The sequence below is a fragment of the Nicotiana tabacum genome, chromosome 7 (assembly GCF_000715075.1).
Source record: "Nicotiana tabacum cultivar K326 chromosome 7, ASM71507v2, whole genome shotgun sequence".
NCBI classification, from domain to species: Eukaryota; Viridiplantae; Streptophyta; class Magnoliopsida; order Solanales; family Solanaceae; genus Nicotiana; species Nicotiana tabacum.
Genome location: NC_134086.1, coordinates 128,981,924 through 129,054,012, shown reverse-complemented (window position 1 = coordinate 129,054,012; position 72,089 = coordinate 128,981,924). Strand labels below are relative to the sequence as shown.

The 72,089-nt window shown below is 36.4% G+C and overlaps 6 protein-coding genes across 7 annotated transcripts; 3 read left to right on the top strand and 3 right to left on the bottom strand.

The window, feature by feature from the left end:
* Window positions 1-2,387: 2,387 nt before the first annotated feature.
* Window positions 2,388-2,818, top strand: LOC142162289 (uncharacterized). Its single transcript, XM_075218625.1, has 2 exons — window positions 2,388-2,551; window positions 2,647-2,818. The coding sequence occupies exons 1-2, from the start codon at window positions 2,388-2,390 to the stop codon at window positions 2,816-2,818; spliced, it is 336 nt and encodes a 111-aa protein (XP_075074726.1).
* A 16,093-nt stretch (window positions 2,819-18,911) lies between these two features.
* LOC107771234 (scarecrow-like protein 14) lies at window positions 18,912-53,745 on the bottom strand (the record flags this gene model as incomplete). Its single annotated transcript, NM_001325096.1, is given in 4 exon segments — window positions 18,912-18,938; window positions 29,964-29,984; window positions 40,081-40,097; window positions 51,531-53,745. A coding segment is annotated over 1 exon segment (1,935 nt).
* On the top strand, window positions 29,121-38,143 carry LOC107794551 (uncharacterized). The gene is made up of 9 exons (XM_016617049.2): window positions 29,121-29,332; window positions 30,219-30,320; window positions 30,416-30,461; window positions 31,695-31,770; window positions 32,096-32,459; window positions 34,036-34,285; window positions 36,315-36,557; window positions 36,645-36,764; window positions 37,454-38,143. The coding sequence occupies exons 1-9, from the start codon at window positions 29,261-29,263 to the stop codon at window positions 37,894-37,896; spliced, it is 1,716 nt and encodes a 571-aa protein (XP_016472535.1). The 5' UTR covers window positions 29,121-29,260; the 3' UTR covers window positions 37,897-38,143.
* On the bottom strand, window positions 41,326-42,487 carry LOC107794552 (F-box protein At5g03970-like). The gene is made up of 2 exons (XM_075218624.1): window positions 42,417-42,487; window positions 41,326-42,322 (listed from the first exon to the last, which is right to left on the bottom strand). Exons 1-2 carry the CDS (start codon window positions 42,485-42,487, stop codon window positions 41,326-41,328), a joined length of 1,068 nt encoding a protein of 355 aa, XP_075074725.1.
* Window positions 46,729-51,287, top strand: LOC107771235 (ribosome production factor 2 homolog). 2 transcript variants are annotated; one of them, XM_016590580.2, is made up of 7 exons: window positions 46,729-46,829; window positions 46,985-47,077; window positions 47,168-47,371; window positions 50,007-50,252; window positions 50,339-50,581; window positions 50,672-50,737; window positions 50,821-51,287. In XM_016590580.2, exons 2-7 carry the CDS (start codon window positions 46,991-46,993, stop codon window positions 50,938-50,940), a joined length of 966 nt encoding a protein of 321 aa, XP_016446066.1. In that variant the 5' UTR covers window positions 46,729-46,829; window positions 46,985-46,990; the 3' UTR covers window positions 50,941-51,287. The 2 variants fall into 2 exon arrangements, with proteins under 2 accessions (XP_016446066.1, XP_075073737.1); XM_075217636.1 differs by having other exon boundaries at window positions 46,780-46,829; window positions 46,967-47,077.
* Window positions 53,746-59,443: 5,698 nt separating the features above from the next.
* On the bottom strand, window positions 59,444-60,604 carry LOC107771236 (F-box protein At5g03970-like). The gene has a single exon (XM_016590581.1). It carries the CDS (start codon window positions 60,602-60,604, stop codon window positions 59,444-59,446), a length of 1,161 nt encoding a protein of 386 aa, XP_016446067.1.
* Window positions 60,605-72,089: the final 11,485 nt, after the last annotated feature.

Sequence of the window (72,089 nt, the reverse complement as noted above, 5' to 3'; positions counted from 1 at the left end):
TGTTTAACTGTTGCTCCCTTGCCGGGATCTCTATTACTATTTTGTTTATTCCCTTGCCCCTTTGCTTGTGATTGTTGTTTGGGTGAAGAAGAGTGTTAAAGAACGAATGGTGATGTCGTGCATTGTTTGTTATTGTGAGGAAAGAGTATAAAGCACGAAGGGTGATTCCGTGCCGCACGACGTACCATTCCGTGCCGAATCTATTGATTATATAGTGAGGAAAGAGAGTAAAAGCATGAAGGTGATGTCGTGCACATTTTGATTATATGATTGTTTTGGTGAGGACGAGAGTAAAAGCACGAAGGGTGATACCGTGAACATTTTTATTATATAACTGCTTTGGTGAGGCTGAGAATAAAAGCACGAAGGTTGATGTCGTGCAATTGTTGATTTCTGCTTCCTTGTTGATATTCTAGTTATGTTGTTTTTTTCCTTACTTGATGCCTTTCTATTCGGAACTAATATCTCCCCCACAACATGTTTCCCCCTCCCACATTGACTGGTTATTTTTGTATTTCTTTTCCACTGTATATATATATATGAACTGCACATGTTTATTTGGTAGTCTGGTCCTAGCCTTGTCACTACTTCACTGAGGTTAGGCTAGACACTTACCAGCACATGGGGTCGGTTGTGCTGATACTACACTCTGCACTGTATGCAGATCCAGGAGCAGCTTTCGGACAGTAGTTGGAGTGCTTCCTTCAGTCCACCCAGAGACCCAAGGTAGACCTGCAGGCGTACGCAAGCCCTGGCGTCTCCCTCTATCTCTATTTCCTGTTTCATTTCCTTTTGTTCAGAAATAGTGTATTGTATTTCTTCAGACCTTGTATGTAGTAACTCTTTGATTGTCTGTGACACTGTGATACCAGGTTTTAGGGTATTTGAGGTTTTAAAAGTTGTAATAAACGTAGCCTTAAGATATATAATTGTTGACTTTCGCTAATTTATTTAAAATTTCGCTTTTATCATATTATCGACTTATGTTTGTTAAAAGGAAGCAAAAATGAAAGTGTAGCAATTAGTTAAGCTTTGGCTTGCCTAGCTCCCATTAGTAGGCGTCATCACGACTCCCGAGGGTGGAAAATCCGGCTCGTGACAAATACTCAGTTTCACCACCATCGCCATCGCCGGCGAACTCTGAAAGACCCACGTTCTTTCATATTTGTTACTCATCTCTCTCTTCCCTTTTCATAACCACCACCCTTTTCAAGATTTTGTCTTTTTTAAGATTTTATCTTTTTTCGTTCTAAAGTAGTCTTGACTTGTCATCATCTCTTCTAAAGCAAAACAACGATTCAAAATCCCCATTTTCATTTCCGATTGTTTTACTCTGCCGATTTTTAAATTTAAATATAAAAGATTGCAACTCTTCAGATTCTTTCTATATTTTCAAATGATTTTATTCCTTTTTCTTTTTGTGTTTTCAAACGGAAATCTGGAAACATAGGAGTATTATTTTTGGAAATTATAGGCTGCTTTTGATTAATAAATTGTAAGCATTTTCACTATTTCACCAACAGAGGAGTACTCTGTTTTTTTACTTGCGGTGTAATTCCTGTGAAATTGACAAATTATCGATATTCCGGTGAAATTAACAAATTGTCGAAACTTTCCATCTTTCTTGAATTGTATTTGCGCACATCTATTTATTGTTGCCTTGCCAGCAGCTTTGATTGGATTGATTGCTTTTTCTATCTTTTCTACTAGTGTTTTAAACTTAAGGTTGCATCTATTCATTTTAATTCTATGTTTGCATAGGGGTAGTTTCGTAGACATGGTAGATTCATTGTTCTAGTGCCTGCTCGCGTTACTGTTCTCGTAGTCGCTCTGTTGAGTTGTTTTTAGCTCTCGGGTTCATAGCCTATTGTCCTTCGTTCTATTATTGGTCCTTAGTGTTAGTGTCTACCTAATACATTTGCTTATAGTGGTGGTAGTGGACGATATAAGAGTAAGGTCATGTCCTCGGGTGGGGCTGGGGGTGGGGTCCAGGGGTAAGAAGGGGGGTAAGAAAGCCTCTAGGCTGAGAATTGGGTCTTGGAACATTGGGACGTTGATGGAGAAGTATATGGAGTTAGGTAAGATTCTCCATAAAAGGAAGATAAACATAGCGTATGTTCAAGAGACCAGATCGAAGGGTACTACGACACGAGGTATAGACGGGTTTAAACTTTGGAACTCAGGGAGCGCTGGGGGTAAGAATGGGGTAGGCATTTTAGTAGACAGGAACCTCAGGGAGCTCGTGGTTGAGGTTAGGAGGGTAATAATAGGTTGATGAGTATCAAGCTGGTAGTTGGTGGGTTGTAAACAGGATTAGTGCTTACGCTCCTTAGGTAGGGTTGGACTAAGAGGTCAAGAAGCAATTTTGGGAGGATTTGGATGAGATGATGCGTAGTATCCTGCACACAGAGAAGTTGTTCATTGGCGGAGATTTCAATGGCCATATTGGGGCTAGTGCTATAGGTTATGATGATGTGCATGGCGGGTATGGTTTTGGGGTTAGGAATGAGGGAGTTAATTCACTATTGGATTTTGCTAGAGCTTTGATTTGGTTATAGCTAACTCGAGTTTCCCGAAGAGGGAAGAGCACTTGGTCACTTTCCGGAATTCAATGGGTAAAACTCAAATTGATTATCTTCTCTACAGGAAATGTGATAAAGGTCTGTGCATTGACTACAAGGTCATCCCAAGTGAGCATCTCACGACTCTACATAGGCTCCTAGTTGTGGACTTGGAGATCAAAAGGGGTAGGAGGAAGAGGGCAGGGTGCAGGCAACCTAAGATCAAGTGGGGTAACTTGACCAAAGACAAAGCTTAGGAGTTAGGGGAGAAGTTGTTGGCTATGAGGGCTTGGATGAGTAAGGGGGGCGTGTCTAGTATATGGTTCACAACTGCGGATTGCATTAGGGTAGCTGCTAGAGATGTCTTAGGGGTCACGAAGGGCTCTCCTTGGGGTCATAAAGGGGACTGGTGGTGGAATGGAGAGGTTCAAGGCAATGTGGAAGCTAAGAAAGTTGCTTATTTGAAGCTAGTAGAGAGTACAAACGAGGAGGAAAAAAGGACTTATCGGGAGTGTTACAGAAAGGCAAAGAAAGAGGCGAAGTTAGCAGTTACGATGTCTAAGAATGCGGCGTTTGCTTGTTTGTACAAGGAGCTCGAGGGCAAAGCCGGGGACAAGAGGTTGTACTGGTTGGCCAATGTGAGAGAGAGGAAAGCCCGCGAATTAGACCAAGTCAAGTGCATCAAGGACGAGGATGGAAAAGTGTTGATGGACGATGCACTTATTAGGAGAAGATGGCAGACATACTTCCATAAACTATTGAATGATGAGGGGGATAGATGCATTGTGTTGGGTGAGTTGGAGCACTCCAAGAGTCGGCAGGATTTTGGGTACTATAGGCAAATTACGGTAAATGAGGTGGAAGGGGCAATACGTAAAATGTGCAGGGGCAGAGCGATGGGGCCAGGCAAAATCCCGGTGGAATTCTGGAAGAGCGCCGGGCGGACAGGTTTGGAGTGGCTCACTGGGTTGTTTAATGTAATTTTTAAGACAAAGAAGATGCTCGAAGAATGGAGGTGGAGTACGATGGTTCTTTTTTTACAAGAACAAGGGTGATATCCAAAATTGCAATAATTATAGGGGTATCAAGTTGTTGAGTAACACTATAAAGGTTTGGGAGAGGGTGGTGGAGGCCATGTTGAGAAGGTGTGTGTCTATTTCCGAGAATCAGTTTGGATACATGCCGGGGCGTTTGACTATGGAAGCGATTCATCTGATAAGGAGATTAGTGGAGCAGTACAGGGAGAGGAAGAAGGATCTGCATATGGTGTTTATTGACCTTGAGAAAGCATACGATAAAGTTTCGAGGGAGATCTTGTGGAGGTGTTTGTAGGTTAGCGGTGTTCTGGTAGCGTACATTAATGTGATTAAGGATATGTATGATGATGTTAGAACTCGGGTGAGGAATGTGGGTGGTGACTCAGAGCATTTCCCTGTGGTGATGGGGTTGCACCAAGGATCGGCTCTTAGCCCATTTTATTTGTCTTGGCGATGGACGTAGTGTCGCCTCACATCCAAGGAGAGGTGCCTTGGTGCATGCTATTTGTTGATGATATATTGTTGATTGACGAGACGCGTAGCGGAGTTAACGTGAGGTTGGAGATTTGGAGACAGACCTTGGAGTCTAAAGGTTCAAACTGAGCAGAACCAAGACAAAATACTTGGAGTGCAAGTTTAGTTACGGGACCCATGATGCAGAAGTAGAGGTTACGCTTGATGCTCAAGTTATCCCCAAGAGGGCGAGTTTTAAGTATCTCGGGTCGATTATCCAGGGTAACAGGGAGATTGACGAAGATATCGTGCATCACAGTTGAGCAGGATGGATGAAGTGGAGGCTTGCTTTCGGTGTTTTGTGTGATAGGAATGTGCCGCTAAGACTTAAGGGTAAGTTTTATCGAGTGGTGGTTCGACTGGCTATGATGTCTGGGGCTTAGTGTTGGCCAATCAAGAACTCCCACGTGCAGAAGATGAGAGTAGCAGAGATGAGGATGCTGAGATTGATGTGTGGGTATACCAGGAGAGATAAGATTAAGACTGAAGCTATCCAGGACAGAGTGGGAGTAGCCTCCGTGGAGGACAAGATGCGGGAGTCGAGACTGAGATGATTTGGACATGTTAAGAGAAGAAGCATTGATGCTCCTGTTAGTAGGTGTGAGAGATTGGCCATGGAGAGTTTGAGAAAAAGTCGAGATATGCCTAAGAAGTATTGGAGAGAGGTGATTAGGCAAGACATGGCGCTGCTTCAGCTCACTGAGGATATGACCCTTGATAGGAAGGTGTGGAGGTCAAGGATTAAGGTAGAAGGTTAGTAGGTAGTTTATAGTTGTTCACCCATAGTCTTAGTAGCATGCATGTCCCTTCATATTCTTAGATTTTTATTACGTTATGTGGTTTTGTTTGCATCGTGTATTGTATTCCCTGTTGCTATTATTTGGTACCACTTATCCTTTATCTCTCCCTTTTTTTTTATATTCCATCTTTCTTCCTTCCTTGTTTTCCTCTTCTTATTCTTTCCCTTCCTGAGCCGAGGGTTTATTGGAAACAGCCTCTCTACCTGTATTAGGTAGGGGTAAAGTCTGCGTATACACTACCCTCCCCAGACCCCACCTGCTGGGATCAAACTGGGTTTGTTGTTGTTGCATATTGTATCAGGTATTATTTTGTGTACTAATGTACCATATAGATACAATTGTGATACAAGTATGATACAATTATGTTTTAAGCATTGATATATCTGATACAATTCAAATACAATTATGATACAATTATCATACAATTCTTGAATATTCTTTCATTTTCAGTGTTGTCTAGTCGTCCAGCAAAAAAATAATACAATTGATGATTTTTTTAATAATATAAAGTTGTTGGCAATGGTGGTAAGAGAGAAGATGGAGATTCTGGCATAGATTAAGGTATTTTGGTGTAAAGGGGGGGGGAGGAGAGAAGAGAAGAGGAAAAAAAGAAGGAAAGGATGTAATTGAGTCCCTTAAATGAAGCCACTAATAATGAGCGAGAGCCTTTTAAGGAGCAATCTACATAATTTGTAAGAAAAACCTAGATATTTATTAAAAATTACAAAACATAGAGAAACATAGGTAAATAAGTTTCTAATATAGTATAGCTAAGTAAAAACCTCTTTTATCTTTCAGTTCAATTTTTTTGTGTGGTGAAAACCTTATTAATTAAAATAGGTAGTTGATTATATCATTATAAGACTATTATTCTTTCTTTTCATTCAGATTCAAAATAATTTTATTCACTATCTTTCCATTTTAATTAAAAATATTATCTTTTAATTTTAAATTAAATTAATATTATTATAAATATTATCCTAAATTATCAAATAACTTTATAGTAGCGTGTCACTGCCCACTTAGCTTAGCCACAATGCAAATTATTCTTTTTAATATGTATAATATATATAAAATATAGATATAAATTGATTTGAACATTAAGTTTACTGATTGGTAAAGAAAGTGCTCTATCACCGAAGCAAATTTTCCTTTAGTAATCAACATACAAGTTGATGCTTCAATTTATATTTTCTCTCTTCTATTATCACTACTAATATAATATAAATATTAATTTCATATTTGTTTTACTTAAATCTATTGAATTAACGTCTTAGGGCACACGGAGAAGTGAACACTATTGATCATCTAAGGTAGTTACGAAAGTTAAGTTTTGATCCAACAACTCGGTAATTATGAATATGGGTTTCGAATCTAGATTTTTTTAGTCTTATTTCTAGTAACAAACACGTTTTTGTTTTTTCTATTGTTTTGTTGTGAACTCAAATTTCAAAAAACTCTTTCTCATCATTTAGAACAATTTTGAGTCTCTCGTTTGAATTGGACCATTTATGTGTTGATTCGCTTTCCTAATTAATTAATCAATCAATTCAAATTTAACTTTCTTTCTATTTAGATTCAAAGAATCTTATTTATCATCTTTCTATTTATATTAAAGAAATATCCTATCTTTCAATTTAAAGTAAATACTATAACAAATATTGTCCTAAATTGCTAAGTGGCTTCATACTAGTCTGTCACTTGACTTAACCACAATGCAAACTTTCTTACTTTAATATATATATATATATATATATATATATATATATATATATATATATATAGATAGATAGATATAGACTAGTAACAAACATGTTTTTGTTTTTTCTGTTGTTTTTGTTGTGAACTCAAATTTTAAAAAACTTTTTCTCATCATTTAGGAGAATTCGCCTCACTCATTGAGTCTATCCTTTGAATTGGACCATTTATGTATTGATTAGCTTTCCTAATTAATTAATCAATCAATTCAAATTTAACTTTCTTTCCATTTAGATTTAAAAGAATCTTATTTACTATCTTTCTATTTATATTAAAGAAATATTCTATCTTTCAATTTAAAGTAAATGCTATACCAAATATTGTCCTAAATTGCTAAGTGGCTTTATATTAGTCTGTCACTTGGTTTAACCACAATGCAAACTTTCTTGCTTTAATATATATATATATATATATATATATATATATATATATATATATATATATATATATATATATATATATATCGACTTTTAACAAATACGTTTTTGTTTTTTCTGTTGTTTTTGTTGTGAACTCAAATTTCAAAAAACTTTTTCTCTTCATTTAGGAGAATTCGCCTCACTCATTGAGTCTCTCGTTTGAATTGGACCATTTATGTGTTGATTAGCTTTCCTAACTAACTAATTAATCAATTCAAAATTAACTTTCTTTCCGTTTAGATTCAAAAGAATCTTATTTACTATCTTTCTATTTATATTAAAGGAATATCCTATATTTCAATTTAAATTAAATACTATAACAAATATTGTCCTAAATTTCCAAGTGGTTTTATATTAGTCTGCCACTTGGCTTAACCACAATGCAAACTTTCTTGATTTAACATACATATAGATACATGGTTGTTGCTCGGCCGAAAAAGTATTCCCTCCGTTTATTTTTACTTTTATACTTTGAACTTTTCACGCCATTTAAAAATAATAATTGTAGTATGTATTTTGCCACATAACCCCTAATAATGATAGCATTTCATAAAGTCTTAGAAAATAATTTTAGATATGAGTAATTAATGATTAGGGTAAAACAAGAAAAAATTGTCTTTCTCTTGATTTGCAAAAATAGACAAGTAAAAGTAAAAATATATTTTTAGTATAGTGGACAAGTAAAAGTGAACAGAGGGAGTACATAACAATTATAGGTATTTTTCTACATTCTTATAAAATAAAGACATCTTTATTTATTAAACAATTTCTGGTTTGGCTATAGACGAAATGTAATTATAAATAAGTTAAAGTACTCTATTCGCAAAATTGATGTAATAATAATGACGCTGGTGGATATAGTATAGTTTCTTTATTAAGAACGTTATAGATTATTATACATGTATCCTATTGTCGCATATATATTCCCCAGAATAAAGTAGAAGATCAACATAAGAAGTCGACGTTCTTCGCACCATGTAAATTTTTTAATGACAAGTTATGCGTCTTTTGTTTTGATGATTTGACAAACTTTATGAGAAAACCATATTAGGAACTTGATACAATTAGTTATCTTGCGTTCAAAGTAATTAGTGTTCAACTCTCATTGAAATCAGATAAGAGAACAACAGAGGAAACAAATAGGGATCAGTTCCTCTAGTCATCGGGCAATCAACTCTACAGCTATAAAAGTTGTTGCACTATACCGTCTGACAGCAGTACAACAGCACAAATGTAGCTCACTAAGGCCAAACTAAAGGACACTCCCTTGCATCATCTCTCATGGCCTCACTCATATGTTATCAACATGAGACATGGGGTTTCATTCAACACTTGCAAATCAAAAATCATATTCTCTCAAGTGTTAGCCACCATCTCTCTCAAGAACAAAGTTACTATAACCTCAAGGACTAGATCCAGATATTGAAGATATCTTAAGTTCTTAAGTTTGTTGAGTCTTTGTCATTTTGTTCTTCATTTGTAATCCTACACTACTTTCAAGAAGTGTCTTTGTAGGACAGATTTCAACCATTGTTTGGTTTGGTTGATTAGAGTTAGTGTCACGACCCTAAACCCGGACCCAGTCGTGATGGTGCCTCTCATGAAGACAAGGCTAGCTGACACACTCCCGATTCATTTTTAAGTAGTTGAGTAATAAAACTAAGTCTTTAACATAATAATAAAAATCCCAAAATAAGGTAAATAATACAGTTGCGGAATAAACATAGCCCGACATAAGGGTGTCACCAGTCATGAGCATCTATCATAACAACTACAAGTCTAAAAGAGTCTACACAACTATTACATAACTAAAACATGAGAAAATAATATAGAGGGAGAAGCACTAGGTTGCGAACGCCGAGCAGCTACCTAGTGAATCTCCGAAGTCTGCTGGAAGCTCTCAACCCTCGCAAGCAGGACTTGATGCGCCTGAATCTGCACACATGGTGCAGGGAGTAAAGTGAGTACTCCAACTCAGTGAGTAATAATAATAAATGAAGACTGGACGACAAGAAAACACGTAAAGGCACATCAACAGGCTATAAAGAAGCAGTAAAATCCAGTAAAAACAGTAAAATCATGTAAAGTCACCTTAGTTCAGTTAAAACTTCTTTGGAATGCCTTTTTAACAGTTAAGCAAGTAAATGACATGCAATTAGGAAAGATAAACACATAAAGAACCACCCCTCGGGCACAATACTAACAGAATCAGCCCCTCGGGCAACACATGGAACAATACCAGCCCCTCGGGCTCAATCTCATATCACAATGGGTACCCGCGCTCACTGGGGGGTGTACAGACTCCTGGAGGGGCCCCTTACGGCCTAAGCGCAATATCAAGTCATCTCGTGGCATCATCACTAGGCTCTCGGCCTCATATCAACAAGTTAGGCCCTTGACCTCATAATCACAATCAGTATTTCCTCACAACATAGGCCCTCGGCCTTACTCAGTCAGAATCTCACAAGCCACTCGGGCAACAGTAAATTATGGTGCTCAACCCAAAATATCATTTAAAATATTATTTAAGTGTCAAAATGGAGTAAACATGGCTGAGTTATGAAAACAGTAGAATATAGCATGACTGAGTTCAAGTATAAAGTCAAAACAGTGAGAAAATATCAGTAAAAATCTCCTAAGAGTTCAAATAGTTGGCACGAGGCCCAAATATGGCATTCAACCCAAAACATGTTGATAACAAACAGTTTTCAATCAAATACACGGTAAAACAATCATTCGGGATGGAGTAAGTCACAATCTCCAATAGTGCATGCCCCCACGCTCGTCATCTAGCGTGTGCGTCACCTCAATATAGCACAATGGTGTGCAATCCGGGGTTTCATACCCTCAGGACAACATTTACAGTCATTACTCACCTTTACCCAGTCCAAATCTCTAGCTCGCGATGCCTTTACCCCTCGAATCGGCCTCCGGATGCTCCAAATATAACCAAAAGTAGTGCACAACTATCAAAATATGCTAAGGGAACAAAGCCCACTTGAAAGAAATCAAATTACAATACAAATCCCGAAATTGGTCAAACCCGACCCCCGGGCCCACATCTCGGATTCTGATAAAATTTACATCAATGGACTCCTTATCACTCCCTGAGTTCATTCATACCAAAAGCATCAAAATCTAACCACAAACGGCCCTTCAAATCTCAAATTCTAGGTCTCCAATTACAAGCCCTAGTTCTTCAATGTTAGGCTTAATTTCCATAATTAATTAAGTAGAATTCAGATTAGAATCGAGTATTAAGCCCATAAATCTTACCTCCAAGTGTTTTCCCTTGAATCCCTCTTCAATCATCTTCAAAAAGATCCAAAATCGCTCAAAAATGGTGGAAGATAACCCCAAAATTGCGGACAAGATGACTATTTAAACATTCTGCACAGGCCTCAATTCCTTCTTCGCGAACGCGGTCAACGCCTCGCGTTCGCGAGGCACAAATTAACTTTGACCAAAAAATCCTCTACGCGAATGCGACCAGCCACTCACGAACACGATGGCTCCTCAGCTTGACCCTTCGCGATCACACTCACTCTCTCGCGAACGCGATGAAACAAAACACCCTGAAACCCAGCTGCCCAACTTCCTCTATGCGAACGCGCTCCCTTTCTCGCGAACGCGATGCATAATCTCCCAGCCCTTCGCAAATGCAGAGCCTTCCTCACGAACGCAAAGGCTAAAATCTCAGCCTCCTCAACTAACCCTTCACGAACGCGAAGGCCATTTCTCTGCAACACTGAACATCAATTTTCTGCAACTTTCAACATCTAGAAATGATCCGATTGACAACCCGAAACTTACACGAGGCCCCCGGGACCTCAACCAAATATGCCAACATATCCCATAACATCATTCAAACTTTTTCCAACTTTTGAAACGCTCAAAACAACATCAAAACACCAAATTCGCATCGGATTCAAGCCTAAGAATTCCAAAATCTTCTAAATTACGCTTTTGATAAAAAACCCAACCAAACCACGTCCGAATGACCTGAAATTTTGCACACACATCTCAAATGATAGAACGAAACTACTGCAACTCTCGGAATTTCATTCTGACTCCTATTTCAAAATCTCACCTATCAACCGAAAAACGCCAAAAATTCACTTTCGCCAATTCAAGCCTAAATCTACTCTGGACCTCCAAAATACATTTTGATCACGCTCCTAAGTCCCAAATCACCTCCCGAAAGCTATCCAAACCATCAAAACTCACATCCGGGCCCTCTAACACATAAGTCAATAGCCGGTTGACTTTTCCAACTTAAGCTTCCTCAAAAGAGACTAAGTGTTTCAAACTTTACCAAATCCTTTCCGAACCCGAGCCAACCAACCCGATCACATATAGAACCGATAGACAAAGAAATAAGAAGCAAAAATAGGGGAAACGGAGCGGTAACTTATGAGACGACTAATCGGGTCATCACAGTTAGTCAAGGTTTGTTGCTTTGTAATAGAGCTATTGAAAAGGGCTTACAATAGAGGTATTGTAAGGAGTGAGAGATTAAGAGTTTAATTCTAGATTCAAATAAGTTATAATTTGAAGTTTTCTCGGTTTAATGGAGTTGAAATCCTACTAGGGTAGGTCGTGGTTTTTAATCCCTTGAGCAAGGAGCTTTTTACGTAAATATCGAGTATTCTTTATTAACTGCATATTTACTATGTGAACAGACAGAGAACATGGTTCCCTATACTGTTTGATTTACTTTTCTCTTATCTACTCTTGGAACAGATAGAGAACATGCTTCTCTATATTGTTTGGTGGACTCCTAGTTTCTATCAATTGGTATCCGAGCAGGTTCTTTCTAAAAGTTTAACACCTAAAAAGGATCCTCATGACTGCTTCACCAAACTTCAAGGAAGGACAATCAACCTACAGACTACCAAGATTCAATGGCCAATACTATAGTTGGTGAAAAACAAGAATGCATGACCTCATTATGGTTGAAGACTCTGAGCTTTGGGACGTGATTTGTGATGGTCCCTTTATCCCTATGAAGGCTGTTGGAGAGGGAACAAGAACTATTCCATAGACAAGAAAAAGAATACAATGATGTTGACCAAAAATCTATTGAGAAGAATTTCAAGGCAAAGAAGATTTTTATGTATGGTAATGGATCAGGCGAGTATAATCATATCTCGGCATGTGAATCTGCCAAAGGAATCTGGGAAGCTCTTCAAACGACTCATGGAGGAATTACTCAAGTAGAGCAGTCCAAAATAGATATGCTTACAACTGAGTATGAACTCTTTAAAATGAAAGAGGATGAGTCCATTAAAAAGATGCATACCCGTCTTCACCTGCATAATAATGAGCCTCATTCACTTGGTCAAATAATTGCAACCAACAAACTGGTCCGAAAGATACTCAGTATTCTACCAGGTTCCTGGGAGATAAAGGATAATGCTATCACATAAGCCAAAGACCTGCAGAAGCTGACTATTGACGAGCTTATTGGAAATCTCAAAACTTATGAGATGAAGAGAAAGAAGGATCTTGAAAGAAGAAGCCCAAAAAGGAGAAGAACGTGGTTCTCAAGGCTTTCAACAATGACTCAAGTAGTGATGAATCAAACATGGAGTATCTCACTCGAAGATTCCAAAAGGTGATTCAAAAAAATGGTGGAATTCCAAAGAAAAGAAGTTCCAGCAGGAATTTCAAAGGGCATAATTGTTGTCATAAGTGTGGAAAGTCTAGACACTTTATTAAATATTGTCTTCTTCATAAGTAGGATCATTACAAAACCAACACTGATAAGACGGCTAACATGAACCAAGTCCCTGACAGAAAGTTCAAAAGAAGAGATGTTGCTGACAATGTGGTGAGGCAAGCTTTGACTGCATGGGGAGATTCCTCTAGTGAATCTGAAGGTGAGGATGACTAAAGAGATGCATATATGATGGTTGTTGACAATAAATCTTCAGAATATGAGTCAATCTTTTCACTCATGGCTAAATCTGATAATGATAAGAACAATGCGGAAGATAAGGTAAGTTTTCTTGATGTTCAAAGAATTATAAAAACTTACTCTAAAAAAATTGATGTCCTTAGAAAATGTGTTGATTAATGCCTATCATAGCCTCATTAATGATAAAAATACTCTAATGAAGAAATTGGTGATATAGAACACGAGAGGGATGATATGGTAGTTTCTATTGTAGACTTTAAGAAACAAGTGAAAGAAGTAACAAGAGAAAATACCTTATTGGAACCAAATGAATAAATGGATGGACACCCCTAAGGGAAAAAACATGGCTAGTGAGGCTCAACTTGAGCTTGAGAGCGAGCTTAATAAAATTAATCATGTTCCTGAGATAGAAAAGAATAGACAGCTTCAGGAGGATCTGAAAAGGGCTAAAAATGATCTTAATAAGTCACTGAACTGGACCTGGTCCTTTGATGCAATCACGTCTATGTATAAAAATAATAGTGGAAACAAGCAAGGAATCGAGTTCCATGCGGCTAAAGTCCCATATAATCCCTATAGCAAGTATACAATTGTGGTTGATAATTGGTTGTGTACTCATTGTGGTCAAACTGGTCATTACAAGGACTCTTGTAAAGCTAAAATTTAGTCTCTACAGAAAAATAAATTTTTTATTGAAAAGAATCCTACCGTTGAGGAACCCGATTCCCTAAAAAGAAAATATGTGCTACCTGCATAGGCAAAAATGAGTTTGATTCAACCTTATCATTATAAGGGACCCAAGCTGGCTTGGGTTCCTAAGTCTAATCAGTGATTTCGTGTGCAGGCTGGAGTGAGAGGTAACAGTAAAAAATAATACTCCATCCGTTCTAATTTATGTGAACCTGTTTGACTGAGCACGAAGTTTAAGAAAAAATAGAGACTTTTGGAATTTGGGGTCCTAAACAAGTTAAAAAGGGGCCCAGAGTATTTGTGTGGTTATAAAAGCTTCTCATTAAATATAGAATTGTAAGTTTAAGCTAAATTATTTTTAAATTTAGAAAGAGGTCATTCATTTTGGAACGGAGCAAAAAGGAAATAGGTTCACATAAACTAGAATAGAGTGAGTACATGGATAGCGGCTGCTCTAAGCATATGACTGGAAGAATAGATGATTCCCTCTCACTCAAGGCCTTTCATGGTATGAGCGTGTCTTTTGGAAACGACAAGAAAGGCTATATTCTTTGTGGAAAAATTGGCAAAACACTCTCTCATACAATTGAAAATGTGTACTATGTGAATGACTTAAAATATAGCTTGTTGAGTGTGTCTCAAATTTGTGACAAGGGAAATAAAGTGAAGTTCTTGTCCAAATCTTGCACTATCGCCAATCTCAAAAGTGGTGAAGTGGTGTTGATAGCCAAAAGGTTCAAGAACATCTATGTTGTAGACCTTGACTCACTGGATGGTGGTGATCTAACATATTAATTGCCATTGAGGATGATGCTTAGTTATGGCACAGACGATTGGGGCATGTGAGTCTTTCTTTGCTGAACAAGTTGGTCATGGAGGACCTGGTTCATGGGTTGAAGTAGTCAACACTACCTATTATTTGATTAACAAGTGCATGATCCGATCCCTTCTCGAGAAGACTCTCTATGAACTGCTCAATGGGAGAAAACCCAAGCTAACTTACTTGAGAACCTTTAGATGCAAATGTTTTATTCTTAACAATGGTGGCAAAGGGTCATATAACAAAGTAGATGAAGATGGAGAATTTACAAATGCTCCTGGTGAAGCTATAGATATTGCAAATGGAAAGTCAGATTTGATCGGTCAAGTCAAGCGAAGCGATGAAGAAGATGCAGCAGAATCTCCAAAAGGCATAAAGGAACCTGATCCCTCTATCACCTCGATTGAAGCTGAATATAGGGTTGTTAATGGTGCAGCAAGTACTCTTGATGCAGAACAAAAGAGTGGAAGTCATAATTCTGTTGATGTCAATGATGTTTCAAACATGGACGAACCTGGTTCTCTTGTCAATTAAATTATTTATAAGGTTATTAGTGGATCTCTTTTGTACTTGACTTCTAGCAAACCTGATACTGTTTTTAGTGATGGGTTGTGTTCTAGGTTCCAATCAATCCTAGGAGAATCTCCTTGAAGGCTGCCTAAATAATTATGAGGTATCCTAAGGGAATGTATGACCTAGTCCTCCTCTATCCTTCGGGAGATAATTTTGACTTGGTTGGATATGTTGATGCTCATCGTATTGGATATTTGGCGGATAGAAAAAGCACACCTGGAATGTCATATTTTCTGGGGCCATGCTTGATCTCATGGGGTACAAAGAAATAAAACCTTGTAGCTCTTTCTACTGTTGAAGCTGACTATGTGGATATTGCATCTTGTTGTGCTCAACTACTATGGATCAAGCAACAACTAGAATATTTGGGTGTGTTTACAGATTGTGTGTTATTGTTGTGAGATTAGACAAGTGCTCTAAACATGGAAAAAAACCCGGTACAACACAAGAGGACAAAGTATATTGATGTGTGACATCACTTTTTGAGGAACAATGTTGAAGAAAGGGCTTATTTGTATAAAGCTTTGCAAGACGGAGGATCAGGTAGCAGATATCTTCACCAAAACATTGAGCGGAGAACACCTCAATAGAAATCGTCTGGAGTTGAGGTTGATAAAGCTCAACTGAGGACCTGGTCCCTCGATGATTAGTTATACAAAGAAGGAAAGGTACAATGCTAAAAAGTATTTTTCTGGTGGCATCTAACTCAATTCTACACCATTACAAGTATACATACATTTCTAGGAGTTTTTGCTCAAATTTTTAGAAAACAGTCAAGGACTTGGTTCCTATGAATCGGGTTAGTAGTCTCTTCAATAATTATATGCTTTTTAAACTGATGAAGTGTCATGTTATTAATTTATTCATGCCTTTCTCCTAATTTTGAAGTCCAAAATGTTAAACCTTTTCTGAACTGATCCGCTTCCCCCCAAAAGACTATTTCATTCTTTCACACCCAACCAAAACCGATTCTTTTCTTCTAAACCATAATCAACCTTGTCTCAAAAAGAATCCCTCTCTCTAAATATGCCAGAAGTGAACCCAACTTTGTCATCTTTCAAAATCCTAGCTCCATCTGAATCAAAATCCTAAGAAGTCTTTGGTAGATTTTGATGGGACTTTAATTGAAAGGGAATGAGGTAGATCTAGTATTCTAGAGAGTGAGACTGAAATTGTTGTTGGGTTTGTAGAAGCCTAGAAGGATGGAGGAATGGTGAATGTGCTAGAAAAGGGGGAACTGAATGAGAGACATGATCCTTCTAGTCAGCTGAGAAAGATGCAACAAATGATAAGGCTGAAGCGATTGAGAAAGAGAAGAGGGAGACCTGACAACTCGGAAAAAGAAAGGGTAGTGTGAGGGAGGGGCCTGTTTCCTTAAAGAAGCAAAAGGTTGAGTTATCGGAGTTAGAGAGGAATGAGACTCTGAAGTCTCAAAATGTGATGTTGGGCAGAGTGTTTGACTCTGATATTGCTGAAAAATAGAGGAACTTCTTGACAGTGTTGAGTTCCAAAAATAATATCACCTCTTTATTCATCCAAGTCCTAAAGTTTATGAAGAAGAAGTAAAAACTTCTATGCAAATTTGTATGTTACTGATAATGATTCTCTGATGTTGGATGTGAATAGGATAGGGTTTGTTCTTGATGTGGAGAAGCTTGGTTAGATTCACGGTGTCTCGACTGATGGTTCAGCTCGCCTAGAGAGGTAGATAACCAGGTCCTCATCAAAGCCTTAATTTTCTTCCTGCCCAGTGATCCATGTCTTTCACCCGTTCCAAATTCCCTCAAATTTCTATCTTCTTTTGATCCCTGTATTTGATGACATTGGTACTTTAGTTTTTTAAATTTTCATATTCTGTATTGTTAAAACTACTGTGCTTTTGTTATAATTACTCCACTATGGGCAATTACTCTATTTTGTGCAATGATATTCATTTGTTGTTCTTGTTGCTATTTATATTGTGTTGCCCAAGTGATATGAGTTAATGTTGCTGAACTTCTTTTTGCATGTGCTTCTTCTGTTAATCTTTTCAATGATTCCAAAAGGGGAAAGTTCAAGGGGGTCAGAATTGATGGTTGTCAAAGGATATGTTGTGTTATGCGTGAAAGATTGGTCCATTGATCTGTTTCGCAAGGGGAACATTTCATTGATGTTATCATATTGATTATCGGTATGATCCATAGGGGGAACATGTAAGGAATCGGGTTCTCATGAGAAATATCGGTCTAATCCATATGGGGAACATGTAGGAATCTGGTTCTTAGAGGGAATATCAATTCTAGGTTTGTAAAAGGGGAAAATTGATAAGTTATGCTATTTTGTATTTTGATGATTTGCCAAATGTTCTCGAGGAACCAGATAGGAACCAGATGTGATCAGTTCCTTTGGCCGTCGTATAGTTAATTCTATATTGTAAAAGCTGTTGCACTGTACCGATTAGCAGTAGATATGTTACTTAAAAATTGAAAGGATGATATACTCTCAGGGGGAATATCAATTCCAAGTTAGTCATCATCAAAAAGGGAGAAATTGATAAATTATGCGTCTTTTATTTTGATGATTTGACAAACTTCATGAGAGAACCAGATAAGAAAATTAGATGTTTGGTTCAATTCTCAATGAAATTAGATAAGAGAATATCAGAGGGAACATATAGGGATTAGTTCCTCTGATTGTCGTGCAGTCAACTCTACGGCTGTAAAAACTGTTGTTGTTACGCCTCGCAGTATTACGTTGATGTTATGCTCTGCAGTAAAATATTACGATGGTTCTACCCTCTGCAGTAATATATTACGATGATGTTACGCCTTGTAATATTACATTACGGTGATATCACGCTTCGCAGTATTAAGTTACGACAATGTTGCACCCAGTAGTATTACATTACGATGATGTTACACTTTGCAGTAATAAGTTACGACAATGTTGTACCATGCAGTACTTTACATTGAATTTGTCATAAGGTAGTTGACATCAGTCCAAGGAAAAGATTATTTGGAGATTATAAAGATTGTGCTATTTCACGAGTGATTAGTAAATTCATGAAGGTGAAAGGGGGAGCAACTCAAAGAAAATAAATTTTGTCCAAGTTTTGCATTTTGGGGTAAAATACGGCCCGAGCTAAAATACCCAGTATTTATGCGGTATTTATAGACTAGTTCCATTACAAGGTACCACATGACCATGACAGTATGATGTATAAAGTATATTAAAAGTGAGTAGTATTTTAAGTAATTTGAGATAATTATTAATTAGATGGGTAATTAGTTGATTATTGATTAATGGAGGGTTAATTAATTAATTAAAGGATTAGTGATTATTAAATTAAGACCAAGATAAGTCCTAGATGAGGCCCCAACGTGGCAGCCCCTCTTGCTCAATTTAGTGACTCATAAACAACACTTTAAGGTTGCAAAATCTTGGCAATTTATGGCTTAGTCACCTTGCCAATGTGGGCCCCACATAATATAAATCATAAAACCTCTCTAATTTCAATTTGGCAAGAATCAGTTCTTCATCAACATTTCAAGAAATAATACTATTTCATCTTGCAACGTGATATTGCTTCAATCCTTCATACAAATACTACATAATGTTATAGCAAGGGGATTTTGCGATTCTAAAGGTGTACGGTACAATTTTCTCCAGGAATATTATACGGAGTTTTTCCTATTCCAGGTATGTTAAGGCTAAGCTCTTTCTTAATTTTGGCATGATCTTGTCATTACACAAGTTTGATAACAAAGCATAAAGAAAAATTCATATCCCTAAATTTACGTATATTTTGTTAGTCTCGCAAATTACGTATATTTTCCTAGTTTTGTTAGTTACAATATTCTACTTATCAGGACTTCATATTCATTTGAGTATTTCATTCTTCCAGTCAAGAGAGTAGAGAGTTTATATATACAGTATTAAAGTATTTTCATTACCATCGAGCTATAATCGATGGGCAGGCCCCTATTGGGCAACATCTGATCAGATGATAAGTTATATACCGAGCCTACTGTGGTCGAGCGCTTATGAGTGATCCCAATTGGTCGAGATACAGAGCCTAGTATGGCCGAGCGCCTATGAGCTAGCCTACTACGACAGATCAGTTATACATATACCGAGCCTACTGTGGTCGAGCGCTTATGAGCGAGCCCAATTGGTCGAGATACAGAGCCTAGTATGGCCGAGCGCCTATGAGCGATCCTACTACGGCAAAGCAGTTATATATATACCGATCCTTATAGGAACATATATCTATTTTACTTACTATATTAAGAGAGTTGAGCTAGTATCAGCAGGTAAGCACATCGTCAGATTATCTTTGACTTCCAGCTACTTGCAATTATTATATTATAAGTTTAGTTTCATCTTTCAGTATATTGCCTTACATACTTTGTATATTATTTCGTACTGACGTCCCTTTTCTGGGGCGCCGCACTTCATGCGTGCAGGTCAAACAGACAGACGGGTAGGCCTTCTCAATAAGTGTTGCCTGAGTTCAGCTTGATCGGTAAGCTCCATGCCTTTTGGAGTTTCTGGGTCTAGAGCCTTATGTAAATATTGTATATATATGTATATATGTTATGAGTAGGTTGGGGAGTTGTTCTGATCACAATATATCCATCAGTAAAGGCTTGTGGGCATATCTTGTCAGTTAGTGCAATACTTTGGTTGGTTTGTTAGATGTAATAGTTATGATGGCCTTGTCAGTCCAGTTATATATTGACATTTAGTTAGCATTCGCAGTTATCTTGCAATGTGGCCCATGGACAAAGTATGACATCATATGTTCAGAGTCCCTTAGTTGCAAGTTAGTATGCAAGGATATGTGAGGCACTGGGTATCAGTCTCGCCCCCTAGGATCGGGGCATGACAAAAGTGGTATCAGATCAGTTCTGTCCTAGGGAGTCTACAAGCCGTGTCTAGTAGAGTCTTGTTTATAGGTGTGTCGTGCACCATGCTTATAAGCAGGAGGCTACAGGGCATTTAGGATTGTCACTCTTTCTTCTTACTCTAGATCTTGTAGTAGAGCTCATTTGTAAGAATTCAAATTCCTAACTTCTATTTTACTCATAATAAGACGATACCTACATCCACAAAGACGGTTGGTAAAAGACTTGGCTATGGAAGAGCTGAGTCAGAGGAACTCGACTTTGCATCATACTTATGATGAGTAACTGTGAGGTCTTCAGTAGATCATGTGGGTACTGAAAGGTGTAAGCCTCTTGATAAGTAACCTTAAGGCAATAATATTTATCCACATTTATGGTAAAAGATAATGCTTTCAAAAAGTAAAAGAATCAAGGTGAAGAAGGGTACGAAGCGCCCAGTCAATAAAAGTGTTACAGTTCCGGCAGAAAAATATAAGCATTAAGAGTTACCCTCAACAGTAATAGAGGTATGTACAATTGGCCGTACCAATCCCAGTTATGCCTTATGGGGGTTAATATAAGTAGTATAAGAAGATACGATGAATGACTTGTTTGTGTCAGTTGATATTTTCGAAGGATATTGCAAATGTGCTAATAGATCTTCTTGTGAGACACCCAGATGATACACTTTAAAATAGTGCAGCCAGGCATGAGTACTACAAAGACATGCACTATAAGCCTTGAAGGGATACATATTACCTTAGTGTGGTTCACGTCCCTAGTAAAGCGAGAACGTTAAGCAACTTGAAGAGCTATTGGATAGAGCAAAGGGAAGCTAAGAGCAAAAGAATCTCTTGTCCGAGTTTACAGAATAAAGTGATAGGCATAAATGTTAGTGGGAAATAAGAAAAGAGTTAATGAAGCATTATGAGTAATATGTAGTACATGGATGACAATGGTATATCAAAAGATGACAATATTACAAAATCTATAGTCAAGTGAAGGAAGAGACGAGGGGTGATAGGCCTTAGAGCAACAAAAAAGTATAGGCCATACAGTCATGTCCTCATTTTGAGAAATAAGTTCGCAACTCTAGCGTGATTACTAAAAGGAAAAGTTAGACCCCAGAGTAATAGAAATCAGTATGGGCTGGTGAATAAGATAAACTAAATATGAATTAGGGACTAAGTGATTTGGTAACAGTCAGCATCATGAGAATTTCATATCGCATTTCGGCAATAATAGAATGGACAACAGAAGATGATCCATGACGAATTCGGGAGGATGGTCATTCAGGAAAACGCTTTCCTAAAGCAAGCAATGTGAGCAAAGTTAAGCTTAATGAACTATATGTGCCTGTTACACTAAATGCCACCATTGTGAGTGAGGAATTTTGTTATCCTTGGTACAGAAGGATTACCGCAAGGCGAGTAAGGGTCATTGATGATATAAAAAGACGCCAAAGATGAATAGGTAAAACATCTATAGGTAGATCCTCGTGGCTTCAGCTCTTAGTACACCCCTAAAGAGGGGAATATGGAATGATGTGACATTAAGTCAGAATTAAGTGGTTCTACTGACTATGGAATGGTAAAGGAAGAATGCGATAAATGAAAGAATGAGATGACACTTATCCAAATCTTACAAATATCCTACAATTCAAGAATATTATGCAAGTACGACGTCATGGAGAGAAAGTAAAGGTTACTGCCCGAGCTGTTATTAATAAATAAGGAGCCAGTGCGAGACGTAAGTTAAGACAAAGGAAATAACCCAAGAAAGATTACGCGGAATATGGATATGAGAATGGGTCGACGAGTAGTTAGTAGTTGATTTAGGAAGAGTCTAGTCATGACTAGACAAAAAGTTACAGACAAATCAGTAGATCATGCAAGGTAAATGCAGTAAACCCCAACATGGAGAATTTAGTCTCGCAGTAATATCATTATAATACTTGAGCTATATTCAAATAGGAGTGGGGGTAGTTAAAGGTACCGTATGAGTGTTACCAGGATAAAAGAAAATATCACTAGGAAGGCTGTCAAAATAACAGTTCAGAAGCAACCCTACAAGCACAAGGGCATGGAAGTAAGCAACTACGGATGATTATAGGCAAGTAAGGACATCAAAAAGGTCCGTAATAAGCTTACAACTTTACGAGAGTCAAGGGTTCTCCCTAAATACTAAAACAAAAGATTAGCTGAGGAAATAAGGAAGAAGGTTTTTACGTAAGCACAGCGACCTAAAGAGAAAATGGTCACATAACAATAGTCTCACAACAATATTCGAAGCACTCCAAAAGAAAGTGGCACCTACCATGGCTAATGAGTGAGGGTAAAAAAGAAAAAAGAAAAAAGAATCAAGAATCAAAAGTAATATTCGAGATCATATGAAGTTGCACGAAAACTTCGACATGCGCAGGAACTAAGATAAGCTAAGTATGCATACAACAAGGGGGCAAAAAGGCTAGGAACAGTAATTGATTAGAAAGCTGAGATGGAACGAAAAGAATTATTCGATTAATGACCCAGAATACGTTATGAATGCACTTAAACATTTTGGAGTTTTATATATGTAGCATATACATTGATAATCATACAGCCGTAGAAGATCCCAGTATAAGCTAAAGAAAGGAATTGAGCCTAGGGCATGGACAAAGGATAGAGTTGTTAAAAGATTCTATCATGGATAATCCATAATGCCCATAAAAAGAAAAGGTAATGACTAATACCATGAGCCATAGATCGGAAGATATCTTAAGCCTACTTAAAGGCTGATTAGAACGAAGAAGAAACTAAAGAGTTACATCAACGAAGTACATTAGGAGTTTGATTATCGAACCTAGAAAATTATAGAAGTCGTGCTTGAGAACATGGCTATTTTAAGGTAAGAAAGGTGAAACTGAACAGTGTACGAGATACTCAAAAGTAGAAGATCGTGAATACTCCATACTTCGGATAATAGGCTAAGCACGAGGATTCAGTATCTAGGAATAATAACGGCATCGTCATTAGCATATCTTCCAGCCTACGGTCTAGGTATCGAAAATCCTGACAAAGAGAGTAAAGAAGAGTTAGAGACGATGTGATGTCTCGCTTGATGTTCCAAAATGACATAAGAAAATATATGATGCAAGCAAGTTGAAATGTTGCAAGTAATATAAATAGATATGTGTAGGTCACAAGCTATTGTATGATGAAACGACAAGATTCTAGAAGACAGGAGTAAGGATAAGAACGGATGAGTGAGAAGGTAACGAAAATGGATAAGTCATCAGGATTAAGCCCACGAAAACAAGAAGAGCAAATGGTTTCTCTAAGTTATACAAAGCTCACTATAGCCTGAATGAACTCAAATGAGTCTAAGACTAATAGCAATTAGAAGAGATGGAATGCTGCCCTGGTAATAGAATAAAGGTGTAATTGTGATAGATAAAGAATGATATTTGGGCTTTCGATTGAGTAATGATTTGAAAAAAAAAAAGATTTCATGGACGGTACAGGATTTGGATACCCCCTCAATAAGGTGAATCACATTGAGACACTATGAAATATGATTATGGGAATCACTTCGAATATTCTTGAGGTAACGTAAGCCCTAGGGGCAAAGTATTACGTAAGAAGTTTCAAGTTATCAGTAGTATATTGTAGATCAATATTGAGGTGAATCAACAATGGATGGACAAAAGTGAAAAAGTATGAGACGAGATTAGACCGTCATTCTAAATATGAGCAGTAATGAGGAAACATTAAAGGACTTAAGTTATACACATGGAATAAGCAACGAGAGTAAATTAGGATTTGGTAGCAGACCTTAGCAATGATAAATTAAAGTAAGAGTTATGGCAGTAAATTCATATGGATGGCTAAACAGACCTATGCGATGAGATATAGCAATATTCGTGAATTCAACAAAGTACAAAGCGAAGAACTTCAGTATACTCATATATGCCCAAAGGGACATTTTATCAAATTCTACGTATGAAGCCTAGAGATTAGACACACTTACAAGATCAAAATTGTACAGGCTGCATGATGAAAGGTAGCAACAGTTACGAGATTGGAAGGATTCTGACTACAAGTTGTGGTGTGAGAAGGAGGCCTAAGGGGGAATGCCCTGGACTTTGGACTCATTCACAGAACAGTCGCCTGGATGGCAAGGGAAGTTCTAAAGTATTCGAAAGATATAAGTTATGAAAATGATAAGTGCATCAGTCAACATTCGAGGACGAATATTCCAAAGGGGGGAATAATGTTACGCCCCGCAGTATTACGTCAATGTTATGCTCTGCAGTAAAATATTACGATGGTTCTACCCTCTTCAGTAATATATTACGATGATGTTATGCTTTGCAGTATTACATTATGGTGAGTCACGCTTCGCAGTATTAAGTTATGATAGTGTTGCACCTAACAGTATTACATTACGATGATGTTACACTTCGCAGTAATAAGTTACGATAATTTTGCACCCTGCAGTACTTTACGTTGAATTTATCGTAAGGTAGTTGATATCAGTCCAAGGAAAAGATTATTTGGAGATTATAAGGATTATGCTATTTCACAAGTGATAAATAAATTCATGAAGGTGAAAGGGGGAGCAAGTCAAAGAAAATAAATTTTATCAAAGTTTGGCAATTTGGAATATATATAAATGTGGTCCGAGCTATAACACCCGGTATTTATAGACTAGTTCCATACAAGGTACCACATGACCATGACAGTATGATATATAAAGTATATTAAAAGTGTATTTTAAGTAATTTGAGATAATTATTAATTAGATGGGTAATTAGTTGATTATTGATTAATGAAGGGTTAATTAATTAATTAAGGGATTAGTGATTATTAAATTAAGACCAAGATAAGTCCTAGATGAGGCCCCAACGTGGCAGCCCCTCTTGCTCAATTTAGTGGCTCATAAACAACACTTTAAGGTTGCAAAATCTTGGTAATTTATGGCTTAGTCACCTTGCCAATGTGGGGCCCACACAATATAAATCATAAAACCTCTCTAATTTCAATTTGGCAAGAATCAGATCTTCATCAACATTTCAAGAAAGAATACTATATCATCTTGCAACGTGATATTGCTTCAATCCTTCATACAAATACTACATAATGTTATAGCAACGGAATTTTGCGATTCTAAAGGAGTACGGTACAATCTTCTCCAGAAATATTATACAGAGTTTTTTCTATTTCAGGTATGTTAAGGCTAAACTCTTCCTTAATTTTGGCATGATCTTGTCATTACACAAGTTTGATAACGAAGCATAAAGAAAAATTCATATCCCTAAATTTACGTATGTTTTGCTAGTCTCGCAAATTACGTATATTTTCCTAGTTTTGTTAGTTACAATATTCTACTTATCGGGACTTCATATTCATTTGATTATTTCATTCTTCCAGTCAAAAGAGTAGAGAGTTTATATATACAGTATAAAAGTATTTGCATTACCATCGAGCTATAATCGATGGGTAGGCCCCTATTGAGCAACATCTGATCAGATGGTAAGTTATATACCAAGCCTACTATGGCCGAGCGCTTATGAGCGAGCCCAGTTGGTCGAGATACAGAGCCTAGTATGGTCGAGCGCCTATGAGCGAGCCTACTACGGCAGAGCAGTTATACATATACCGAGCCTACTATGGCCGAGCGCTTATGAGCGAGCCCAGTTGGTCGAGATACAAAGCCTAGTATGGCCGAGCGCCTATGAGCGAGCCTACTACGACAGAGCAGTTATATATATACCGAGCCTTATAGGGTCAGACATCTATTTTACTTACTATATTAAGAGAGTTGAGCCAGTATCAGCAGGTAAGCACATCTTCAGATTATCTTTGACTTCCAGCTACTTGCAGTTATTATATTATCAGTTCAGTTTCAGCTTTCAGTATATTGCCTTACATACTTAGTACATTATTTCGTACTGACGTCCCTTTTCTGGGGGCGCCGCACTTCATGCGTGCAGGTCAGACAGACAGACGGGTAGGCTTTCTCAATAAGTGTTGCCTGAGTTTAGCTTGATCGGTAAGCTCCATGCCTTTCGGAGTTTCCGGGTCTAGAGCCTTATGTATATCTTGTATATATATGTATATATGTTATGAGTAGGTCGGGGAGTTGTTCTGATCACAGTATATCCATCAGTAGAGGCTTGTATACATATCATGTGAGTTAGTGCAATATGTTGGGCTTGCATGCCTTGTATGTATATTTGGTTGGTTTGTCAGCTGTAATAGTTATGATGGCCTTGTCAGTCCAGTTATATATTGACATTTAGTCAGCATTCGCAGTTATCTTGCAGTGTGGCCCATGGCCAAAGTATGACATCATATGTTCAGAGTCCCTTAGTTGCAAGTTAGTACGCAAGGATAGGTGAGACATTGGGTGCCAGTCTCTCGCCCCAGGATCGGGGCGTGACATTTGTACTGTACTGTCTAACAGTAGTACAACAACACAACTATAGCTTGCTAAGGCCAAACTAATGGACACTCCCTTGCATCATCTCTCTTGACCTCACTCATGCGTTATCAAGATGAGGCAATAGGTTTCATTCAACACTTGCAAATCAAAAATCATATTCTCTCAAGTGTTAGCCACCACCTTTCTCAAGAACAAAGTTGATACAACCTCAAAGACCAGATCTAGAGACTATAGATATCTTAAGTCCTTAGGTTTAAGAGCCTTTCTCATTTTGTTCTTCATTTATAATTCTACACTACTTTCAAGAAGTGTCTTTGTAGGACAGATTTCAATCATTTTTTGGTTTAGTTTCTTGACTAGAGTTAGTCAATGTTTATTGTTTTGTAATAGAGTTATTGCAAAGGGCTATAAAGTTATTGTAATGGGTGAGAGATTAAGAGTTTAATTCCTAAGTTGAAATAAGTTGTAATATGAAGTTTGCTCGGTTTAGTGGAGTTGAAATCCTACTAGGGTAGATAGTTGTTTTTAATCCCTTGAGCAAGTAGTTTTTCACGTAAATATCATGTGTCCTTTATTTACTACATATTTATTGTGGGAACATATAGAGAACCTAGTTCTCTATATTGTTTGGTGGACTCCTAGTTTCTATCACTTAACTTTTTTATTAACCATTGATATGAGCAAGAAAGCAAAAAAAGAAAGTTGGAGGATCTGATGTTGGCTTACGATTTAGATTTCAACTCCAGGTTTAAGACGACCCATATAATATAATTACTTCAGTTTTACTGGAACCCGATAAGTTATTTAGTTGTGCACTAGTTCAGAGGCTGACCTAGAATTTGAGCACGACGAGGGCACCACCGTATGCTTATCACTAGCGATAAAATTTGGCGTGCAACTCTTTGAAAACTTAATGATTATAATGACTTATCATACAAGTATAAACAAGAAGTTCTAAAGAAAAAGAAAGCACCACACATAGAGAGAATTTTTTTCGCAAAATAGGTGCTATGGGATAGGAAGGTGTTTGATTATGCATGTTTCACACTTTGAAATTTCTAGTTTTTTAATTTTAAAAAGGGGGTCAATGATCAAAAGGGCGCTCAAGCTTTAAATTATCAAAAACTTATTAAAGAAATTAAGATTAAGAGTATGTTAATAGTCAACGAACTGAAGAAGTGTCTCTCTTAGCTGCCATTGTCGAGACGATGTCAAAGTAGTTGTTGAAGAAGATTTGTGCCAAAATGATTTGTATTTTTCTATTTGTGGAACGATACTTTGCAATTTGAGGCTTTTAAATTTAAGGGGAATATTTGAAAAGGAATAAAATTAATTAAATTGACTATTATGTATTAGTAATAAACTATTATTGAATTCAAAAAAAGATAAAAGTAAAAAATAAAGTAGTTTGCTATCAAATATAAATAGAAAGGAGAAGAAAAAAGAACAAAAATAGATAGGAGGAGAAAAAGGAACAAAAATAGATAGGATTTAAGGGGAGCGATATGTTGCAATTTGTGCAATTTGAGGCTTTTAAAATTAGAGAGGGGGGGATTTGAAAAGGAATAAAATTAATTAAATTGACTATTATGTATTAGTAGTAAACTATAATTGAATTCAAAAAAATATAAAAATAAAAAATAAAGTAGTTTGCTATCAAATATAAATAGGAAGGAGGAGAAAAAGGAACAAAAATAGATGGGGAGAAAAAAGAACAAAAACAGATAGGTGGAGAAGACGCTGAAGTTGGGTATCGAACTCGCGTCATCCAATAAAGGATGAAACAAAACTGCCCCAAACAACCACCTCTGCCATTCCCCTTTCTATTTTATGGGGGTCACAAATAACATATTTGAGGGGTCCCGTCTTTATATGTGCAGATATATATATAAGATATATATAGAGTTTTTGCCGAGGCTAATGGTGTCCGTGACCCCTCAATCCGTAGCTTAGGTCCGCTTCTGCACTAGTCTATGCCTCTCACTGTTACGAATGAGCATAAGCGCTAGTCTCCTTTGATCAACAGTAAGCGTTCATTTTAAATAAGAATGAAGACCTTTTGCTTCAAGTTTTAAGTAATTCAATAACATCAACTAATACCCTTGAAATTGAGTTTGTTCAACCATTAGATGTTTCTTTTATATTTTGTAATTTTACATTTATTATTAAGATTTTTATTTAGTATAAAAAAGCTTCGGAATGTTAATTAGTTTGAACTTTAAATTTCACACCAAGTATACCATTTTTAGCGGTCTACACAACTGAAGTGCCTTGAAAGTATGTCAATTGGTAGGTCTCATTATTATTTTTATATACTTTCTCAATTTTGTGTTATGCTGAACTTTTTTTTTGGGTCCTAATTTTCTTATTTACTAATCAAAACTTATTAGTACCATCAATATTGCAGCTAAAAAAATCGTAAAAGATCTATGAAACTAATATTTTAAGGTGTTCAATGTTTCCCTTCATCTAACAATAAGCATATTTAAGTGCAAATTATGTACATATGCATCAATATATATAAATTGTCAAAATTAAATATTTCTCATAAATTATATAATTTTCTCCTCAAAAGATAGCTTTCTAATATACGATACTCGAAAGTGTAATAATATTAGTTTAATATTAATATTCATACCAAATAAATAAATGATAAAATGTAGGAGTAGTGTATATGTTTATTTCAATTCCGGCATAATGTTTCCTTTAAAGGTAAATTAGTTTGATTTTAAGTAAACATTATTATCAAGTATACAAGGTTTCTGACGGAAAAATACAAAGACGGCGGCGTTTTCCCTCTCTTTCCTATATCGTGCGCCAATAAGGGTGACTCAGTCCAGTTCCACTGTTGTAGACGTCGTCTTGTTCCTTGTCGAGTATGAGAGAAATCGTAACTGTTCAAGTGGGGAATTATGCCAACTTTATTGGCTCTCACTTCTGGAACTTCCAGGTAAACCCCCTTTTACTGCTATTTGTCTGTGTCTAATTCAAGAAGCAGCTCAGTTCTCTTTAGCTGTCACGCTTAGTTAAATATGTAGGTTTATCGAATGCCCATTTGCTTGTTTTAGACAGACGCTAAGGTAGTAAATTCCTTTGAGGTTATGTTTTTTGCAGTTTTAAAATGAGTAATTTTATATACAACTTATTGTTTTTTCTTACCATGAGCAATCAAATGACATTTTAAGATGAGTTATTTCAAAAATTAGAATCTTGTGTGGGCTGCTACAATCTTTCCCACCCCTAAACTTGGCACTGTGGTTGAGGGCTTTTTGGCAGTAACCATTTATCTTCCATGTAATATCTAGGTCTAGCTAGAGCTATGGGGCTCGGCGGAAAAAAATGTGGGTGCTCCTAATTGAAATTACTAGTTTACAATCTAATTAGACCCAAAAAAGAAAGAAAGAAAAAAGATGAAAATGAAGCAAATATTTCAAAGACTCTATGATACTAGTTTTTTTTGTTAATCTTTGTGATCATCTTGTGCTCATTATATTGCCAATCGATGCGTTAAATTAAAAAATCAGTAAGTCAGAAACCTAGTTTCAGTAGTTTGTGAAGCACCACAGTTAATTTTTGACAAAGGATAAGGATTTTGATCATAGCTCCATCCGCTGATTTAATTTAAAGTGGAGGCTCTCTTATTCAGGTTGCTGATATCTTTTATTTTTCTTCCTCTTTTTTTCTCCCACATTTCCATTTCTAGTATAAGTTCCTACTGGAGTAGGTAACAATGTTCCCAGTTCTTGGTTGTAAATTCAGGGTAATAGGCTGCGAGTTGGTTAAGCACTACTGATTTTGTTGGCTAATATTTTCTTACTCAATGTTGAACATTGAAGGATGAATTACTTGGATTGGCTGAAAGCCCTGGGACTGATCAAGTATTCAGAAATCATGGTCTTGATATGGACGTGTTGTATCGTACTGGTGAAACTCAGCAGGTGAGTTATCTGATCATAAACTTTATCGTGGATTATGTCCTTGTTATATAGCTATCACATACTTAGAGCTACTCTCTCACATTTTTGGAATGTAGGGCGTCCTTACATACACCCCTCGAATGGTCTCAGTAAATTTTCAAGGTATATTATCTAATTGTCATGTGGAGTTGCCTCAAAGATCTCTTTTTCTTAAGCACCATGGTTTGGGGTTTATGCTATACTGTTATCTTGGAACTGCATGAATCTTCTTGTTACTGCCTACTCTTCTAGTGGTAATCAGAATATGTGGGACCTCAAGCTAGTAAGTAAATAGGTTTCTTTGGAAGTTGCCTTACCTCCATATCTTCTACACTAGAATATTTAGCAGTTAGCTTGTACGCACATTATATAGGACATGACTCGGATTAAAAAAATAAATTATATATGATATGAAGGTTAAACAGGAGCTTTGTAGTTTGTGGTAGGTATGGTTGTAATAAAGATCAAAATAATCGAGGAGCTATTTTTGACGCAGTTCAATAGCATTTCTGCATCCATATTCAATAATGATTTTGGCTGGTTCCAAGTCTTTCTTTAATTAGAATTTGAATTTTCATGTAAGATCAGAGATGGGTGGAATTTAAGTGGAGGCGAGCTCTATTCTTCTCGCAATTATGTGCTGTGTAGTTGAACCTCTGTGGTTGAATTATCTATTTTGAAATTCAACTATTGTTTGCATGTTGAAGCCAGGATTTCTTCATTGAAATCACTGTTGCTGGAGTAGTCATTACATTTTGATATTGATCATAACAGTGCTAACAGAATGATGGACAAAGAAAAAGAAATGTTCTATAAAATTTGAATCACAGATCAGGACAAGTATATTTCAAGCAGGAAAAATCTGGAAAGTTTGGTAGAACTCGATCTGTTTTCCTAGTTCTTGTCTTTACACTTTTTCCACAGACTTACACCTTATGTATCTGAGGGGTTATATTCTTAATTATTGAAATGAACAAATTATGATCAAAGAGTTGGCCGAGGCAGAAATACCTTTCTTAAAGTTTACTGTAATACCCTGTATGGAGCACATATGTTGCAATACTCAAATTATAATTGCATAGGCTTAACCTCAAAGCTTATCTGTTTTACTTATGTCATTCCAACTAATCATTTGTTGACTCGTTCTCCACGAATATATGTGCACATTATATCATCTCATGACTGGAAGATGTCTACTAGGCATAATCACATTTTTACCTAAGTTATGAATTGTTCTGCTGTCACCCATTGGTGAAACCAACAAGCAGAGGAAAAGAACAACATATTTTCATATTATGCTAGAGAATAAGTTGTCCATAACTCAGTTAATTGATCTAACAAATGGTAACATGATAGGGTCCCTTGGATCTTTGAGTTCACGTGGATCTTTGTACAATCAAATCCCAGCCAAAAGCTTGGATGTTATGACATGGTGAGACTCTAAATCTGTTTATCTTTCAATCCATGTGTTAAAATAGTATGGCACAAAGTAAGGCACGACATGTTCTCCCCCTCACCCCCCTCCCCCCACCCCGGGAAAAAGACATAGAAAAAGAAAAAGAAAAACGAGAAGAAATAAATGTAAGGAGAAAAAAGCTGGTTCATCCAAAGATGCAAAATCACTATAAAAAAGGCCCCTTTATAAAAATAACTTATCAAAAAAACACAAAGGCCAACAGGACATTTACACATTGATGGTGATGAGGGGAAGGTTTACTAATTTCATATATGCTGAAGGTCTTCAGACAAATGTGCAGGAAGGGTAGAGTCGCAACTCATGCATCTGAACCTTTAAGAAGGAATCTCTTCTTGCAAAGTTTAAGTGAGGAAGAACAGGAGAGCATGGACAAAGCCGCTTTAGACAATAGGAACGACAGTTCTCAAGGAGAAATTCAAGATAAGGATATCGTTGAATGTTTGGAAAGTGATGTTCAATATTGGACAGACTTTTCAAAAGTGCACTATCATCCACAGAGTTTGTATGAATTAAGTGGATTATGGGTAGATATTCAGGATTTCGATAATTATGCACTGGGGAAGGATGCATTTTGTGGACATCAGCACGGTGAAGAAATAGATGATAGGCTTCGTTTCTTCATTGAAGAATGTGATCATATTCAGGTACTTATGATTGAAATATTTAGGTTACTATTTCTTCTTGCTGGTTTTTTTTTTTGTGATGAAGTAATAAAATTTGTTAATGGCATCAAGAAGATGCAAGATGGTAAGTACAACAGATGAGTGTTAGCTCCAGAATAGGCTAACTATAGTTCCAGGGAACTAACAAAATCCAAAAAAAGCTCAGGGGAATTTACAGGGGAGAGTTTACACTAAAGAGTAACAAAAAACATTTAGCCTTGAGTGCATGATTTTAAGTTGATAAACCATCAAAACATATGATTCCTTTCTGTCCATACTACCCAAAAAATGCATGCTGGTATCATGTTTCAGATCTTCTTGATAGATTTGCCAACTTTCCATGAGCTCCAAACTTCAACCGCCTCTTTGGTACTTTGTGGCATGACCCAACTTAGCCCAAAAATAGAGTAGAACATACACCAAATGTCATAGACAACTGAACAGTGCAAAAGAAGGTGGTTGGTAGTTTATGCAGCTTGCCTACACATATAGCATCTGTTTGGAATCTGACAGCTTCTTTTGATGAGATTGTCCTGACTCCTGAGTGAAACATGCTTCCCGAATTGCTATCCAACTGAAGCATATGACTTTCGTTGGAGGTTTAGTTCTCCAGAACAATTTCCATGGCCAATTGTTGATCAATTGTTCTTCTGGCTGGCTTTTTGTTGTTCACAAACACCATTGGGTTTGTGGGCAGATCAACCACCTAAAACTTGTGCCATCTAATGGTTGTAATTCTTCCCAGTAAGATCATATTTACTATTTCTCTACATGTTTGGCAGCATTGTTTGTCTTGTATGTAAGTTCTTTTTGATGTTGAATGAACTTTATCCTCGTTGAGTATCAATACGCTTACTTTTAGTCCTGTGCTCTAAAACTTCACAGTAGTTTTATTTTTTAATATTGGTGAAATCTCCTGTCGGTCCACTTTGTGAGGTATCAACAGGTTTGAAACTACGGGAGTATGAGCCAGCTCATCTACCCTCCTCCCAACTTAAATACCAACCCTTTTGTCCATGTCAGGGTCCGAACCTATGATGTGTGACAAGTCCGCACTTCATGTGTTGCGTCCTTACCATTGAACCAAAGCCCTGGGGGCAGCCTCACTATACTACCAGACTATAATATCTTATCTGTTGTCAGGTTGGTTTATCAACAACATGAACAACTACACCTGGATGCCAAGCAAGTTGAAAGTCTGATGAATCCTCACTGATCATGTTGCTCCATTTAAGCTCATCTCAGACCAATATTATTGTCCGATTGGTTTATATCTGACCTAAATAACCTCGTATAAATTCGTCTGGTATTCAGATGCTTGATTATAGCAGTTTGAGTATCAACTTTTCAGCTTGATGTTGGGAACGTGACTATACATTCTCCCCCTTGCTTTCTGAGATCTTAAATCTTGCACTCTTTTTGGACTCAAATGGTTTCATCTTCCTTTACTGCTTGACATGTGTCTATGCATAAATGCCTAATCAAACATGATTTCACCTGCACTTGTGTTTGTTTCCTGTTGGCAAGAGTTGATCTTTTGTTAATATCTCTTTGACAGGGGATACAATGCGTTGTTGATGACTCTGGAGGGTTTTCTGGTGTAGCTGCAGCATTTCTGGAGAACATTGCAGATGAGTATCCGAACGTCCCCGTTTTACTATATAATGCACGTACTCCTAGCTTGCACATGGATTCCAAAGGCCGCAAGCAAGCTATCTCGCGTAATCTTCACGATGCAGTCTCATTTTCAAGGCTATCAGAGTTATGTAAATTGATTATCCCTGTTGGTCTGCCCTCCTTGAGTGGAAGTAAGAACTGCTATTCTCATAGTGAGATTCTTTCAATAAAATTGCCCAAGTTCCTTAAATATGGTTGTCTCGAGCATCCTAGATTCCTTTGTTGAACTAAATTAAAATTCATTTTTTTTAATGAAGCTGTTGAACTAAATTGAGTTGCAAGTTCGTGCTGCATGCTAGTCCATCCAAAGGAGATTATTTGTCTGTATGGACTCGTAGGCCACAACAAAGAGATACTTAAAAGGTTATATTAATATTTATAAGTAGCCAACCCATGAGTTCACATATGTCCACCCAGAGGCGGACCTAGGATTTGAGCACGGCGGGGGCACCACCGTATGCTTATCACTAGCGATAAAATTCGGCGTGCAACTCTTTGAAAACTTAATGATTATAATGACTTATCATACAAGTATAAACAAGAAGTTCTAAAGAAAAAGAAAGCACCACACAGAGAGAATTTTTTTCGCAAAATAGGTGATATGGGATAGGAAGGTGTTTGATTATGCATGTTTCATACTTTGAAATTTCTAGTTTTTTAATTTAAAAAAGGGGGTCAGTGATCAAAAGGGCGCTCAAACTTTAAATTATCAAAAACTTATTAAAGAAATTAAGATTAAGAGTATGTTAATAGTCAAAGAACTGAAGAAGAGTCTCTCTTAGGTGCCATTGTCGAGACGGTGTCAAAGTAGTTGTTGAAGAAGATTTGTGCCAAAATGATTTGTATTTTTCTATTTGTGGAACGATACTTTGCAATTTGAGGCTTTTAAATTTAAGGGGAATATTTGAAAAGGAATAAAATTAATTAAATTGACTATTATGTATTAGTAATAAACTATTATTGAATTCAAAAAAAGATAAAAGTAAAAAATAAAGTAGTTTGCTATCAAATATAAATAGAAAAGAGGAGAAAAAAGAACAAAAATAGATAGGAGGAGAAAAAGGAACAAAAATAGATAGGATTTAAGGGGAGCGATATGTTGCAATTTGTGCAATTTGAGGCTTTTAAAATTAGAGAGGGGGGAGGGGGGGATTTGAAAAGGAATAAAATTAATTAAATTGACTATTATGTATTAGTAGTAAACTATAATTGAATTCAAAAAAAGATAAAAAAAAAATAAAGTAGTTTGCTATCAAATATAAATAGAAAGGAGGAGAAAAAAGAACAAAAATAAATGGGGAGAAAAAAGAACAAAAATAGATAGGAGGAGAAGACGCTGAAGTTGGGTATTGAACCCGCGTCATCCAACAAAGGATGAAACAAAACCGCCCCGAACAACCACCTCTGCCATTCCCCTTTCTATTTTATGGGGTCACAAATAAAATATTTGAGGGGTCCCGTCTCTATATGTACAGATATATATATAAGATATATACAGAGTTTTTGCCGAGGCTAATGGGGTCCCGTGACCCCTCAACCCATAGCTTAGGTCCGCTTCTGTGTCCACCCATAGTCTTTTGAAGATATCATGGCTTGTGCCTTGCACATTTTCACTTGCTGTAAGCAAACTTGTGTTTTCCTCGCTCATAAGGAGTTGTGTGATTTTTGTCAACAAGATTCAGCAATTTTTAGCATCAAACAGAATTAACATGTTAAGATTATTTAAAAAAAAACAGAATTAACAAATTTGAATTCCACTAAACTATGCGTCTTTATTAAAAAAGAAGTAAGAATTCCACTAATCCTATGTGCTTCAAAAGAACTTGGAGACTTCAGTAATTGCTGGGGAGAACATGGGTGCTAAACTTGTATGTTTAACAGCTAATTATTAGGTGGTGATTATGTTCTCTTTTACCAGTTCATTCGCTGGATGTTAAAACTGATGGCTGTTGTATAGTTGGTAGACTCTTTCTTCACCTTTAAGAACTTGTCTCTTGTTTGTCTACCTTTCTCTTTTCTAGTTTCTTCTGTGTGGGTCGTAACTTCTCTAACTGAATCTTATCGTATGACCTCTTACTCTGTATGCTTCTCATATTTTAACATCTAATCTGAATATGAGTTCCTGCTGTGGCTAATATTTGCATTTATGTAACTGTCAAGGTAGAGCTTCCCAGTTTCTCTGCATTAAAGACGAAAAGCCTTACCACTCCAGTGCAGTGTATGCGTCTGCGATGTACTCGTTTAGTCTTCCTTTTAGGATGAAACAATCTGGGCCTTCTGCCGAATCAATCTGTACATCTGGTGCTCTAGATATGTACGGAATTGTACAAATGCTAGCAGGCCAAATGAGGCAGAACATGGTAACTGTATTGGATGTTGCCATGCCAGCACCTTCTTTAAGTGGTATGCTTTCTTTTCCTGCCACTTTCATTCTTCTGAAGTCATTTCAATTACCTCAACACCTGATGTTGGAGACTCTTTTGTCCCCAGTAAACCAGGCTCAGCAATCCTTACTCGGAAGTTTGCAGCCCTTGACTCCAGATGTAGCAGAAGATGTTGAAGATTTACATGCAGTGGAAACGATGAACATTCATGGAGCAGTTACATCTGGTATTTGATGTGATCTTTAGCATATTTCCTTTTATATTGTTTACATTTGCTGCTCAGCCTTCTCGTCCTATTTATAGCTTGGGACTTGCGTTTGATTATTCTCATACTGGCTTTCTCATCTCTTTACAGACTCCATCTGCTTAATATATGCCATATTACCTATCTTTATTGCTGCTTTTACTAAAGTGAAGTTCAGGCTATACTGCTGTATGTAAATTTCATTAAATTAACCTGGTTTGAACTGCTAACGAGTAATTACAGATTAAAATATTACTATCAAATCCCTGCTATGTGAGATGATTTTGCAAGCTTTTCATTTGTTGTAGATCTAGAGATAATGGACTGGATACAGTAAAGAAAAGATTGGGAATGAGATGCTTCACTGTTCCATGTGGACTAATGTCAAAGTTAAAACCTACCTAAATAGTGGACTAGATTTGGGACCAAGCAAATGGCAAATAAAATAGTAGTTTGTTAGATTGTTTGTAACTTTAACTCGTGAGAGATCACTTCGAGGAAACTGAGGGAAATCTGAGATGTGTAGATCTGAAATGTGTAGAGTGAATGAATGCCCACCTGTAAAAGCATATTGGCTTATTCAATGAGTTTTAATGGTGCATCTATTTACACCTTTTTGTATACAGCTTATACTTGATTTGTTTAACTTTAGTTTCCCGTTTAATTTTCAGGAAGCCAGAGGGCCTCAATTTATGAAGTTAAGGATGCAGTTCAGGCTGCATATGATAGTTCACTGACTATGCCCAAATTCTCACACCTATCAGTTGCTACTTGCCCTCTTCCGATACCCTTGCCTTTCCCTTCGATCTTTGGCAATATGGTTGGCCAACATGGTGAGCTATTGGAGACCCCAATTTCAGGTTCCTCATCTAGGGGATCTCTTGAAGTCCAATCCTTTCCTATGGTAACAAGATTACGTTCAAGCACTGCTGTTTTGCCCTTTTTGGAAGGTAAACTTGGAAACCTTCGTAAGTTTGGTATTGACCGAGGAGCCCTTGGGGCGCCATTGCTCCAAAGTTGGGGTTTTGGAAAAGATGAAGTGGAAGACATGGGAGAGACACTGTCTAAGTTGGTAGTGACACTGAAGCCTCAATATTCCTCTGATTCAGATTGAATTTCAAGGAGCATAATTTATTTTTGAGTGCTAATGGGATTATTCATCCGGCTATATGCAATTTGTACTATCTTTTTGAGTCAGTCATCTCTTTTCCCATTGCTTTTTTTTTTTTTGGTTGTTGACTTGCTTTAGCAGATGAGTTAAAGGTGAAGAGGATCCCTTATTTAGTTATTCCTTTTTCTTTCTGAAATTAATGTCTTTTCTATATGTGGCAAAAGAAGTACAAAATCAAACTTATTGATCAGTGCAAGGTATACTTGGTAACTCCATTGAGGATGCCAGTTTTTATCAGTGTGCCGAAAGAGTTGAAACAAATAAGCAAACATGTCAGTTTTTATGTAAACCCAAATATTGTTCTGACATTGCTGCACAGAGTCGTGTTTCAAATATTTAAAAGAAATTTGCTAGCGGAAATGGAAGGAATAAAGATCCTTCCTTTCTTGGTGTTTTGAAGAGAAATCCTAGTCCTTTCAGGGAACTGGTTAGAAAAATGCCCGAGACTGCTAGTTAAGGATTTTGTGCAGATCCTTTTAGAGTTAAAGAAGCAGGGGATATCAGGGGACTTGATAAGAGGCCATTTTGCTGGTAATTCATCTTTTGCTACACTCCTGCATTATAACAGCAATCCTTATAATTTAAGTTCTCTTATGTCACGTCCTTAGTTATTAACTAAGTACACGTGCGGCACTTGGTGACTCACTTACGACACGTTCTTGCTATGCCAAGTCAGCCATCACATCCTTAGTTGTTAACTAAGTACACGTGCGGCACTTAGCAACTCGCTCACGATCTTGCATAACTTACTCACGTTCTTGCTATGCCAAGTCAGTCCTACTACACTCATGATCGCTAAGAAATGTTAGAATACATGAGAATTGCCAAAGGAAACTTTTGTATTAGAGAGAACTTAGCTAGCGTTTGAACATAGATTGAGTTGAAACTTGAAAAAATAATTTTTGAAGTAGTTTTGAAAAATAATTTTTGGAAGTTGAAATTATGTTTGGACATGCATTTTATTTGAAAAAAATTTGAAGTTTTGTGAGTAGGAACTTGATTTTCACCCAAAATCTACCATAAACTAGATTTTGGAAACTTGAAAAATATTTTCAGAAATTTTTCAAAAACAGATCACTAATCTATGGACAAACAATGTTTTCAAAAAAAATTTGAAAAAAACTTGCCAAAATGTATGGCCAAACGGGGGCTTAATAGTTTAGCTTGGTTGATGAATTACAAATGAATGCGCCTATGTATATTAATCACCTGGGGGCTAGTATGTAAATAATAATTGTTCTACAAGTCCTTCCATATTTACAACTAAGTCCCTTCTCTAGAATATTCTATACAGCTAGATTCTTCTAAGGACTTTCCTAACAATTCTATAGGGTTCTAGGGTCTTCCTAACGAAACCTCTATATTTCTCTAGAATCTTTATACAAATGCATAAATATCTAGAACATTTCCAAAGAAATTCTCCATAGTTCTAGAATATTCCACCAAGATCTTTTCCCTAACTTATGTAACCATTCCATATGGCAAAAATATATGCCAAGTGGCACCTACGTAGCATGATGATGTTGCGGGTCATAACACTAATTCTAAAATATTCCACCAAGATCTTTTCCCTAACTTATGTAGCCCTCCATATGGCAAAAATATATGCCAAGTGGCACCTACGTGGCATGATGATGTGGCGGGTCATGCCACTTATCCTTAATTTGGCATCCTTATAATTCCATTATGCAGTATCTTAGAGGAATTCAGCGTTGCAGTTATACTAGAAGAAAAAATTTCTTCTGGATTTTATGCTTCAAAATTATCTGAGGATTAAGGTCAAGAGTTAACTAATTCTTTGGACTAGCTCACAACCACACGTGGAGAGGGATATTCCTATGTACTATTCATTCAAACTTTGAGTACAACAACAATATACTCAGTGTAGTCCCACAAGTGAGATTTGGGGAGGATAGTGTGTACGTAGACCTTACCCCTATCTTTTTAAGACAGAGGGGATTGTGTGTATGCAAACTTTGAGTATAAAACTATAAACAATTGAAAACCAAATAATGGAATGGCACATAAGATCTGTACTTCAAGGATAAATAGTTACATGCAAGATACACCGGTCAACAAAAAATCTCTAAAATGGCATAACAAACTGCATCAATAGTTTAGCCCCACCAACACTTATACTCTCCGGGTTATTATGGGGAGGTAAAAACTAAAAAGTAGAAGCAGATTAAACATTTCACATTCAACAATGGCGTTTTTACTTTAATAGCATTAGACAGAGGATCTTAAAGAAGTCCAGACTCTTCTTCTGACCCCACGTATAATATACTTTTATGGTCCGGCCGCATAGCGGAAACTTAGTACATTCGGCTGCCTTTTTTTTTCTCCTCAAGATAGAGTATAGTCAAGGATCAAATAAAGGATTAAGCCGAAATATAAGTAAAAATTGCACGGGGCGTCCTATTTGGTCGCCCCCATTTAAATTATACCCATTTTTCTAAAAAGTTTTAACTTGTACTCACTTTTTAAACAACTTCAGCCCCCTTTCTCTTCCTCCTTTTCCTCCTCAAAGTTTTATCTTTTCTTTTTTCAGAACTAAGGTTCATCCCTATCTGCTTCTTCTTATTTCTCCAGTGAGTCCTATAAATTTTCAACCATTTTTTCCTTTTCGCCGACACCCTCAGCTGTAAAGGTTCTATCTTGATAAAAATAATAATATGCTACGATTATTCTTAAATACAAATAATACTCACAAGAGAGATAAGATCCCCTTCATCTATAAGAATAATATTAAATTTTCAATTCTTAGATTCAATGCTCAGAGCATCTTGAACATCAAGCTGATAGAAAACAACATTTGAAAACCTTGTTTATTCAGCAAGGATGTTGCTTCCACTCCCCTCTTCTCGTTTTTGGCCGTTAAGATAACCTTAACGCCTGATCTCGCGAGCTGCTTGACAATCTCAAAAGGAATAAACATGTCCGATGGATCAATATGATCAAGACTTGCTAACTAATTTTCTTTCAATTTGGTCAAGATGGTGTGGCAAATGAAATTATAAACAAACAAAAACTTAAACAAACCAGTTACAAATTCGTCAGTTACAAAACAAAAACTTCAGCACACTTGCTACTTCAGTCCCGTCTACTAGAATGCTGAAGTTTTGCGTGATTGTCTTTGCTACTTCAGCCCCATATGTTGAAGTTATGCGAAAAAGTGGGTACACTTGTAATTTTTTTTACAAAACGGACACAAATTAAAACGTGACCAAAAAAGCAGGTATAGATGCAAATCCCCGGAGGAATGTCCATAAAAAGTTATCTATATCCAGTTCTAAGTAAATAGGATACTCATTAAGTGCTAATAGAAGAAATACAAATAATTAATAGGAGTAGCCAACACCACTTGACAGTCTACAGAAGGCGTGGCCATTGATGCCACTCATAAGCAAATAATTTGTAGTATTCTGTTCTCCAACAATATTCTCCAAAATCATACACAAGTTCTGCAATATTCGTCTCCAAGTCATAAGAAATAACCTTACCGCTTACATTCAAATAAAAGATGTGGGGAATAGCAGGATGAATGTCCATGTTCTGCACCTCAATAGGTGTAGAGTCTACAAGTCTAAAAGCCTCTAGACATTGTAGAACTGTACTGGCGAAATTTGCAGCATACTTCCTAACCCACACTGCATCTCGACTACGAATATTGCTCTCAAGGCGCCATACAGTTATGGTTGTCCCAACATTCAATGCATAATAGAAAGCCCCACCTGAAAATCCAAGAAAACAACGGTCTCTGAACACCATATCTTGATCATGAGGCAATTCCAAACCCCAGAAACGCTTGTGGACACTATCATAAGCAGTGATCTGTTGAAAGTAATAAAGCCAACAGAATACTCCATCGATGACACCAGCTGATGGGGATTTCATAGTCTTATAATTCCATCGTCTAAGAGGTCTTGCATCAACATTTAGGTTATTGACATTAGTCTCAGAAGAGAAAAATTCAACCGTTACAGAGGACAGAAAATCCCAATGGCGAACTACAGTAAAGGAGATGCCATCTTTAGTAGAGTCATCTACCTTACAAATAAATCCAACAGTTGGATCATTCGTCTCCATTCGAGGTTTAGGGAGAGCCAAATGCTGCCTCGTAGCAGGATTATAAACATAATAAACCCCTGTAAGGTCAATGCAAAGAACAAAACCATTGGATGATGCGACAATATACACTCTCTTCCTGCCAAGAGAATTGACTGACTCATCCAAACTACCATCAATTACTAGTGATGATTCCTTCGACGAGAAGAAGAAACGAATTTTCGAACGTTCATAGGTATCCCGAGCCTGATAAAAGAAACCAATTAGATTTGGTTGAGGCCTCCATCGTCCAGAACGGCAACTACATATAAGACAGAGATGAATCAGCAATGAACTTTCGCCAATGCTTAGATACACACTTAAACCTTGCCAGAGATTTTGAAGGCAAACAATACAATACGTTGATTATGATATCCTCAGTAACTTCGACTACACCTTTACCAGACAGTTTGCGTAGTCGCTTCATACTAATACTTGCCTCTCAAACTTTCGCTAACTTCGGCTACATTATATATAGCAGTTGTTATGACAGTGACATACTATACCCGCCGCTCCAGTGAAATCTTCAAATTTTTAACCCTACGTACAACAGTCCCTTTTCCTTTTCCTTTTGATTTTTTTTTTCTTCTTTCTTTCTTTCTTTTATTGTTTTCTATTCTATCATGCATTTTTTTCAGTGACGCCTTCATTTTTTGCTATGAACTTTTACAAATACTTAGTCATAGAATTTCTAGCTATTTTAGGTTACATGGAAACATTCATTTAAACTTGGGGAAAAAACATGATTTTTATTATTTTATAAAATAAAAATTTTGAAATCATCCTCCTTCCCGTAGAGTAGATACAGAGCTAATGAAACGTTATTCCATCTGTATGTAACTAATATTGATCAGTTATAGACAAATTACATAAGCTTTCGGTCAATGATGTACAACCTGCGATTTAACCACATTTTCCTCTTTAATCAAATGTAATTGATCAATTGTCTCAAACACTACGACTATTTTAAGATGAAGATAACTTTCGAACACCATTTGTTATAAAAGAATTTTTATAGTATCAGATCACCTAAAAGATAATTACATATAATCGTCCATAATAAGTTGTAAGAATTAAATCATAGAACATGCATAAGTATTGTTCACATGTTACTCAGCTGAGTCTTGAATGGAAATCACAACCCCCATCTTGTGCAAGATGGGGATGTAGAGAGAAACGGGGAGAGTGGAAGATATGTTAGAGTAATTTTATTTTGGCTTACTTTTGATTGAAATTATTTATGGACTAACAGTTTGGGTAATTTTTTCATTTTTTTTTATTACCGGCAAATTTGGCTTAATGTACTAATGACAACAAAATTCGAATAGTAGCATAAGAAAGGTCATTTGTGCAAATGTAGGTTTAATATGAGAATGGATGGATATTGGATGAAATTTTTATATTCCTATGCCATATAGGAAACCATATTACCCTCAATGTATAAGGTTTGATATAATTACATTTAGTATATCTAATTACCAATTTTATACCATAAGATTTTTTAATTATCCATTAATTGTACCTTATATCACTCCTACATTTATAGTACCGTATATTCCTCCAAATCTCCTCCACCACCACGTTTCTCTCTCCCAACCCCACACTCTCACCCACGTATCACCACACACCCAGAAACCAGAAAAACCAGAAAAACAATTGAAACCCTCTGCTAAATCCAGAAAAAAAATTGAAACCCTCTACCATTAACGTCCAAAATCAAGGTTTTTTCTTCTACAACCAGTCAAAATTGAAGTCAAATCTTCAAAGTTTCATACACAGCAATAACTTTTGATGGTTATGATTTCGGGTTCCTTCAGTAATATAAGAGGAAAAGAAAAGAGAGCAGTAATTCCACCATTGACAGCCATTAAAAAGCTTTGAAGCTTTGAATTCAAATTTGGGTTTTCAAAAATCATTATTTGTTTGGATTGGGTGTTGTTGTAAATAATTGGGAATATGGTTTGGAGTTTATATCTCAATTTTAAGGGGTTTTGATGAAGATTAGACTTGGTTTTGGCTGAATTTCAGATTGAAATTCAAAGAAGAAGAAGACGTATATTGTAGAAATTGTAGAAAATTTGTAGACTGTTGTTTATTTATTTTTCTTGAAGAAAAATTGCAGTAATATTTTTTGGATTCCATATTTAGCATAGCAGTTTCGTAAGGAGTAACAAGAGCATATAGGAGAATCACAGAATTGTAGCATAATCAGGATTTTCGACATAATTGTGTTTTTTGCAGAAGATTTGTAGAAGTTTTAGTCATTTTTGATTTATGAAAATAGAAAACAAAGCATCTACAATCAGAATACAAATAATCTACAATTTATCGATAAAATATCTACAAACTGGGTACATTGAATTTTAATATCCCAATTCCCATTCAATTGTAGCATAATTGGAATTTTTGACGCATTGCGTTTTTTGCAGAAGATTTGTAGAATTTTAGTCGTTTTTGATTTGTGAAAACAGAAAACAAAGCTTCTACAATCAGAATACAAATAATCTACAATTTATCTACAAACTGGGTACATTAAATTTTAATATCCCAATTCCCATTCAATTGTAGCATAATTGAGATTTTTGACATAATTGCGTTTCTTCAGAAGATTTGTAGAAGTTTTAGTCATTTTTTTATTTGTGAAAACAGAAAATAAAGCATCTACAATCAGAATACAAATAATCTATAATTTATCTATAAAATATCTACAAACTGGGTACATATTTGGACTCGACATGCTTCCCCTGAAATGTATGTTTCACATTTTTGATATACCAAAACAGTACTAAAACATCCACTTAAATACAATTTTTATACAATGTTGTTCAACTTTCATACAATAGGTAAATGAATAAAAGAAAAATAAATAAACAACAGTCTATAATTTTTCTTCAATTTATCTACAATTTTTCTACAATTTCTGCAATATACGTCTTCTTCTTCTTCTTCTTCTTCGAGTTTCAATCTGAAATTCAGTCAAAACCAAGTCTAATCTTCACCAAAACCCCTCAAAATTGAGATATAAACTCCAAACCATATTCCCAATTATTTTCAACAATACCCAATCCAAACAAATAATGATTTTTGAAAACCCAAATTTGAATTCAAAGATTTCAAGTTTTTTAATAGCTGTCAATGGTGGAATTACTGCTCTCTTTTCCTTTGATTTGTATTACTGAAATTTGGACATAATTGCGTTTGATGTAGAAGAATTGTAGAAGATTTAGTCGTTTTTGACTTGTGAATTATGAAAGAATAATCAATTCGTTTTTGAATTGTAGAAGAATAATCAATTCATTTTTTAATTGTAGAAGAATAATTGCGTTTGATGTAGAGACGCTAAATTTGAAACGAAACTGACGAAAAAGATTAATGTGCATGATTTGCGTTTGGAAGATCTGGAAGAATATTTAATCCCCCAATTTTAGTGCGCCTAAATAAGGAAGTCTACAGATACAATGATTCCTTATTTAATGCATGTTCTATATTTTGTAGAAATACTATTAGCAAGAAGGATAATATGCAAACTATGAACATATTTGGTAATATAGTTTCCTATATGGTATATAAACGAAAATTTCCCATGTTGGATCAGTAGTATTTTAGTCAACTTGGGCCTGGGCATTTTCACTAGGCCCACAATTGAAACCAGGCAAATAACACCCGCCCAAAACGGGGCATTTGCATCTACACCCGCTTTTTGGGTCACGTTTTAACTTGTATCCGCTTTGCAAAAATAATTGCAAGTGCACCCACTTTTTCGCGTAACTTCAGCATACAGGGCTGAAGTAGCAAAGACAATCACACCAAACTTCAGCATTCTAGTAGACGGGCCTGAAGTAGCAATAACTTCAGCAAATGATGCTGAAGTTATTTAGTTCATTTGTAAAAACTTCAGCACTAAATAAGCTGAAGTTTTTTTTCCTGGATTCATTAGTTTTGTCATAAAACTTTTTCAAATTTTCAGCAGAAGATGCTGAAGTTATTTAGTTCATTTGTAAAAACTTCAGCACAAAATAAGCTGAAGTTTCTTTTTGTCCTGGATAAGCTTTTTCAAAAACTTCAGCAGAATATGCTGAAGTTATTTAGTTCATTTGTAAAAAATTTAGCACTATATAAGCTGAAGTTTTTTTTTGTCCTGGATTCATTAGTTTTGTTATAAAGCTTTTTCAATAACTTCAGCAGAAGATGCTGAAGTTATTTAGTTCATTTGTAAAAACTTCAGCACTATATAAGCTGAAGTTTTTTTGTCCTGGATTCATTAGTTTTGACATAAAAGCTTTTTCAAAAACTTCAGTACTATATAAGCTGAAGTTTTTGAAAAAGTTTTCTAACATACTAGATAAATAATCACATTATTCTTTCATAGTGTATTATTACTATAAAATAATCCGATTGCCAACAGTATCTAAATCATAAATTTTAGAAATAATAAATGTGAAAATAACAGAATTATGTGGAAATATTCACAAATTATTGTCTACTAACTTACGTAATTATTTATAATTTATTTTTAAATAATCTAATAAACATACTTATGACAATCATCCAATGAACTGAAGTTTCATAGGAGAAGAAAGGAGATTATTTAAAAAATGAGTACAAATTAAAACTTTTTAAAAAATGAGTATAAGTTAAATGAGACGACACAATTTTTATGCCCAAAACCCCTAAACTATTCTAAAACCCTAATATTTTCATAGGCGTAGTTGTTTCTTCCCTTTTTCCCTTTACCAATTCTTCTTCGTATCTTCTCTTTTCCTCTATTGGTAAGTGAAAGCTTAAATTCTTACTGTTCTCTTGCTATTTTTTGTTTCTAGGGTTCCAACTAATTTGTGATTAAGCCATAGTAATTGTTGTTATGAAAGTTGAAAATTTGCTTTAATCACAAATAGTATTAGTTTAGTTTTCAATTTGTGTTTAGGTAAGGATGATGAGAAGTAAAACCCCATGGAAAATTAAAACCCCACAGAAAGGAAGAATCAGAAGGGAGCTTGAAAAACGTGCTCCTAAACTGGTGAGTTTTATCTTAGCAAACCACACTTCCAATAAAAGAGATGGGATTTTTATTGTGATGACAAATTTTTATTTATTTATTTTGTGGCAGGTTGAAACTGGGAAAAAGACATTGATATTACACGGTACAAAAACAAGCCAAGTGTTGAATGAGGTGATGACTGAAATTTATCACTTGAAGAGGGATAATTCTGTTAAATATACCCGGAAGAATGATAATGTTAGACCATTTGAGAGCGGGGGAGAGGCTTCTTTGGAGTTCTTCTCTCTTAAGACAGATTGCAGCCTTTTTGTGGTAAGTGGGTACATGCCCTTTTCCTTTTTGAGGCATTTTTTGGTTCAGTGGGTAGAAAAGTGCTGATATATAACTTGTTCCATGTCAATTTGGATTTGTTTCTGTGGCTCCCTGATTATTATGTTGTTTGCTGAGGATTGTTCTGAAGCTAGACATAAATGAATCATCTCCAAATATTTAACAAAGGAGTACAGATCTTTTTTTCACGATGAAGAGCTATTGTGCCAAGAGATATATATTCAATGAAATACAGAAGAAGAAACATAGGTGCAATGTTGAGAATTTGCTGCGTCATTCTGAAAATCTCCCCCTAACTCGGGCCAAAGAAAGTTCATTTTGACATGGAAGTGCATTGTTTTAATCAGGTTAAGCCTCTGGCTTCTAGGGGATAAGGATCAGAGACCGCATAATGCTTAATGGGTAGCTTGCATAAGTTCATAACAAAAATGGGTAACATTATCTGCCAAAGTCCTTTTAGCTACTTGTAACACTATTGAAGAGTCCACTGTTGATCTTCAACTGTTTGATTATTTAAAATAGAAAAGATCCAAAATAATGTTAGTTGCTTGCAGGGCGGAGCTAGCCTTTGAGTTATGGGTCCGGACCCGGTAACTTTTGTCTAAACTCTATATTTGTCTTATGAAACTCATTGAATATTTACAAATTATTAATTTAGAACCTAGTAACTTAAAAGGACTAGAATCCTAAACTCATAAGTTCCAAATCCTGGTTCTGCCTTGGCTGCTTGATTTGCTGAGACACATTATAAATAAAAATTTGAACTTAGTATTTGGTTGTCTGTATATCCCTCATTGTGCTACCATAGTTAACTATTTTTGGTGCTAATAGATATGGTGAGGGGTTATTTCGGAATGGTAAAACTATATTACTGTATGTCTTGAATCTTGATGTTATTTTAAATTTTTAATAGATGATTAACAATAGTCTGGTATCATGTTGCTCGGTTAACGGGGTTTCTTCTATAGTGTGAGGGATAGCACATTCTAGAACTAGAGCACCCTGACTGTATTTTGTAGCTTTGGAGCACCCTAACTGAAAATGTATTTTGTGTTCATTTTTTAGTCACTCCAGATATTTATAGTTGATATGTGGCTCCTGATAGTAATTGGTCTATAAATTATATTACTCATGTAGTAAAATATATGAATGTCACAAAGGACATGTATGAAGGAGTTGTCACTAGTGTGAAAACAATAGCAGGAGATCCAAAGAATTTTCCACAGCAGTGGGTTCACACCAGGGTTTTGCAGGGCCCCTACTTATTTACCCTAGTTATGGATGAGCTAACCAATGCAACAAAGGATGAGGTTCCATGGTGTATGCTATATTCTGATGACATTGTATTGAATTATGAAACTAGCGAGGGTATCGACAAAAAGCTTGAGCTATGGAGAAACATCTTAGAGGGTAAGGGTTCTAAGATATGTAGAAGTAAGACTTAACACATGCATTGCAAGCTTAGTCTGTATGAGAAAAGCGAAGTTGAGGTGAGGCTAGATGGAATTGTGGTGCCAAAAATGCAAATAATTTAGATATCTAGGCTCATTTCAAGAGAATGAAATGATAGATGAAGATGTTACTCATAGGACTAGAATCGGATAGTTGAATCGGATTAGAATTGAAGAAATCTAGGCTCATTTCAAGAGAACTGCTAAAGTTCAACATATCCACTAGATGAGTCTTGTAGAAGCGCGAATGCTAAGATGGATGTGCGGCAGCAAAAAGATTAGATAAGGTAAAAAATGACCGCATTCACCAAAAGGTGTAGCATACATTGAGGATAAAATGAGAGAACGTTGCTTGAGATGGTTTGGTCGTGTCCTGTGTTGACCTACAGATGCACCGGTCTGTAAGAGTGAAACTATGGTGGGGGAAGGTGTTAAAAGGGAAGGGATAAATATAAAATCACACGAAAGGAAGTTGTCTCAAAAGACCTACAAATCCTTGGAATCAGTGCAGACTTAGCTAAGGATGAGGGGCACCGTGGAAGAGGAAAATCCATATAGGTGATACTTACTAGTTGGAAATAGGTTTTAGATTTGGTTGAGAACTTCTATCATTATTATTTATCTTTTTTTACTTGCACTTTTATTTTATTTTGGTAATTATGATGATATGAGATGAACTTAATGGAAGGAATACGGATTCATATTGCCGATCCCAGCTTGTTTGGGTCAGGTTTAGCTGTTGTTGTATGTAGTCAAATAAATTATATGCTTTGATGAGTAATTCTTGGTCAAGACCAATGGTAAACATTCCATGGTATTGGTTCCACTTGACGTGATATCTCATGTTCTACATAGCATAGTTCCAACTCTTCCAAGTAGTATTGCTCTGGTTAAAGTGTCTATTACATTATTATAATTGATAGTAGATTTCAACTCTTCATGCAGATGAGGAATGACACCTACTGTTAATTTAGATACTCGGAGTGAGATGAGTGTTTTTCAACTCTTGAAAATCTTGAGTTGAACGAAAGACTTTGTATAAACTGTTTAACTCTTCTAGTTTATTGCTTTATCAGGAGTAGTTCTGTCTTTTATGTTCAGAACTTTTTGCTTGTGCTTTATATTTTGTTTTCCGTACCCACTTACAGTCTTTGGTTATTTTGCAGTATGGTTCTCACTCCAAGAAGCGCCCTAACAATCTTGTTATTGGGCGAACCTATGATCACCATGTTTACGATCTTGTAGAGGTAGGAGTGGAGGAGTTCAAAAGCATGAAGTCATTCAAATATGATAAGAATTTGGCTCCTAAAATTGGGTCAAAGCCCTTTTTTACCTTTATTGGAGAAGGATTTGAGAGTGTTGAAGAGTTGAAGCATTTAAAAGAAGTTTTGCTTGATCTATTCCATGGCGAGGTTTGTTCTTTTCTCAATAAGCTTATTCGCTTTGCTTCTTTGAATTGGAAGGAGTACCATTAATGCGTGTGGGTTCAATATTGCAGGTAGTGACCAACTTGAACCTTGCTGGGTTAGATCGTGTATATGTATGTACAGCTGTATCGCCAAAAAAGGTTTTCTTGACCCATTGTGCACTGCGGTTAAAAAAATCTGGCACAGTAGTTCCAAGAATAGAATTAGTGGAGGTTGGCCCATCCATGGACTTAGTAGTTCGGCGACATCGTCTTCCTGATGACAGTTTGAAGAAAGAAGCTATGAAAACTACTCTTGATAAAGCAAAGAAGAAGGTTTGATTGGCTAACTCACTTTTTCAAATCTTTAGCTGACTAGCTTGAGTCAGGAAAATACTGATGTTTGTTACTGGCTGTCATTTTCAGGAGAAAAATGTTGTCAAAGATGCCTTTCAAGGAAAATACGGGAAGATTTATATTCCTGATCAGAAGGTAAGAATACAGTATGGTTGAGTTTTCTTCTAAATAAAATTCTATGACTCTGTTTACCAGTGAAAAATTATTCCTTTCTGTAGGTTGGAAGTGTGGCACTGCCTCACAAAGCAAAAGGAGTTAAAAGGGAGCGTAGAGAAGCTAAGTTGAAACATGTGACAGACCAGCCTGAAGAAAAGAAACAGAAGCTGGATTCGGAGTGATTTTAGATTCCAACCCTTCTACAGTGTGATGCTCCTCTGCTGAGTCAAATCAATTTTGTTCTGTCTGCCTTTGCTTGTATGCTTCAGGCACAATGCATATCCGGATCTAACCTCACTGAATGTATGATCACAGCAGGTTCTCAGAATTTCTGCATTCAGATTAGTCTAATCCCAGCTTTCTGTGAACCAAAGGCCCGATCATTGTTGTCAAAACTGGGAGCTTTCTGATCTCAGAGCGATGGTTCTCACTGCTATTTCAATTTTTCTTATGTTTGAAATCCATTATTTGAATTTTCACCATTTGGTATATTTGACGTGTTTCTAGTTATTTGAAAAAATTTCCTCTATAGCTTGTTATTTAGTTCTATCTGTTTGGAGGGTCATTCTGTAGTCATGTTTACTCATTGTCCTAAAATATTAGTCCTGCCGACTGTTACTTCGTCGAAGCATGTTTTTGCATGTGTAAGGATATCCTGTTACAATCTGTTCATTCAAAATTTCATGTGTTTTTGTAACATGCATTGTTATTAACGGGACTGATACTGCAAACACGATGATCGAGTGGGTAATGGCAGAGCTTCTAAATAATCCAGTGGCATTGAAACCAAATTAGCAGATTCTACAATGCTGCTACAAACAAAAAAGAAAATCAATCAAGCAGCCCTGACCTAAAGTTGACCATAGCTCAACCTTAGGTGAAATATATAGGAAAAGCAAAGAAATAGCCTAATACAGAATTTTACAACTGCTCAGCAGGCTTCCAACAAGAGAGAGCGTAAACTACACGTCCTTTCCATCCTTGCAGCATCCACTGGCTATCTTCATCCACTGAGAAGTCCTTGTGGTACTCCCGCCTCACTTTGTTGCTAACAAAGTTGACAATCTCCTGGTCAAGTGGCAGCTGTTTAAATCCAGCTCTCGCGCATCTAAGTTGCCACTGCTTGTACGTTTCAGGTCTCTCGACCCTCTCTGTTCCTTCACAAGCTATCACATTCATAGCATCTCTTGCAAAAACCTCTTCCTCGAAAAGCTTTCTGTCCTCATCCTCACGGGGCATGGTAGCCTCAAACATATCAAACAGAGTAGAGAAGTGAAAAAGTGCCTCCCTAAACCGTGTGAGAAAGAATGGAGTATTGTAAGTCCCGTTCACCACTCCGTGGATGAACATATCAGGACGGATCCTCCTGATTAAATCTAAGACAACATCCCTTGGACTGGTTGGTACTACTGTCTCATCAGGTATGTTCCCTAGTCTATACAAACTGTTAACCACAAGCACCTCATCCCTGTCAATCGCAAGCTCTTCAAGCGTGATGCTTTCCCACTTCTTTGCTATGGCATTAAATTCGAAAGGAACATGAAATCTGTCACAGTACTTCTTTAGGCGACGCCCTGTATCCTCAACCCTCTCTGCTGGCCGGAAACCAGGCTGGGGAAGTTCGACTCCAGTAATTCGGAGCTTTATAGGTTCCCCACGCCTCAAGGCCGATAGACTTTGTATGAGACAAGGCCACTGGAAACCATATAAAATCCCAAAATCAATTATGTGTATCGTCCTTGGTGCTCCTCCAGTAATCAACTTCTTGATATACTTATTTGCAAAAATGTTTGACATCAACTTGAATGGGCATGCTGTGATAAACGCCTTGTAAGCTTTCAAAATGTGAGCAGCTGATATCCTGCTGGATGCAAACACTGTATACGACGCTGTCCCTGTGCTGGACAGCCGTGCTTCAAGGGCATTGGCAAGATAATGAGCCAACCTCTCTGTCCCATCCCCATGGGACGAAGAGTGTTGTCTTATCCGCATCAGCAACTCATTAGCTGTTCGGGTATCATAGCTTGACATTGCCTGTGCACATTGAGTCAACAGACCTCTCAAATCCACTATTTCCTTCTTGCTGCTGCTATGCTTCTTACCACCTGATCTCGGCCTTCCAACTTTGATTGGTTTTTTAACTTCATTAGGCAGAACACATGGATTATTTGGACAAAGCAACAACACATTGTCATACATTTCCAATGGTTCAGATTCATCAGCAGCAAATGTAGCCAACTGTTTGTTACTCCTCTGTTGGTCATCATCTTGTCGATGGTGATTTTTCTTTTCCCTCAAACCACTAGGTGAACGAAAGGAAGTCAACAAAGAGCCAGACAAACTCTTCACTGAAACAGGGGATTCAAAATTCAGATCCCATTGAAGAGACTCAATAGAATCAGATGAAGTGTTGCTGAAATCAGGACAAGAGGAGGAAACCTTATCCTGAGGAATAATGGCGGAAAACTGGGGAGAATTAGTAATGTTATCGGATCCATGAAGGACATCAGAGAAGTATTTCTCAGCAGCTTGGAGAGCCATACAGTCGTGGAACATACAGGGCTTATACTCCAAATCTTCCTCTTCCATTAGCATCTGACTTATGTATTTGTACATTGCATCAGAATGGTCCCCTTCTCCTTCCCCTTCCTCTTTAGGAGAAGAATCTCCGTCTCGGACAATAGGATCCGAAACATTTGAATGGACATGAGAGTAATCTTCAAAACTATGACGATTAACTATTGTACCATTTTGTACAACATGATCTTCTCTTGGATCGACTAGAATTGAAGAAGGGTGCCTAAAAATGAAAGCATCTGCACCAGGAAAAAGTTGTTCTTGGAATATGGCTTCCATGGAAATTGCTTTAAGCTACTGAATTCTCAGATATTTGATTGAAGAAAGAACAAAAAGCAATCCCAGAATTCTGTACCAAAAACAAAATTCTTAGAAATCTTTTTAGCGATACTGATGAAGTAGAAGAAGATGGAAGTATTGAGGTTGGAAGAAAAGAAATGGAGTCTCTCTTTAATATATAAAGGAGGAAAGAAGGGTACGTTCCTTCGAATATTCAATCACGAAATAGCAAGTTCCAGGAAGCAGATGTTGATGATGAACACAACCACTCGTGTAAATCTTGATATGGCTAAGGTAAGTTAGCCTAGCCAGTAACCGGTTTCCTGATTAGTTTAGTCTCAATGATTAGTATATTTTCTCTGTTTCTTCTATCTTTTGTAAAATATAGTAGTAATATATTGTATTCTTTTGAAAGAGTGGTGGGGGTTACTTACGAGGGAACACCTTGACATTATCCGTCCAAGGGTGAAGTATCCAAACTGTGGTCACCTCCTCCACTCTTGTATTTACACATGGAAAAAAGAAATGTCACTTTCCTTGTCGAGATTTTGACTAAAATTCCTACTCTACTATTTTCATTTGTGACTATTCTCGAATTTTGACTCTCCCATTATTCCTTTTTATAAATTATCTTAGAGAGCAAGTTAGATAACGTTTTTTTTAAAATCATTTTATTTGATCTATGCCTTAGCAAAATGTGAATTTTTTCTTAACATTTAATTCAGTAATTAGAATCCGGTATTAATTATGTCATTGTCTTGTCAAAGTTTCTTCTTATGCTATTGATTTAAGTAATTGTTTTTCATAAACTTAAACAAATTCCTATGGTAAGGGGAAAAAATTACTCCTTTCGGTCCGTTTTAATTGATTTTTTGATTTTTTTTTAGTCCACAATATTTGATTTTTTCAAATATCAAGAAGGAATTAACTTCTTTTTTCCAAAGTTGTCCTTGGAGTAAAGAGCATACGGGCATTTGTTGTATTTTCAATGAACAAATTAAGGTTAATACGGTCAATTTCATTATTAATAATGTTAAAAGGTGGATTCCTTAATATGTGTGAAAACATCCAAAAAATCAATTAAAGTGGATTGGAGATAGTAAGAAGTAGGGGTGTATATAGGCCGCGTTGGTTCGAATTTTTCAATTACCAAATCAAACCAATTGTTTCGGATTTTTAAATTTATAAACCAAACCAAACCAACAAAAGTCTGATTTTTCAATCACGATTTTTCTCGGGGTTTTCGGGTTTTTTTCCAACAAAATCTTCATAGCATAAAATTTATAATTTGTACTCTAATATTTCTTAGGTCCTAGTAGGATAAAACGATATAACATGTTACTTAATAAAATAATAGGAGATGAGTCATAATTATACTAAAATACTCAACAAATTGCATAAGATAAGTACTGCTAATTAATAAGCCATAATAAAAATAAACATAGTCTAAAAGTACTAAGTCATGTTAAAATAAGTACGACTAATAATTACTAAGTATTAATTACATGACTAAATGATATTAAAAGTGAGTTATGCATTTTCACTATCTAAATCAATACAAAACTAAAAAAAAAAAAATATCAAATACTATTGTCACTTCTAGTATTGAATTGAATTTTTTTGTTAGCATTATTATTAATTTGATTTTGTTGCTTTGAGCTTTATTTGATTTACTAACTTTTATGGGCTATAAAACATATTTGACCATTCAAAAGTTCTAAGTCCAAGCTTGAAATAATACATTAAAAGAGAGAACTATTAAAGAGTTTAAATTATATTTATAAATTACATTGTAATAATTATTTTTATGTATAAAATATTTTTAAAATTTGTATACATGTAATGTCGGGTTGGTTTGGTTTCGGTTTGACTTTTTTTAGTTAAAACCAAACCAAACTAATTATAGTCGAGTTTTTTTTTCTAACACCAAACCAAATCAAACCAAACCATAGTCGGGTTTTTTTTCTCGATTTGACTCGAATTATCGATTTGGTGTGGTTTGTCGGTTTTCTTTATACACTCCTAGTAAGAAGTACTCCCTCCATTCATTTTTAGTTGCCCATCTTGATTTTGCACTCCTTTTAAGAAAATTTTTATTGAAGTATATGTTTTTATAATTTTACTCATAATAATGATAGCATTTTCAAATGTCTTGGAGGATGAATAATTAATGACAACGGTAAATGAAAAAAAAGATTGTCTTTTTCTTGATTTTGTATAGTGGATAAGTAAAAGGAAAAAATATATATTTAGTGTAATAGAAAAGTAAAAATAAAGGAAAAGAGTAGGTTATTGAACTAGCAGTCTAGTAGCCCGTTTGGCCAAGGTGCAAAAATCAGCTTATTTTGAGAAGTATTTTTTTTCAAAAGTATTTTTTTCAAAAGTACTTTTGTTGAGAAGCAGTTTATGTTTGGCTAATTAGTTTGAAAAACACTTTTGAGCAGCAATTAGTGTTTGGCCAAGCTTTAAAAAACTGCTTCTAAGTGTATTTTTCTCAAAAGTGCTTTTGGAGAGAAGCTATTTTTTTCTGCTTCTCCAAAACTATTTCTGCTTCTCCTCAAAAACACTTTTTTTCCTTCCAAAAGCTTGGCCAAACACCTCAATTTTTGGCCAAAAGCGCTTTTGAAAAAATAAATAAATACTTTTGACAAAAAAAGAAAAGCTTGGCCACAGACTATAGGACCGACAACGGAGCAGCTGATTAGATTTATCTCATAACATGAGGGCGTTATTTAAGAATAGAATAAGAAAATGGGTTGAACATAACAGTAGAATGAACAAGAAAATGAAGCTAAGGGAGCTCCTTGACGGAAGTCTTATAACCTGAACAAGGAGCAGCCGGTGAAAGTCAAAGCGTACGCCCCAAGTTCCTGGCGGCATTGACTGATCTCTGAAGCGGGCCCCACTTATTCCGAGGAGATTTATTACGAGAGATTTCCCAATTTAATAGTAGTATATTGTATATGTCGTTGTTATCGTCATCTTTTAGCGAATTAGCGTCAGGCCTTGCGGAAGCATTTTGGTTCAGGCCTTGTATGTATTCAATGTTAAAATAATAATAAAAAATTACAAGGTTATAATAATAAATGACAGAAAAATTATTAGCATTAATATTAAATAAAGAACTAAATACTAGTACTAGTACTATAAATTTATATATAGTGTAATAGTAATATTTATATACTAGTGTAATAATTCTAGATTTACCGGTATTAGAAGAAAAATATGTTTTCTAGGCTTATATAGTAATTACAGTAAGTACGGAATAAAAACCAGATTTTGAGTGTTCGAGGCAAAAAATTTAGTGGCAGCTTCCTTTTTAAGTTATGATACTACTACAGAAACGATAATCTACGTAATGACAGAGACAAAGGTGAGCAACGTTACAAAACTAGACTACCTATAGAAATAATTACAAGTACCTTAGCTTCCATTTGGATCAGTAAAATCACAGGCCAAGCAATTGCAGGAGTGCCAATAATCGAAATCATCCGGGACTCCACTTCCATGAATTATTGATATCCATATCAAATCTCTTACTCTGCCTTCATTAAAATATGTAATTTTCAGTTTTCCTTTAAAACAAAAGTCTCTCTTTCTTTAGAGACTATTGCGACAGCTTTCCTTCTACATATTAGCCTGCTCTATTACGCTATTGGCATGACGATGATCATGTCACTCAGGGGTGGCAATTTGACCCCAACGTTAAGGTTGGACCCGCCCATTTATTCACTTCACCCCATTTTGATACAGCTCATCTCAACAAATTTAAAGTTGGCTGATTTTTAGCCCAAATTAATCTATGAGTAATTTTACAAAAATATCTTTAAAATAATTCTTTTTTGTTTGATATATTACATATGACCATTAAAAAAATCTTATTTGATAATTAACTAATTCATAAAAAATACAAATTAATTAAAGCTCGGTAAGAGTTTGGCGGGGTTGGGCTATGACCTATTTAGCCCATCTTGACGCAACCCATCTCAGCTTAAGTAACTTTTGAGCGGATAAATCTTTCAGAAACCACTATGTTTTAGTGATTATTAGCTAGTTGTAGCTACCATTTACTATATTACTTCCTATAACTATGTTTTCAGGTTTTTTAGAGTGTATTCGATGTATTTAAGCTACTGTATTCATGAATACAATAGCATTTCTAGGCGTGAAATAGGCAATTATAGCTAGACAGATTTTTATATTCGACAGTATTCACGGCGTGAAATAGGGGATTACAGTTATTTTTAAACGGAAAGTGAATCAATTAACATAATAGACTCCTAATATAACTCAACAAACTCAATTATAACACACAAAATTTGTATTTCCAGTTATAAAAAAGATTCTCAACCGAAAAACACCCCAAAAACATAGCAATCTTCAGATAAAATATGCTGAATATTTTTCCCAGTCGATAAATACAACAAAAATAGAGCAATTTGAATACATATATATATCTGAATACATTAATTATATTAATTAATAAAAAATATATGAATACATCCATGGAATACAACGAGATAGTGAATACAATGAAATACATGAAATACAACGAGATACATTAAAATACAATGAAACACATGGAAATACAACGAGATACATTGAAATATATTAACAGAAAATTCAAGTTGCTCAGCCCCAAACTCCGTCATCTTTGTTCAAGAACAACCCTAATGTCGTCTCGTCGAGAGGGCCGCGATTCTGACTCGAAAAGTCACTTTTTTTGTTACCATAATACCCTCACGTGCGCTTCAAAAAACCTATTCTTTACAATTGAATTTGAATGGCGCTTGTGGATTGGGACGGAAAACCCCAGATTGGGTAGAACCCTAGAACGACGAAGAGAAGAGGAAGACGGGGATTTATATAGAGTTTTGTTTCTAAATTCCAGATTGGTAATATAATCTGAAGAGAAGAGGAAGACGCAGAACCCTAGAACCCTCACGTTTCGATCCGAGCAGCAAACAATTTTCTGGCATTACAATGCTTTCCACAATTTTTCTTTCTCATTCCCATTTCGATCTGTATTTGGGAGAATTGTGGTTGTATTAATGGAGAAAGACTGGAGTTGAGAGAGAGAGGGTGGAGAAAACTCTAAAAGAATGAGAGAGAAAAATAATACAATGCGTATTTTATGGCTTAAGAGTAGGAAGTGATCATAAATATATATTTAGCTATAAAAAATCAAAAGGTAGCTATGAAATATAATTTTTTAAAAGGGTATTTATTTAAAATAAATAAGGTATCAACCTTCGTTATAGGAGATAAAAATTCTATCATTTATTGACTTAGCCTATTTTGACCGGCAAATTAACCCAACCCACCCATTTGACACCCTATTTATAACTCGAGTTTTGTGAATTAGTCTTCTGCTTCTTATAGAACCTCTACATCTTGACATAATGCCGCTGGAACCCTGCCCACTGCTACTATACCAAAACATAAATTCCCTACACAGATGCAAATATCAAAGGAACTTCCTCCTTGGTTAATGAAAAACATAAAAAAGCATGAATGGAGAGATGTTTGTACAATAATAATATAATGTTCATTTCCTTCCTACTAGTTTATCTCCATCCAACTTTATACTTTGCCTTAATTAGTAGGAATGATGAAAAGAAGTCCAAGTGTCTTCTTCTCGTCTAATTTGAATTTCTCAAGATAGGATAGAATCAAGAATAAAATCAAGGATTTAACTTAATTAGCCGAAATAAAAAGAAGGAAGCCCATAAAAAAGCTAATTTATAATAAGTTCGAAGTAAATAATACACTCAACAAATGTTATTAGAAGAAGTACAAAACAAGTAATAGCCAACACTACTTGACAGTCTACAGAAGACGTGGCCATTGATGCCACTCATAAGAAAATAATGTGTAGCATCGTGTTTTCCAGCAAGGTTCTCCAAAATCATACACAAGTTCTGCAATATTCCTCTCCAAGTCATACGAAATAACTTTACCTCTTACAACAAAATAAAAGATGTGCGGAACAGTAGGATGAATAACCATGTTTCGCTTCTCAATAACATGTAAGCTTGCAAGTCCAAAAGCCTGTGGACACTTTACAATAGTACTAGTAGCGACATACTTCCTAACCCATACTGCATCTCGACTACGAATATTGCTCTCGAGGTACCATACAGTGATAGGTGACCCAAATCTATCATTCAATGCCAAATACAAAGCCCCACCTGATATTCCAAGAAAACATGAACTGTCTCGGCCGGCCACAATCTCTTCAGATTCAGGCAATGCCAAAGCCCAGGGACACTTGTGGACACTATCGTAAACAGTGATCTGTGGTCGTTGATCAAACCAACAGAATACTCCATCTATGACACCAACTGATGATGTTTTTATATCCCAAGATGGGCAGAGTGTAAGAGGTACATCAAGATTTATATCATTGGCCGTCCACGTATTAGTCTCAGAAGAGAAACTTTCAATTGTTATACTAGTGAAATTTATACCCCAAACAGAAGGCAATGCATAGCGAACTATAGTAAAGGAGGCGACATCTTTAGCAGGGTCATCTACCTTACAAAAAAAACCAACAGCTGCGTCCTTCATCCGGATTTTAGTTTTAGGAAGAGCCAAACGCTGTCTCGTGACAGGATTATAAACATAATAAACCCGCGGGTTATTGACGAAAAGAAGAAAACCATTGGATGATGCGACAATATACTCTCTCTTCTTCTTGCCAAGAAATTTGACTGACTCCTCCAAACTAGTAATATTATTCACTAGTCGTGAAGACGGAGATTCATCTAATGACGAGGAGAAGAAACGGATTTGCGAACGTAAAAGGGTGTCCCGAGCTTGATAAAAGAAACCAATTAGATTTGGTTGAGGAATGCACTTTCGCCAACATTTAGATACACATTTAAACCTTGCTAGAGATTTTGAAGGCAAACGATGCAGTATGTCGAATATGATATCCTCAGGCAGCGCGACTGCACCTTTATCAGACGATTTGCATAAACGTTTCATACTACTAATACTTGCAAAAAACACTGTCAAACTCAAATTTCCTCAAACAGGACTCTAGTCTAGAAGCATACAGAATTCGAACTGTTCAGGCTAGAAGAATTCAAATCAAGCAGCAAATTTAGAACAGAAGATAATCAGAAAGATGAGATTTTTTACAGACAAACGAATAAATTTTTTTGTCGGAATCGGAGCCGCAGAATACCCTAAAGAAAAGAAGGGTATAAATAGATGTAAAGAAAACCGAAGTAATTGGTTAATACTACTTCCAAAAATAGTAGGATTAATTAGACTATTTATTCTTACACTAACTTCTCTCTCCTTCTAGTCTGTTTATGTTAAGTAAGTATGTTTATGACTTCGAAGTTGAGTAATATGTTATATTAGAATTAATTTTATACGTGGTCATACCTGTTATACTAATAAAGTCACAATTTTTTTTTGGTATCATTAAAGTATAGTGAATTTTACTTGGTGTAACTGTAACATCACAAAATTATTTTTGTATCATTAAAGTGAGTGATTTTTACTTGGACATCTGTAATGTCATAAAATTATTTTTTATATTATTAAAGTCAGTAGAGTGTATCCGTTGTATCAATAAAGTCACAAAACTATTTTTTATATCATTAAAATTAGTTAATTACTGATGCGTTAATTTCTAAAAGATACAACTCACCAGAAAGTCAAATTAATTTTTTAAATTGTCTATAGTTTCAAATATGCTTATGACAAGTTGAATTTGTTTTTAATCATTGCTATGCTGAAATTAGACTTTCTAGTTTGTTGTATTTTTTAAAAACTTTAGCACATAATTCAATGATTTTTAATTGATACAAAATAGGTTTATTGTTTAACCAAAAATCTGAGTCTTTGGTCAAAGCTAGAAAGAAATTCGGGTTACTGATAATCAGGAGACGAAAATAAAATATTTTTGAGAATGATGGTAAAGCAGTAAATAGTTTTGTATTTCAGTAAGATCTCAATCGTATTTCGTGTCCTTACAGATGTTGAGTCCTTCTCCTTTTATAGTTGATTCTAGGAGAAGGTGTTATGCCTTTTGTCTTAATGAGACAATTATGAGCAATAAATGATATTAAATAAGACGTTACACAATCATTCCTATTTAATACCAATTTTCTAACGTATTGGGTATTAATATTGAATTTGAACTCCTTTTCATCATCATATCCATGTCTTCAATGCCTTTTGATCTCTTGGCTTTAAATGACCTAAATAGGTACGAAGCGTGTATTATTCAAATTGCCTCTCGTGCCTATTTAACTTTCCTTTCCCCGTATCTGTTGTCACTCGTGCCTCTTAACTGATCATCATATTTTGACCATTTGACCAGTCCACGTGTCATGCCATGTCACCTTCAATGTAAATTCAGTTTTTTCCCAATACAGATAGTCCCCCCACTTTCCATTTATTTATCAATTAAATATCTGGGAAGTGGATCTTTATTAAAAGGAAATTTTTGCCGTAATTAATACCATGACAGTATTGATGCTTCAATTGTCCCTTCTAATTAATGCTTTGCATATATGTCACTTTCTGATTGGTTCTGCAACTCTGCGTCCTTTTTTCAAGGTTTCTTCATTCCTACTATTCACGAAGTGATGGTTTCCTTTATTATAGGCTTTCCATCATTACACTTCTAAGTTCGACGGTTGTCTTTATAAACATATTTAACCCTCTTTCTTTTGTCTTCTTCTTCATAGATCTTCAACAAGCAATTTACTATTCACCTTTGCTTTTTCTCCCCTTTAGTTCATCCTTTTTCAACAATGTCATCTCCAAACCCTAACTCTAAAAAAGTTCCAATTCTGGATCACTTCCCCAATGCCCCCATAAGACATAGGAGAGGCAGAGGAGGTAGACTTCGGAGCTTGAGCCTAGGATCCACTCGTGGTAGTTCATCTGGTTCTGCTTCTAAAAGTAAAGAACTTTCTGAACCTACTCAGGAACCTTTAGTTGAAGAAATCGTACCCAATGATTTGTCTTTTGGTCATGATAGAAGATCTCTCTAAGAACAAATTAACAATTTAGAAAAAGCTGACACCTATCCCTCTTTAATAACTGAACTTGTGATTCCCACTGTTAGAAAAGATTGTAATTGGAGAGATAATCTTCGTGTGATGATTCCTACCCCAAACCAGAGAATTTCTTCCTTCAGAATTGGATTCTCCTTCGTCTATACTTATCCCTTTACTTTGGGATTTAACCCTGCCATTGACCCAATTATACTTGAATTTTGCCGCTTTTTCAAAATTTGCTTAGCACAAGTAGGTCCTCTTGTTTGGAGAACTGTGGCTTACTTAAGGTATTTGTCTACCAAAGCCAATGTTGATTTTACCTTTTCCCATCTTATTCACCTATACCACCCCAAATTATTCCGACATAGAGTTTTTACCTTGACTGCAAGAAGCAAGAAGGTTTTAGTAAACCCCGAAGATGACAAGGATCGAGGGTGGTATTGTCGTTACGTTGCTGTTCGTACGGTAGATTTGTTGGGTGAAACAAACATTCCCTTCCCTAAGAAGTGGAATTTTGCACGTAAGTTTTTCTTTTTCTTACCGTACCTATTTTTAAGAATTTTGATTTCTCTTCTAATCTAGTCTCTTTTTGGCTTTTTGTAGCAACCATGGGAGATGTGGAACACGTTCCTAACTTCCGTGATTGGGTAGATTCAATTTTGAAGATTGCGCCTATGGAGGCGAGAACTTGGAAATCAATTTCTCTTTTGAATGGCTGGAAAGTGAAGACCAATGGTATGTATTTCCTTATGCTTTGACGTATATTGAATTCTTTCTTATCTTAATTCTTTATCCCTCTTTTTATCAGGATTTGGTATCAGGGGTATGACAGCTGAGGTAGCCGTTGCCATTCGAGCGTCTTCAACCGCTTCTCTTGATTTGGAAAAGACTCGGGCCACGCTGTCAAAGAGAAAAGTTGTAGAAGAAAGTTCTGAGAATGAAGAAGAAGAGAATACCTCTTTGACAGCTAGGCCAAGAGCCAGGAGACGCGTCATTGATGGAGATGAAGTTGAAGATCCTCCTGCTCGAGCCTCTATCTCCGAGCCTGTTCAAAACCTTTCTGATGAGGATACCACCCCAAGAGGCTCTAATGAATCAATTCGACGTCTCTTTGTTAGTGGTTTTGAGAGTGGAGAGTTTGGACCAATTCTTGATGAAACTCCCTTCTCTTCTATTCCCATTTCTTCTATTCCTTTGACAACCATGAGTATTTCTTTTCCTATTTTATCGACTCCTGTTTCCTTACCTGTTTTGGTTCCAATATCTGCTCATACTGTCCCTGCTTTGATTCCCATAACTCCCATTGTTTTTACCTCTTCTACTACTCCTCCTTCCATTGTTCCCCTTTCCTCTGTTCAGCATACAGAGGCAGGTTCTAGCCGCAGAGGTATGGCTATGAGAAGTGTTACCCTTGAAGTTCCTGCCAATCATAGCCTTTTGAGAAAGACTGGTGCAGCTGATGTTTGGCTCAAGCCTCTAATCGGAGATATTGAGAAGAAGAAGATAGAGAGCCACAGTTGCTTGACTCTGATGAATGACATAGTTCATTCTACCTTGAAGGTACTTCTCTTTTAACTTACAAGTTTTTTTATATCTCTCTATATTCTCACATTTGATGCCTTTCCCTTGTAGGCTAATCTTATTGGTACTGAGTTAATGGGAAGAATCTCCACTCTAGAGAAGAAGGATCGAGAGTCTGCGAAGGCTATCTCTGAGGCTAGAAGAATAGCCAATGAAACCCAGCTTGAGGCAGCAAACTGGAAGGAGCAGTTTGAGAATGCTCAGGGGACCATAGAGGAGTTGCAAGAAAGTAGAAATCACCTGGAGCAGCAAAAGCGTGGTTTGACTTCTGAGCTAGCAATTGCCAAGGCTTCTTCAAGCCAATTTGAAAAAGATAAGGAGCTTTTGGAGTGCTCATTTTCAAAACAATTATCAAAGGCCAGTGAAGAAATCAGAGAGCTTAAAGCACTTGTGAAGAAGAAAGAAGAATATGCGGGGGAGTTAGTGCAAAGCTTGACTCAAGCTCAGGCTGACTTAAGGATCTCCTCTGACGAGATATGTGCTTTGAAGAGTTCTCATGCCTCCCTTGAAGCTTCCCTTGACTCCTACTTAGCTGAACACCAGATATTGAAGAACGATCTTGCTATGTGGGAAAGGGAGTATGGACTTCTTGAGGAGAACTTCAACATAGAGGTAAGTTGGGCTTTTCTAAAATCTCGCTGTGATGCTTTGATGGAAGCTACTCAAGAAAACTTTGATTTGCAATCTGAATTAGCCAAAGTTTTAGACACTATTGAAAAAAGCCAACAACCAGTTGATACTCCTTCTCCTACACTTGGAACTCCTGGGGAAGAAGAGCTTTTAAATGAAGAAGTGGCTACTGCGGCAATTTGAGTTGCAATTCCGGCTCCCGAGGGTGAAACTTCTATGACACAGTCCATGGAAGCTGAAGCTCCCGTGACTCTTGCTTCCCTCGGTGATTTTAACATTCCAGGCCCAATTGAAATCGCTCCTATTACTGCTCCCTCAGAAGTTGTTACCGTGCCTGTGACTGCCCCTGAAAATGAGATTGCAACTTCTAATGTTCCAACCCCTTTAGTGACTAGTTGAATGTATTTCAAACTTTATTGTTTTTTATTTATTTATTGGTGGTGTTATCCCTTGACAACTTTAAGGAATCTTTTGATGAAGTCCCCAGTTATCATAATGGGGCATTTGTAAAAAACAAATATTTTGCTGACTTAGTCTTTTATATTAAGAAGTTTTATCGGTACTTCTGTATATTCTATTATTGCCTACTTATCTAGGACTTATAGAATAGCTTAGCATTTTTATCCTTTGAAAATGCTTTATGATTCTTCTCATGGATTATCAACATGATGTTTATAAAAGAGGGACCTTTTATTTTATCGACACTTAATGAAGAAGACGTCTCAACTTCATAATGGTGTTATAATACGATGAAAGAAATAGGAATACACATGTTTTGTATGAAACAACTTTGACAAGTTTTTATTCATGAACTTTAACAAGTTTTTGACTATTACATGTATTAAAATACATCTACAACTTTCTCGTAACTGTTTTTCTTGTAACAGATTTGTACATAACATAAAATAAACAAGGTTTTTCTTCATAACCTGTTACAGTACATAGTCATGACCCTATCTTTATATATTAGGAAGGGTTTGAGAGGTGACTTCGTTTATGAGTTTGAGAGATGACTCTGTTGTTCTCATGAATGCTGAAGACTTCGTAACTTTTTCTCAACACTTGTCTCTTTGTGGCCGACTTTTGTTCGATATTCGTATATGTTTTTCTACACATATCTGTGTATAATATGTAGTCCCCCAAGTATTTGAGCGGTGAAGTATGAAGCCTCGAGCACTTGTTTATTTCTTTCAATTTGGCCCTTTTCCTAAAACAGAAAAATATACGGGACTCGGAGGTGCGATTATAGATGAAGACTGCCTAACTCGTGTGTATTTCCATCAGATTAATTGTAACCCTGGGCTGGGAATTTTAGAATACTCCATTTTGCCTTGTAGGTTGTGACTCATCATTTGGCACGAGTTAGGGTTTTTGCCTAGCATCTAAAGTCATTAATAATTCAAAAGAAACATTTTAACATGGCGATACCTGACCGTGGGTACTTTCTCAGAAGTAATATCTCTTTAAATGGACGACATTCCAATGTGAGGGTAAAACTTTGCCGTCCATTGTCTCCAACTCGTATGCTCCTTTTCCCGTAATGTCACGAACTTTGTATGGTCCTTCCCACGTTGGACTTAGCTTTCCTGAATTAGCAACCTTTGCAGATTGGAACACCTTTTTAAGTATGAAGTCCCCAATTTTGAAAAATCTGAGGCGTGCTTTCCTATTGTAATATCGTTCAATTACTTGCTTTTGTGCTGTCATTCTTATCAATGCAGCTTCTCTTCTTCCTTCAAGCAAATCAAGGTTGACCCGCATCTCTTCATCATTAGATTCCTCCGTTGCCCGATCGTACCGTGTGCTTGGTTCACCTATTTCAACTGGAATTAAGGCTTCCGCACCATAAACCATTGAAAATGGTGTTTCTCCAGTGCTTGTTTTTGTCGTTGTACGATAAGCCCATAATACTCCAGGTAATACCTCAGGCCAATTACCTTTTGAATCCTGTAACCTCTTCTTCAAGTTGTTGATAGTGACTTTGTTAGTGGATTCCGCTTATCCATTACCCACTGGATGGTATGGCGTAGACGTTATCCTTTTAATCTGCCAACTTTGAAGAAATTCTGTGACTTGAGCTCCTATGAATTGCGGTCTATTGTCACACACGATCTCCTTTGGTGCTCCAAAATGGCATATTATATTTCGCCATATGAAGTCTTTAACTTCCTTTTCTCGTACCTGTTGAAATGCTCATGCTTCTACCCATTTAGTGAAATAATCTGTGAGTACAAGTAGAAACTTTACCTGACCTTTTGCTTGTGGAAGTGGACCTACGATATCCATTCCCCATTTCATAAAGGGCCACGGGGCTATAACAGGGTGTAGTAACTCAGCTGGTCTGTGCATATTATTGCCGTATCTTTGACATTTATCACATTTGGACACGAAACTGTTTGCCTCGTCTTCCATCTTAGGACAATAATATCTTGCTCGAATCAACGTTCTTACCAGCGACCTTCCCCTGTGTGATTTCCACAATGTCCTTGTGCACTTCCCTCATCACATATTCTGTTTGAGAGGGTCCGAGACACCGTGCTAGTGGTCCACCGAACATCTTTCGATAAAGATTTCCTTGATACAAACAATATCGAGCGGCTTTTTTGCGAAGCGCATGAGCCTTCCCTTTGTCAATAGGCACAGTTCCGTGCTGTAAAAAAGCAATAATTTCGTTTCTCCAATCCCATGTTAGATGATTAAAATTTACCTCATTCTTATCAGGTTCGAGAACGGAATGAAATAAATGTATGACTGAAGCATTTGCGTTGTTTGCTACGTCAGCTGCAGATGCGAGATTAGCTAAAGCATTTGCCTCCACATTCTCATCTCTTGGGATCTGCATTACCTTCCAAGTTTGGAATTGCTTAATTAGTTCCCATACCTTTTCGAGATATTCTTGCATTCGAGTTTCCCTGGCTGTATAAGTCCCCAGCATTTGATTGACCACGAGTTGAGAACCACTCTTGATTATAATATGTGTTATGCCGAGTTCTCTTGCCAATTCCAAACCTGCAATTACAGCTTCGTATTCTGCTTCATTGTTAGTTATAGAATGACATTTTATAGCTTGCCTAATAATTTCACCCGTAGATGGTATGAGAATTATACCCAGACCTGCTCCTTTTATATTAGATATCCATCAGTGAATAAAACCCAAGTCCCCGGGTTTGCACCATTAAAAACTTGTAATTCTTTTTCTGCTTCTAAATGCATCCCCTGACTAAAATCAGCCACAAAATCAGCTAGTACTTGAGATTTTATAGCGGTCCTGGGTTGATAAATGATTTCGTATTCACTTAGTTCTATAGCCCATTTTGCTAATCTTCCTGACAGTTCATGTTTATGCAAAATATTTCGAAGCGGAAAAGCAGGAACTACAATGTTGGGATGACATTGAAAATAAGGTCTTAATTTTCTAGATGCCATGATCAAAGCTAATGCTAACTTTTCTAGTTGCGGGTATCGTGTCTCAGCATCTAATAAGGACTTACTTACATAATAGATAGGAGATTGTTTACCTTGGTCCTCACGGACTAAAACAGCGCTTACCGCAACTTCTGACACAGTCAGATAGATGAAAAGCTTTTCTCCCTCCTTTGGTTTTGCCAATAACGGTGGTTTTGACAAATAAGCTTTCAAATTTCTAAGGGCTTGTTGACAATCTTCATTCCATTCAAAATGATCTTGCTTTCTGAGCGCAGAGAAAAACTTAAAACACTTTTCTGAAGATTTAGAATAAATCTCCCCAAAGCTGCAATTCTTCCCGTTAATCGTTGAACTTCCTTTTTATTAGTAAGGATATCAGGGATTTCTTCTATTGCTTTGATCTGAGAAGGATCTACCTCAATACCACGATTAGAGACAAGAAAACCCAAAAATTTACCTGATGCAACTCCAAATGCACATTTTTCTGGGTTGAGTTTCATATTAAATTTTCGCAAAATTTCAAATGTAACAGATAGATGAGAAATATGATCATGAGATTGCTTAGTTTTGACGAGCATATCGCCTATATATACCTCTATTGTCTTTCCTAAATGCTCTTGGAACATTTTTGTGACCAACCTTTGATAGGTTGCCCCAGCATTTTTGAGACCAAAGGGCATTACTTTATAACAGTAAGTCCCCCTGTCTGTGATGAAAGAAGTTTTTTCTTCTTCACTAGGGTCCATTTTAATTTTGTTGTACCCTGAATATGCATCTAAAAAACTTAAAAGTTCATGCCCTGCAGTTGCATCAATTAATTGATCTATATGTGGTAAAGGGAAAGAATCTTTTGGGCAGACTTTGTTAAGATCTGTATAATCCACGCAAACCCGCCGCTTATCATTTTTTTTAGGTACAACAACTGTGTTTGCTAACCAATTAGGATACTTTACCTCGCGTATTGACCCAATTTTTAATAGCTTTTGGACCTCATCTTGAATCACCTGGTTTTTGAAAGCTCCTTGCTTTCTTTTCTTTTGCTTTATTGGTGTAAAATATGGATCTTCGTTTAATTTGTGAGTCATAACATATGGTGGTATCCCTGTCATATCAGCATGGGACCAAGAAAAACAGTTTACGTTAGATTTTAGAAATTCAATTACCATACCTCGCCTGTTTGAGTTTAAATTAGCTCCAACATAGACTTTCCGTTCAGGCCACCGCTCAAATAATATCACAGCTTCGAGTTCTTCGATTGTTGTCTTGATATTTTCATTCTCCTCAGGTTCTTGAATTGTATAAGGTCTCGAGTCTAAATCTGTTTTCTCTCGCTCAGTTGAGGTTTGATTGCTGACGCCTTCAACTGTTTCCTGTAATTGCTATTTTTGTTTTGTTTACGATGCTTGTATCTGTTACAGCGTTGATACTCCTGGCTGTTTGCTGATCCCCTCGAATTTGACAAATCCCCCACGGTGATGGAAATTTGATAACTTGATGTAGAGTTGACGGAACAACATCCATATCATGGATCCAAGGCCTCCCCATGATCATATTGTAGGCCATTTCCATATCAACTACCTGAAATTTAGTTTCTTTAACAACACCTGCAGCAAAAATTGTTAGAATTACCTCTCCTTTTGTTACCACACTTGAATTGTCGAAGCCTGACAAGGTATGCGCCTTGGGTATCATTTTGTCTTCAGCTTGCATTTCACGTAATACCCTTAGTAGTATAATATTTACGGAACTCCCCGGATCAATCAAAACTCATTTTACATTAGTATCATGTATAAGTAAAGATATTACCAGTGCGTCATTATGTGGGGTTATCACTCCTTCGGTATCTGCATCATCGAATGAAATACTTTCATTTTCTAAAACTTGCCGTACCCGTTTCCTGTGTGTAATTGTTACTTTAGAAACCTTTTTGGAGGTTGTGTAGGTTATGTCGTGAATATCTTCTCCCCCACTTATCACATTCACTGTTCTCTTGGGTTAATGAGGCTTTGGTGGCTCCTGCCTATTTTTCATATAGGCCAGTTTACCTTTTTCACTAAATAACTCAGTGAGGTACCCTTGCTTCAATAGATGGTCCACTTCACTCTGCAAGAATCTACATTCTGAAGTTTTGTGCCCGTGATCATTGTGAAATTCGCACCAATGATCTGGATTGCGTCTATTTGGATTTGACCGCATCTCTTTTGGCCACCGCACCTTATCTCCCATACTTCTCAAAACAACAACGAGCTCGGAGGTAGTGACATTAAAGTTATATCCTCCGAACCGTGCCTTTAAACTTCTGTCATCATCTCGTGACTCTTGTTTGTTCCGATCATTTCTGAATTTCGATGAAGAACCAAAGTCTCTATTCCTCGATTTTTGATCATATTGCTAGCTATCTTGTTTTGACCGTGGGTCTTTTCCTACGGGTCCCATATATGGATCGTACCTGTTTTTACCTGATCTTTTTTCGGTTTCTGATCTTCTGGAACCACCCCTTTCTTCATGATGAAACTTAGGTATGGTATCTTCTTCAATTCGCAGCTTCGTACTATACCTGTTGTAAACATCATTCCACGTGGAATTCTCAAAGGTTTTCTTTGAGTCTTCTCGTGGCTTCAGAACTTTTGTCATTTAAATTACTTGCAAAAGCTATTGCAGCCCAGTTGTCAGGCACACGGGGTAGAGTCATTCTTTCACGCTGGAATCTATCAACAAAGTCTCTGAGCAACTCTGAATTTCCTTGTTTGATTTTGAAAATATCTTCCATTCTTTTCTCAACCTTTTGTGCTCCCGAATGTGCTTTAATAAAAGAATCTGCAAGCTCAGCAAAAGAATTTATAGAATTTTCAGATAAAAGAGAATACCAGGTTAATGCACCCTTGGTGAGTGTTTCTCCAAATTTCTTGACCAGTACTAATTCAATTTCTTGTTTGGTCAAGTCGTTGCCTTTTACGCCTGTTGTAAATGCAGTCACGTGGCCCCGTGGGTTCTGTAGTACCATCATATTTCGGGATGTCAGGCATTTTGAATTTTTTCGGAATTGGAAGGGGAGCAGCACTTGGCTTCCAAGGTTGTTGTGAGTATTTGTCCATGTCAACTCCTTTTATTATAGGCAGAACTCCAGGGATTTGCTCAATACGTTCATTTTGTTCCTTAATCTGTTTCTGCAAGTTTAGTACTAAATTTTGCAAATAGGAATTATTTGAATTACCTGGTTCCCCTTCCTGTGGCTCACTGGTGGTTCCTCCATTTCCAGAGTTAACAAGACCAGAACGGGGATTCTCCAATGTATTATTATTAGGAGTTGGTGTGGGTGGTGCAGTAGACAATCGACTAACTAGAGCCTGAAGAGCTTTGCCGACCTGTGCATCAATTAGCTTTTGTAAAGCTTCATTTGTACCAACTTCAAAGTGTTCATATTGTTCTTGTTGATCAACACGAGATTCAGGAGTGCCTTCACGAGATTGACGTGGTGAATTTTGAGGGGAGGGAACCACTGCAATGTTATGTAAATATCCTTGATTTTGATGGATTTGATTTTCAGGGTTTCCCAAAGTGTTTTTATTGTTATTGTTGGTGTTGTTGTTTGACATGGTGACAATAATGGACAAGATGTAGCTTAGAAGAAAAGATTATCAGATTCCCGGTAACTGAACCAATTCGTTTAACCAAAAATCTGAGTCTTTGGTCAAAGCTAGAAAGAAATTCGGGTTACTGATAATCAGGAGACAAAAATAAAATATTTTTGAGAATGATGGTAAAGCAGTAAATAGTTTTGTATTTCAGTAAGATCTCAATCGTATTTCGTG

Bases quoted from the DNA above. Each gene is read 5' to 3' on its own strand.
- LOC142162289 (XM_075218625.1), top strand. From the start codon at position 2,388: ATGCGTAGTATCCTGCACACAGAGAAGTTGTTCATTGGCGGAGATTTC. The intron at 2,552-2,646 runs GTTATAGCTAAC...TCTTCTCTACAG, and splicing joins TTTGCTAGAGCTTTGATTTG to GAAATGTGATAAAGGTCTGT.
- LOC107794551 (XM_016617049.2), top strand. From the start codon at position 29,261: ATGAGAGAAATCGTAACTGTTCAAGTGGGGAATTATGCCAACTTTATT. The intron at 31,771-32,095 runs GTGAGACTCTAA...ACAAATGTGCAG, and splicing joins AGCTTGGATGTTATGACATG to GAAGGGTAGAGTCGCAACTC. The intron at 34,286-36,314 runs GTAAGAACTGCT...GTAACTGTCAAG, and splicing joins TCTGCCCTCCTTGAGTGGAA to GTAGAGCTTCCCAGTTTCTC.
- LOC107794552 (XM_075218624.1), bottom strand. From the start codon at position 42,487: ATGAAGCGACTACGCAAACTGTCTGGTAAAGGTGTAGTCGAAGTTACT. The intron at 42,323-42,416 runs GTATTGTTTGCC...TCTTATATGTAG, and splicing joins GATATCATAATCAACGTATT to TTGCCGTTCTGGACGATGGA.
- LOC107771235 (XM_016590580.2), top strand. From the start codon at position 46,991: ATGATGAGAAGTAAAACCCCATGGAAAATTAAAACCCCACAGAAAGGA. The intron at 50,582-50,671 runs GTTTGATTGGCT...TGTCATTTTCAG, and splicing joins TTGATAAAGCAAAGAAGAAG to GAGAAAAATGTTGTCAAAGA. The intron at 50,738-50,820 runs GTAAGAATACAG...TCCTTTCTGTAG, and splicing joins TTTATATTCCTGATCAGAAG to GTTGGAAGTGTGGCACTGCC.
- LOC107771236 (XM_016590581.1), bottom strand. From the start codon at position 60,604: ATGAAACGTTTATGCAAATCGTCTGATAAAGGTGCAGTCGCGCTGCCT.